This window comes from Cinclus cinclus, chromosome 1 (assembly GCF_963662255.1).
Source record: "Cinclus cinclus chromosome 1, bCinCin1.1, whole genome shotgun sequence".
In the NCBI taxonomy this organism is placed as follows: Eukaryota; Metazoa; Chordata; class Aves; order Passeriformes; family Cinclidae; genus Cinclus; species Cinclus cinclus.
In genome coordinates this window covers 114,511,457-114,572,492 of record NC_085046.1, presented here as the reverse complement: position 1 = coordinate 114,572,492, position 61,036 = coordinate 114,511,457, and the positions used below count along the sequence as shown (strand labels likewise).

Here is a 61,036-nt window from a genome sequence, read left to right as displayed (position 1 = left end):
AAGCAGTTTTACAGTGAAATTGCAACTCTACAATTAGTAGAGCTTGTAGAACAGCTAGTTGCTATTCCATATGTTAAGTTCAAGTTGTAAAGAGAGTTAGAATCATAAGAGTACTTGGGTTGGAAGGGATTTAAAGACCACCTAGTTCCCAACTCCCAGCCATGGGCAGGGACACCCCAGGTTGCCAAGATCCCATCCAGCCTGGCCTTAAACACTTTGAGGGATGAGGCTTCCACAGTTTCTCTCGGGCAGCCCATTTCAGTGCCTCACCGCTCTCACAGTGAAGAATTTTTTCCATTAAACACATCTTACTTAAAGTAACCCAGAGCTACCCTTCTAAAACATTTCAGTATTAAAATGAGTAGGCTTTTAAAAATATTTTACACTGCATTTCCTATCTTAGTTGTTGGATGAAACTGACCTTGATAAAACAAGCCTGCTTTAGCTCATATTAAGTATGTACACACACAGGATGTAAAGTTTTGGTCATTTATTTGGTTATGTCCGGATCCTTAAAAGAACATGGTTAAGGCGAGAGATAAGCGTATTAGTTACAATTCATATAACAAGTAATAAAAAGATTTGAGTATCTGTACACTAATTAACCTCACTTACTGACTGATGCCTTGAGCTGTATTCAGCTAGGTGGCATTTTTGTGTAAACAGTATTTACTAGAACAAAAAATTAACTAGTACTAGCCTTACTTCTAATACGCTATTTCAAATCTACTCTTGCAAACAAAAAGCAGTAAAAATACTTATTTGTCTTAGACATACAAAGCACAGCATTGTCCTGGGTAACAGCATGTAGCTTTGCAAGTGATACCTGGTTCCTTTAGTTGCGATGGCTCATAGTAGTAGTAAGCTAAATAAAAGAACTACGGAAAGAAGTTGTAACATAACTGGAATTTCACATTTGTCAAGCATGTAAGGCTGCCAGTTTTACAGTGTGTGAATACACAAGATATGTTGAATGGTGATATTCCCAGCCATTATAGATGCAAATGCTTGATGCAGCATATTTTCTCTCACTCTCCAGAAAGGCTCATGTGCAGAAGAAAGATCACTGAGTATATTAGCCCAAATTTAGTGGAATCATCATTTTATATATATGTACACACACATCCATGGTGCAAGTTTAGACTTCAGGAATAGAGTGATCCATCAGGCTCTTCATGATGCTAGTTGCCATCCTAAGGAAAGGAAAAGGCATTCAGGTTTGTAAGACAACTACAGAAGACCACTCAAGCCTCTGCTCACAGTAGCTTTGTTCAATACAAACCAGAAGCTGGACTTTCACTCCACTATTTTTGACAAGTTGCTACAGACTGCACACCCAGATGGAAGAGAAGCCCACAACACTCAACACTTCTATTAGCAGCTGAGCTGTGTTGTTGGTATCTTTCAGGGCATGGACATGTGTGCAAGCAGAACACAAGCACAAGGAAAGGAGAGCAGAGGGAAAGGTGGCTGTTAGACTGAAATCTGCTTCATAGAAAGAGGATAGCAAGCCAAGGGGGTTAAATGAAAAACAAACAAAAAAAAACAAAAAAAAAAACCCACAGGAATTAGTTGCAAGGTAGCAAGTACTTGTTAGCAAGTAGTTTAGTTACTTGGTAGCAAGTATCCAGTTCTCAGAAATACAGGCTCAGTCAAAAGTCTAGAAAAGGATTTTTTCCAGAAAGGAAAAGGCAAAGGATCATCACAAACATAGAATAGGTTAAAAACAGTACCAACACACCAGTTTCACCAAAATACCAGATTAAACAAATTTTCAGGCACCCTCACCCTTCCTCCAGTCTTAAGTAAAGTTTGTAATTAGGTCTTATCATAAGTACACTTTATAGTCACTGTCCACTTGATTATCATTAGCACCACAGCTGCTTTGTATGACCTACCTCTTTATTATATAGTCATAAATACTGGAAGGCATGACAGTGATGGTCACTACATTTCCAGCTGTTGCCAAGATGTCTGCAACCTGCGAGTCCTGTTAGTAAATAACAAGTCATATGAGCAACACAACTCAAGCTAAGGAAGCAGCAGTTCAAGAGCTTTCTCTAGACACACTTCATATGGCTTTGAGACTCCCCCTACCCCATCTCCTTGTTTGGAGCACTCAACCTGCAGGACAAATCACTGAAACTGCAACACCACTTTACAGATGTTTGGTTATGAGTATCTTGCGTGAGCTGACTAGAGAAGGGACTCAGCTGTCACACACAATTCCTACTAAAATTCGATGCAAGTTAGAAGGAGGAAGCTTACCCTTTGTTTTGCCAGCAAGTTTGGACTACAGATAAAAACAGAGGGCCAGCCTTGCCAAGTAGAGGCAGAGAGGATGAGAATAAGCTGCCCTGACAGCCAATACAAAACTGCATAGAAGCCCAAAACATCTATGTCTCTCCAGTCAAGTCACATCATGGCTTAATTTATTATTTTATGAACCCTATAAACAACATATTACAGCCTTCTCTCTCTCTCCAAAACACACTATACAAACATAAAAAGCTCACAGCTATCCACACCCCCCACACAGTAGTTATTTTACCTTCAACCCAATTACATTCTGGCCATTAATTTCACAGATGTTGTGTTCTGTCAGAAGTCCATTTCTTGCAGCAGAACTGTCTTTCACTATCGAGGTTATTTTTCCATTCTTGAATATGAAACCAACATGCCCTGTGCTGTCCTTATGCATGGTAATAATCCGTTCAAAAGGTCTAAAAAGACATTTAAAATACAAAGCAATGTCTTCAGTCTACTAAGCCACAGAAAAAACCACATGCTATTTTGGCATCTTTAACTTATAAAAAATAATTGTACTCTAAGGGACCCATATGTTTTCTATAATGAAGTTGTTGGGTTTAACTTCATTTTGGTAATATTATTGTATTAAAATATACTTGTTTATAAACCTTACACATTTTCCCTGTTCTACAGATATCTCACCATCTGGATTAGCAACAATACAAAAATCCCATACGATAACCACCCACCCACCACCCCAACCAAACATCCATTAAAAATTAAGTTCTCTACAAACATTAGGTTGATAAAATAGCACATGCAGGTTTAACAACTGTACGTAGACCACAGGATTTGGAGAGTACAAGGCTTCCCCACCAACATTTCTAGTGCTTTGGGGAAAATAAACCTTTAAATTGTGTCTGAAAAAGGCAATAGATATAGGAAGGGGGTGGCATGTTGGGCACAGGTAGACAGAACAGGGAATCTACTGCCACAGTATTTTAATTCAGTGTTTGAAGTAACTTCCCTGATCAAAGCAGCTGCCCTCCACTGAGTCAGGCTTGGTTCTTAAGCAAGAGGGAACATGGAAAAAGCTTTGAGGCATATACTTAGTCACATGAAGTATCATCTGTCTTCTTGCAGCCTACAAGCCTTATGTTGAATCTGACCTGCTGTTACTATATACAATTAGCTACAAGATCATTATTTTTAAAACATATTGAGTCATCAAGTATGCTTTTAGTAAAACTGGCATTAATTCTATATAAGCAACAGAGTTCACAAGAAAAGCTATCATGCTACATAAAATGCAAATTAATTAATACAGTAAACTTTTTGTTACTATCTTTTATTATTGACTTTCACTTATACTAAATGAAAAAAAAATTTAACTGGAAAAAAGCACAGAACTCTTCAATTCAGAGTTTAACTTTAACTTGTGCCATCTCTCACTCGCTAGTTTATCTTGGAAAAATGTTACGCTTCATCATGCCCAGGAAGTTTACAAGTTAGGAACCACAAAAGGAATATTTCTGAAGACCTTCACTACTGAAGTACATGGACAAACAGATTTTGTTAAACTTGCTCAAGCGAGGGAGACCCAAACCCCTGAGAATTACTCAGAGATGGATAATGGCAAATCCGTATCTGCAGTTGGCATTACCTGTCCCGAATGATCATTGAAATCCTTTCTGCAGAAGCCTGTTTCAGAACTTTATGTGCTTTATCAGAACTCCATCCTGCACAGTTCTCACCATTGATCTGCAGAACTTGGTCCCCAAACCGCAGGCCAGCAAGGGATGCTGGAGAGTTTGCCTGAACTAACTGGACAAATATACCCTAGAAAAGAGAGAAAAAAAATGGAGGGGAGTAGAAGAGGAAGATCTTGCTTAGAGAAGACGACCAGTCACAGAATACACAGCCCCTAAAGGTTCCCATTCTACACAATATCAACCAAACAGACAAGACAGAAGGACTTGCTAATTATCTCTTTTTAAGGGGCACTTTTGAAATTTCAGTTTGTTTCTAGATATATTTAAATAATAAAGATAATTAGTGCCAGAACAAAGTTCAAAAACAAGCAAATTTGTCTAGATCTCTAAATATTAAAAATAAAAAACCCATGAGCATAACATTAAAGTCTTAAGCAAAGGGGTAAATATTTGTCTGCTTTAACAGGTCTTACAAAACTATTTCTAGTCAAAGTACCCCTAAAAACAAAGTAAAGCTATCAAGCAAATTATAAATAATACTTTTCAGAGCAAGGGATGTTAAAATTAACCAACACCACTTCATGCTACTCTAAGAAAGCCTCATTATCTGCATAAGAAATACAGAAAAGTATTTTAACCCTATATGCTACCTTCAGTACAATTATTTAAAGCATTCAGATTAAATAGCTTAAATAGTTTAAGCAGGTCTAATAAAAAAGGAGATGCTTCTAAGCTGTAGGCAATTCTCTGCATACTGCTGAACATTAAGTACTGCCCAGTGTTTCCACAAAGGTCCTGAACTGATAAAAACAATCACAGCAACCATGTAAGGACAAGTTCACACTCTAAACTGAAACAAAAATATTGTATGTATTTTTCAGGTATTACAGAACACATGGCATTAAACTACAGCTGTAAATTCAGATCCTAGTCCAGAGAAGTGGAAATCTAGTTACAAGTCTAATGAAGGACTTTAGAATTCTGGTAACAGATAAAACACTATTATACAGAAAACTATTTTGTGACCACGCAGTAAATTCACTACTAATATAGTCCAGGAGTAAAAACTCTAGAGGAAAAGCAACTTCTACACTTACATTATCAACAGACTTAAGGCGAAGTCCAATTCTGCCATCTTGATCTTTACACAGAATTGCTTCACGGATGCCTTGCTTAATTTCTGCTCTGCGAATTCCAATATCATTTCCAGTCACTGGAGCTACCATGTAATTAGTGGAAGGCCGTGTTACCAGTTGCTGATTAAAACAAAACAGCCAGACAACTTAGTTTCAACTTTTAAGAATAGCTATATGCCAGTTTATATGAAGTGATATTTTAAAAAAACAACACATAAAATAAGCGACAACACCACATCTCCCCCATTCCCTCCCACCATTGGAAATGGACTGCTCTGTTTCAGAGCAGACTAAAATAGGCACTGTTACTAAAATAATTCACCTCTCAGTCAAGTATGATACTTAAGGCAAATAATAGTCTGCTCTCTAGAATGCTAGATACACATTTAGTCTTTACACCTTCATTTTCTAAAATATGCTTGACTGGTACCTACACCCTGGGGCTGAGCAGCTGCCACTGCTAAGTTTCTCTGCACCTCTTCCTCATTGAGGCTCAGACCCATGTACTGAGAAAGTTCTGGATACAATCTGGGATACAAGCCTACACGAGAAAAACAAAACAAAAATCAATACAACTGTTGGTTTAACAGAAGGACCAATTAACTGCTTTTACACACACAATTACTTCAACAAATCTTATGAAGTTACAATTATTTAATTGGAAAATTATGACAGAAGACCCAGCTGAATCAGAATTGTTATTCTGGCCTGGTTTAGAAGAATAACCAGACAATCAGCACTTCTGAGATAAAAGAACTTAAAGAACTTCCAGTTTCAGTTCCTCTATTCACCCTTTAGAACATAAGACACATGGGGACATGTTCCAAAACCAACACTGTGCCGCACCCATGAGGACATGCCCTTAAACTCTAGAATTTCTGGGCAATTAGGGGAGAACTACTCTCTTCCCCACCCCCAAACTAGGTGTGCTGAAGAACACACACACAGACCTTCTACCAAGCTCAAAACAGCACTCACAGGAGGTATTCATGCCAAGGATATTCCAGATCCAAGGCATGGGAAGGTTTCTTAAGAAGCCTCCTGGTTCTAAGGTTCACACTAGTCTGCTTTGAGTCTTCATGAGAAAGTAGCTGTCGTTTTCTCACAGCTTCAAACTGAAGGGGCTTTATACATGCCTCTCAACAAGACAAAACACACACAGCCTTTAAAATATCCCTCTATACCCAAGTGGAGGGGTGGGAGGAAAGGAAGCTGAAGTGATAAGACTTGTCAGACCTTGAGCTGAACAACTCTGGAAATAAACCTAATATTGCTCTTGACATTCCACAGATCATTAACTGGTGCCATTGAACAAGTGCCAGTTATGACAGCTCTTAAGAGTCCCTCTGACACTTCCACTAGATGAGTGGGGACAGAAAAGGCTACTTGGAGAGAGAGGCAGTGGAAAGGAGGGCTTCAGAAGCAACCAGACTCCCCAGTACACAAAGCTTAGGTTTCCAGTGCTCATTTATGGCTATGAATGTACAAAAACAGCTATTATAAGAATCCATGTCTGACCAGCAATGGAAAGTAACTTTTCTGGGAAGGACCAAAGGTCATTGCAAGGTGAATGTCAGTATAAACAAGAGATATTCTTGCTCTTTAATACACTGCTTCACATGAGAGCTGTCTGATCATATTTCTGGACTAATCTACCAGTTTACAGCTTCATCAATATTGATTAAAAAGCTTTTGATTAATAAGTTTTCTATTTTTGCTTGCTTTTTCAAGCCTCTAGGATTATACATATCACAGCACAAGATTTCTGCAACTACCCAATTCTTCTGCTTTGTTCTTTAATAAAGATCACAACATAGGATGCATCTTTGCTGGCTGAATTACATTCTCATTTAAAATAGAGAGTGCTCCAAATAATGGAACACACAGCAGAATGCAAAAACTCCTGATGTTGTACAGCCCCCTGTTTCTGTCAGGACAGAAGCATTTCCAGTGGGTCTGGCACATCCTATAGATGATGTAAGGCCTTCTTTCATTTGGGATATATTGAACAATTAATCACTCTTCAGCCACAGAATTTCAGAGCAATTCACACACAAACTGATGTCAAAATTATGTTTTGGTTGGCCAAATACTTGCAGGTAACTCAAACTATGGACAGCAACGAAAATGTTGCTGAGACTGCTGAAGCAAACTCAAATCTGGTCTGGTGAGGTTAGGCCATATAAGTACCTAATCCAGAAAGGATCTACCAGAAGCAACTCTGGTGAGCTATGCAAACTCCTGCCTTAAAGTCACTGTAGACACAGAAGCACCCAGAGGAGAGCTGGAGACAAAGTTCCATCCACCAGCCTTTAATAACTGATCAGCCAGCATTCCTGACCACCATTCCAGCACTGCTGCTAGTCTTGCTGGTTAGAGACTTTAGGCCTTTTAGACCAAGAGTAATTTACTAAAGCAGAGCTCTAACCCCAAACATACCTGCACACTTTTGTGGATGTACATGTGCATGGGAGAAAAGGAGAAAGCACAACTACAAATCATTCAACTTTAGATCTGATGGAATTCCCACCACGTATTTGATTCCAAAATCTGCTGGAAGCTTAATGTTGATTGCACAATAAGATTAAGTGCCAGCTTCCTGGGCACTTCTCTTGTTGACAGAGATTTGTCTTTGTCCCAAAGCAAACTCCCATGTAGAGGAAAGACTCTGACTCATGCTATCCTCTAAAGCTTACAAATACATACGTGATAAATAAGGACAACTAAGTGTCTGAGCTAAGTGCTAACACAGCTCATAGGTACCAACATCAAATCTTGTTATGCTAGACTCACTTGGAAAAGGCTGCAAAAAAGAAGGGCAACTGCTTGCCACAACTTCCTTTTATAAGCAAACACTGTTTTTTTTACTCCTATAGCACCTTAACAAGGTGGGTGTTGACATTTCCAAGATGGAAATGTAAACAGGTTAACATTTATTTCCCTTTGTAAATAAGGTAACATATTTATAGCTATTTTTGACTGTACTGTTAACATTAGAACTTCATAACTGCTTTCCACAATATTAGGATACTATGCAGTACATGAGCTTACCTCCATCACTAGGAATTGGAGCAGAAGCTTCAGACAAGATTGCTGGATTAGCTGGATTTGAAGAAAAGGCAGTCTGAGCCTAAAAGCAAAGAAACTCACATTTGTTATCTTGTATAAGAAAAAAATAAATCTTAATTATGCAGGCAGGAGACTCAGGTACATGCTAATTACTATTCATCTTGAAGTAATGAAGTCAAGCTTTTCATGTGAAATAAACAGCTTCAATACGACATGCTGTAATAGTATCAAAACTACTTTGGCAGATCAACTCACATCTTCCTCAGAGACCAAGCTACAGTGATAATGCAGAAAGGCTTTCCTGACCTGTTCTGTTTACATCATTGAGCAAGTTAAAAAGCCAAAGGAAACATTACCTTTGTCCAACAAAGCTTATAACTAAGTTTTATGATACGATCTTTGGCAGAGGGGTTTGCAATTACTTTTTTCAGGTGGATAGCAGCAGTTTTACTTCTTCACATCATTTACAGTCATTATTAGTGAGATCCATAGTCCTTCTCAGTTGTCAAGCAATCCAGTGCAACTAGCATAATAACTTCTGAAAGAAACAGACCTTCCAAGGTGATTTTTCTACAGCACTTGCCACTACAGTGAACACATTAAGCTTTATTTCTGTATTGTTGACTGACTTAATTTACTAAGTTCTCTCATACTGGTGAGTCAGTTTCCTTCCTCCTCAATACCTCAGCTCTATTTTTTGGCCTTGTGCTTTCATGACCAGTGAAAAATACAGCCTTAGAGAGGCCTCTTAAGCATGATGGAAATAGCTATCCCAGTAACCTTCCTGAGGTTGAATGTCAAAAGTGGGAGTGGGGGGGGGGGGGGGGGGAAGGAGCAGGGGGAAGAAGTACTCAATGCATAGTGAAACATTATGCTGAACAGAACACATAAATTTTCTAACACAACATGACAGTCAAATTACTTCATTATGTTAAGGAAATGCTTAAAAACAGAAGATTTCTCAGTCCTGTGCACTCCAGGAAGTTGTCTTTAAAAAAAAGGTTTCACAGCAAGAATGAGTCATTATTTAGCAATATCACGTGTATTTAGAAGCACAGGCTCCAACTCAAATGATGAACAAAAAAAGAGTAGGTTAGAATAATATTTAATGTAACAAATCTGTTTGGTTTAGCCAGCAGTCATTTGAATCTTACTCACTCATTGCAGATACAGACATCTTTCAGCACTCTTCCCCCTTTTTTCCTAAGAATGCTCTCAGACTTACTTAAAGAGACAGCATTTTTATAATGCATTTTTTTGGGAGAAGGAAATAATTTAGCCTTTGATACCAGCAGGTCAAGAGAGGTGATTCTGCTCTCTATTCAACCCTTGTGAGACCCCACCTGGAATGCTGTGCCCAGTTCTGGGATCCCCAGCACAGGAAAGACAGAACCTGTTGAAACAGGTCCTGAGGAAATGATCACAGAAGCAATCAGAAGATGGAATACCTCTGCTATGAGACAAGGCTGAGAGAGCTGGGGCTATTTAGCCTGGAGGAGAGAAAGCTCTGGGGAGACTTACAGCAGCTTTCCAATACTAAAGTGGGGGGCTTGTAAGAAAGATGGTGACAAACCTTTTAGCAGGTCCTGTTGTGATAGGACAAGGGGTAAAGATTTTAAGCTAAAAGAGAGCTAGATTTAAATTTATACCAGATATGAGAAAGAAGGTTTTTAAAATGGAGGATGGTCAAGCACTGGAACAGGTTGTCCAGAGAGGAGCTAGATGCCCCATCCTTGAAGACATTCAAGGTCAGGTTGGACAAGGCTCCAAACAAAGTGGTGGAGTTGAGTATGTCCCTGCTTGCTGCAGAGGACTTTTACCCAAACTATTCAGTGATTCTATGAAAAGTATCAGTGAAAATGGAATGGCTCACTGATTACATTTATGACAATTTTTAACTGTAATATATAAACTCCAGCAGTTGGTCAATGAAGGGCCACAGCACATTCTTGGCTTCAGGCTACTCAATTTTTAGTTCAACATACCAAACTGTAGATAAAGGACTGTGGTTACATAAGAAGAATTGAGTGGGTGGACATGACAAGAAGAAATCCCAACACAGCACCCACAACTTCAAAAGCCCCACCCCACACATACAAACACAGATGAGACAAGGCACTGCACTTTGGGACAGCACAGGAGAGTTAAGAAGCTGTTCTTGCAGTTTGCTTGACTGCTTCCCAATGAAAACAGCAAGAACAGAAGTAGCCACATTAAAACTCCTTGCTGTTGTTTCAACCAGGAAGGAATGAAGGTTAAGTTCAAGAAAAGGTCAAATGCTGAAGAAAGTAAGGAAACTCTTTGTGAAATACATCTGCATCAAACTTCTCATAGAGTTTTTAATCCATTAAAGTGTTTATCATTATTTTGTTTCACAGATATTTTTTAGTCCTTGTCATGTGTAATAATAAAACTACCAATATTCTTACACATAAAGGGTTTGGCACAAAGGTGATAATCTTGGCTGTACTGTGAGAACTGGCCACTACCATGAAACAGCCAGAGGACAAGTCTGATTCCAGATGGCATTAAGACCGCCAGTGCCTTTATTTTTCCTTTTGTGCTCAAATGACCACAATAACTTTCTGCCACAGATTTGGACACTGGGAATGAGATGTAGCAGATTTATTAGTTTAGTCATCAAGTCAGAGCTGAAGTATGTGAAGAGACTGACTATATTCATCTACTAAAGACCATGTATCTATACTTCAAAAAACCCAAACATATTAAAGACAAATGAACACAGATGAATATATAAAGCAAAATAAATATATCCAGGTGGGAAAATAAGCATTGATCATACTAGATCAAGCTACAAAGTAAACAGGTTGTCTTCTCCCTTTCAGAGTGAGATGGTATAACAAGTTCTCAACTACAGTAAGTCTCTCCTTTCCTGGATTAAATATCAGATATATTATTGTTATCAAAACTCATCTTTTTTAAAGTCCACCATACCTGAATAACTTTGTCCACCTTCAGATCTTCTAGGGAAGGATAGAGAGACATTTTGATGAAGTCTTACTGGGTAGAAGGCAGACTGGAAAAAAAACAAATGGGAAAGCAAACAACAGGATGAGCTTTCAGATATTTACTGAGCTTAACTCCTATTTTTTTTAATAAATTAACCAGACTAAGTGCTAAAAAAGTGTTCTGTGACCTGCCAGTCAGCAGTAAAGATATCTGGCACTACAGATTAATTCCATTAAGACTACCCATTTAATCTCTTATCAGCAGTAGCCTTTGGCTAATAGGCTTTATTTAACATCCTTAGTACTGTCAAAGTTGAGGTCTCTATGATGAGAAAACCTGCAGAGAAAAACATTTCACAGGAGGCAGAGAGACTATGAGGCTGAGAGACTTTAGGAGGCCAAGATGCAATTATGATGAGGGTTAAGAGAAAAAAAAAAAAAAACTAATCACCCTCCTCCCAACAGGGACAGTATTTTATATACAACTGCAGAAGTTTCCACTCTGTTGTCTAAAATATTTAAACACTTTCAACGCTTCTAATATTCCTTTGGCTGGGACAGAGCTAATGTTCTTCCTAGTGATGTGTTTTGGGTTTAGGATGAGAATATTAATAACACACTAATTGTTTTAGTTGCTGCTAAAAGGTGTTTATATTAAGTCAAGGACTTTTCAGTTTCTCACAGCCTGCCAGTGAGAAGGCTGGAGAGGCACAAAGAGCTGGGAGGGAACACAGCCAGGACAGCTCACCTGAACTGGTCAAAGGGATACCACGCGGCATCATGCTCAATATATAAACTGGGGGGAAACCTGGTCAAAGGCATGGGCATTGGTCAGCAAGTGGTGAGCAGGGGCAATGTGCATCACTCATTATATATATTCCAACTCTTTTAATATTTTTTTTGTTTCTTTTCTGTCACATTAAACAGCCTAATTACATCCAACATGGGTTATTACATCAACCCATGACTTCTCACTTTACTGTTCTGATTCTCTCCCCCCACCCTGCTGGGGCACGAGGAACCAGCAAGCAATTTTGTGGCACTCAGCTGTTGGCTGAGGTTAAATCATGAGATCCAGCAAGAAGCCACTGGAGAGAACTGGCTTCCCATGTCCATTTGCTACACATTAACTGAAGCAAGAGACCTGTACAAACTAGGAAGATTCAGTCAGTGGTGAGTTTCAAAATACAGAGATTCCAGGCTGGCTCTCATATGATGTTCAGAGAGCCCTGTGACAACTTACCCGGAAGTAATGCAAAAAAACAAGGAAAAAAAAACAAATCCTAAGCAAAACCAAAAATAAATAAACCACTTCATGTGATAGACTAAGGCACCATGCTAACATCCAGCTCTGCTAGAACCAGTCACCTGAAGCTTCAGGAAATCCCATTTTTCCAGAGCTCCTTAAATCACACTCTCACTGAGATCAGCTGAACTTTTCAAATCCACAATAAAACATTCCACATCAGTACCTGAGAACATTTTAGTGAGAGGGATGAAGGACATAACCAGAAGACAACAAAATGTAGTAGTTTTGCATGCGACAGAAGGTATTGAGAACACAGTTAATACTGAAGTTTTATTAAGTTTTTGGGTTGGGGATTCATTTTCTCATCCAAAGAAAAGAGGTTCTTATTAATGTAGCAATTTAGCAAAAAATTCAGGCTAAAAGTGACCATTGCATAAATCCTTGAGTTATTGCTTCTTTAAGTGCAGATATGAAGTCCATTTCTAAATGAACATCACACACACAGATGCCTAATGTGACACTGCCAGTAACACAATAGACATCTCTTCGTATTACACCAAATTCATCAACAGCTTTTATGCTTGTTCAGCAGTGCCCAACAGCACCAGTATCATGTCAAACTGCAATTAAAACTTTAAAAAAGCATGCCCTAAATGTGACAGAGATCTAAACTGTAAACACATGGTCTGTTATATTACACTAATTAATTGCCACTGACTTTTCAGATTAATTGTTGCAACTCTACCAAACATAGTTAAAGCCTGGAAACTATAAATTAAACACACATTTAAGGCCAGTTTGAAGCACTGACCTGAAACAATGAAATGCTTTTACTCATCCAAAATGGGCAATAGCAAACAGAAGACAAAGTCCTTGGTCAGGTAAGTGGTTCCTGGATGCTCCGTTCTGCTACTCACACCAGACAAGGCACACAACACACTGGACTCGGCATTTCCTTTTGTGCTAGAGCTGCCCTGGAAGATTCAGGTGCTGGTCCCAGCACTGGCACATGTTCAAAGTCAGCACAACCCTGGCAGCAAGCAGGAAAAGAGGGCAGGCCAAGGACAGTGTGTTCCCAAAGGAGTCACCCCACGGCAGGGAGAGGAGGGGAACAACAGCTCTTTGCAGGTGGTGATCTCTGGCATCCACAGAGCTGCAGAACGCAGCACAGGGAATGCCTGGTTCCCTGCCCCAGTGACCAACTCCCATGGAACACCCAGCTTTATTTCTCTTCCACAGGCCAGTCTCTGCACACAGTTACTTGGTTACATTTGTCACAGACAAGCAACCTTCTGCTAGTTTATAAAGAGGTGCACAGTGCTTTCTGTAGAAAAGCATCAGCAAAGCTAAACACTAGTGTTCAGATTACACAAGAAAACACTCCAGAAGTTTATCCTGTCCTTGACCACTCCCTCAGCCTCCCTTCCCCAGCTAAGGGTTAACAAACCCAAGTGTTTGTCACCAAGGATCTGCTGGGCTGGCTCCCTCATCACCAGTTCCTGGTTTTGGTTTTCCAACTAAACAGCCAGAGTAACAGTCACCACTGTAACTGCATTCAGTGAGCTCATGACTTTGCATATGGTAACACAAATACCCCCTCTTAGATAACGTGAGAGCCACAAGAAATACAGTATTTAGTTTAAAAAAGGATTTTTAAGTAACAATTGCCACCATCAGGGACCACCAGTAATTGCAGGAAGAACTTCTCCACGACTTCTGTGCAATGTTATTCACAGTAGAAACATGAATTTCAGCTAGTGCTCTAACGGCTTTAGGGAGTGGATACCACAAAATGTGAGTCACTACAACCTCCTCTCTTACAAAAAGTCTATACCAACATCAAAATCATCTTCCCCAATCATTTCCATATTTCCACGTACCGTGTGGAGAACAAGTGTTTAGGGACGTAGAAGTGAAAACAAAAGGAAGGGCACGGGCCAGGAGTTGTAACTCAGCTGGCGACCCGCAAAACCTGGCAGGAAAGACCTCGCCCCCCTCTTCAGTACACTTGGCTGGAAAGTCTGACCGCCCCTGCCAGCACGTCCCACCAAGGAGATCCTGTTTGCCAAAGGGAAGTACCGGGCCACCGATCGGAGAAGTATGAAAGGCGTCACTCGTGACAGCCTGAGCCTGCCAGCAGGAAGTCTCCAAGGTGGGAGTGATCCCGAACTGCCTTCGGTGGCGTGGCTGGGAGGAGACGCGCTTCCCGAGGAATTCTTCAGGTTGGAAAGAATGAACACAACACAGAATGGCCCTGCAAAACCCCAGTCTGGCCAGCCTGTAGTGACTGCTCTTTGAAAGCACCAGCAGCCAAAACTGTGGGAAGGGTTAAAAACAAAACAACAAAACAAAACAAAAAACGCCACCCATATGTCTTCCTCCTGTAGCCCGTGGAAAAAGTACAGCAGGCCACAATGTTGGCACCTATACTGGAACAGTGGTTCCCACTTCCAGAAATTAGAAGCTTACGAGCCCCAAAATTCATCTTTAAAGCAGATCGAGGACAACACCTCCCGAAGGTCAGGCTGAGACATCACGAACCGATGAACGGTTTCGTAAGACACGTTCTCCACTAATAACTCAGTATTTCCCTTCTGATACATATCTAACTAGCCTGGGAGCAACTGCCCTCATTATGCGCTCAGCTCAGAAACCTGCTGCCTCCATTTCGGACCTGAAACAGGGCTCGCCTGCCTAGAAAGGCCCGTCCTATCACTCCTCCGCTGCACCACCTTTCAGCCCGTCTCAAGAGAACACAAACAGTGTTCCGCAGTGGCCGCGGAGCCCTCGCTCCCGGACCCGCGGGCCGGGCAGAGAGAGGCACACGGGCCGTATCCAGGCGCTGCTTTCCCCGCCCGCGGGCGGAGGAGCCCCTCGGGCCGGCAGCGCCCCGAGCCCGGCTGAAGCCTCCCCCCCGCGCTGCCGGCTGCGGGGAGCGGCGGCCCCGCAGGAGCACGACACGGCTCCGCGGCCGGAGCGGGCACCAACACCGCCCCCGCAAGTGGCACAGCGGGGCCGCCTCGGGCCGGCCGCCCCCTCCCCGCTCCGCCGTGCCCGGCCCGCAGCCCCCTCCCCCCGCCCGTTCGCCCCCGAGGAGTGCACAAAGGGCCGCGGGGAGGGGTCCCCGCCCGCCGGCCCCTCGCTTACCGCCGGCCCAGGGGGTGTTGGTTGCCGTCCGTCGGGGCCCGCAGTACGGAGAGGGGCGGCGGCAGCGGCTCTCCTGGATCCCGGCAGCGCCGCTAGGAGCGGAGCGGGGGCGGCGGCGGAACTGGCCCGGCCCTGCGCATGCTCCGGCGGCGGCGGGGAAGGGGCAGGGGCAGGGGTCGGGGCCCGGGCCCTCACTCTGCTCTAGCCGCGTGTTTCACGTAGAATCCTGCACTCATCAAGGTTGGAAGAGATCTTCAGCATCATCCCGTGCATCGTCTGCCTGGCACTACCGCTGTGACCACTGAACCGCATCACCCAGCGCCAGATCCAGACACCTCTTAACACCTCCAGGGATGGGTTGTCCCTGGACAACCTATTCCTGACCACTCGTACAGTGAAAAAATTTTATAATATCTGATCTGAGTCTTCCGTGTTTCAGTTAAAGGCTGTTTGCTCTGGTCCCCTCACTGCCGGCACGGCAGAAGAGACCGGCCCCCACCTCAGCATCACCTCCAGTCAGTTACTGTGGAGAGTGATGAGATCCCCTCTGATTTCTTTGCTTTTGTAGGGCTTGCGCTCATTAGTGTGACTTTATTGGTTGATAGCTGTTGTCTTCATGAAGAAAACGTACGATTTTCTGCTAATGTTCCAACTTTTATTTTTCCTGCTGTAATAAAGCACTCTCCACTAACTGCCTCATGCCTGCCTTGTTTTCCATTTCTGCTGTGTATGGGCGAGCTGTGACACATCAGAGCCGGTGACCACATCACCTGTCCCATGGTCCAGCACCTGCACCTGTCTGAGCCTTCTTCCACGGGCAGGTGTCAGAAGCAGAGCTTTAATCCTGGAGAGGCTCTCCTAAAGAAACCACGATGTAAAGTGTACCAGCGACAGAGAAACCCCAGAACAAGCTCAGAAAGAAGCTTTCATGAGTCAATTACCATAACTACTCCCCTTTGTCTTATTTAGAGTATGAGCTTCTCTAGCATCCATTTTCGGTCTTTCCTTCTTCATTACAATTCTTTGCCTGTTGTCAAATCTTGTTCCTCATACAGATAATTAAATGTGCTGAGTGTTCTAGAGCTTCTCTTCATCTAAGAAGCCAGAGCATTCAGTAGTGGAGTTGAGCAGTCCTCCAGCACCTAGGAAGGAGGTCAGCTCCCACCTACAGTCTGTTTCTCCTGCCCTCAGCCGGTCCCAGCAGTTGCCAAGCTCTTCTGAGAGAAAGTTTAACTTATTGCCCCAGGAGAAATCCAATCTACCAAAAAACATGGATGCTTTTCTGCTGGTCAATGACCCATACTAACAATAAAAGGCTCTCTCAAGCACAAGCATGAGCCAGAGCAAGGAAGTGCGTGGCTAGAAATGGGAGAAAGAAGGAAGAAGAAGGAGAAATGGAGATGAGAGGGAAGATTGTTTCACTTCATTCTGGCACTAACAGACTGTTTCATCATTTGAGCTGCCTGCACAATCACAACCCTACTTAAGCTAAGCAGAAATGTTGTTGCCAATACATATTTTTCTGTTGATATTGCAGTACGTTTTCCAGTTTGTGATTTTCTCCCGTTGCCATCATCTTTGGCGAGCACCACAGGGACTGGGGTAGCAGCCACAGCAGTGCTGAATACAGAACAGCAACTCTGGCTGCTCAACAGGCTCCAGTTACTATATCCAACAATCAGCCAGACCTGGAACCTTCCTGCATGCCACTACCTGACCCATTGGCTGCTGAGTCATGCAACTACGGGTCATTGAATACATATGAAATTAAATCTTGGGGTTGGGATATAAGTTCACAGAAATCCTGTGTTACGTGATTTCTGGCCCAGGAGGAAGGGAAGGAATCTGACTCTGGTTTAATAATGACAGATGATTACTGCTTTAGAAGTGCTAAATTTTCTATGTAGCCAAAGGAAATTTCAATGTTAAGTGCAGTGAAAGTTTTAAAACTGTACTCAGACAAAGTGTGCCACTCTTCATCCTGAAATTAGCTTGGTGTGGTGAAGCCATGGACCCACCCTGTAGAATGAAGATCATTGTAGTGTTCATGTACCATGGAGATTGCAGGTGTGTGATTGAGAGTTTTCCAATACAATTCTGCTGGGTGCCAGTGTTGGCAACTGGAGGGTGGTGTTTTCTTTTGGTTTGACTTTAAATGCTCCTCTCATTGTGAAGGCATTTCTTCTCTCCAGAAAGCTGTTATTTGCTATTTTCTGCATTACTTCATATCTTTCTGGTCTTTCAAGACAGGCTGCTGTAATCCAGGGAACAGCTTTTTCAGTGAGTACCAGACTTGCACTGTCAATGCAAACTCCCTGATTTTACCCACAAGACTGTAACAGATGTTCATTTTCTTTATGATGATGTCCTAGCCCAAACACTTGGTTCCATATGGTTTATTACTTGTTGAGCATATAGTGTGTGCTCTATTACAGATACATAATCTAAGAGCAAGCAAAGTCCAGGTTACAGGCAATAGCTCTGGCACCACATCCACCTGCAGGACATCCACCTTGGTATCAAAAGTGAATCTTATCATCCTCGTCCCCCAATGTATTGTGAAACATGATTTCAATAAAGATTTTGAACACCTGTATAAGGCTGTTTCTTCTTAATTAAGAACAGCTATTGGAGAGAGAAAGATTGTACTTTTCTACTGAAAAACTTTCTCAAAATTGTTCCTTTGAATATAGGAGTGAAATTGAATGATAATTGTTGAATGATAATTGTTGAAAAATGGGTATGTCTGTGTAACCAGTGCAGTTTGGCATGTCATCCTTCAAACACACAGACCAAAGACAATTCCAGCTACTGGTCTAATCTTGTTTCCTTCCCAGGGAAACCAAATCTTGGAAGGCATGTGCCTCAGTCACTTTGTGACATGAACTGAGCAGCTGGGACAAGGGAGATACTTCTGTGCCCTGGAATTTGGAGGGGAGCAGAAGAAGGGCAAGGCCAGTATCTTTCTAAGAACTCCACTGAGACTGGGGAGCTCTAAGGAGGTGAATTGCCCAAATAAATGGCTCCTGGGGTATGTGAATCTATTGTTTGAAAGAAGTGAAACAAATAGCCAAGTAATTATTCTTTAAATTAGAATACCCATGAGCAAATGTGATAATTTTCCATTGTCAGTGTACTGTTTGTGGGATTTTTGCTGGTCTAGTGCCAACTTTCAAAGAATAATGGAAACCACCAACTGATTCGTATCAGTCTCAGCTGTTGCAAAAATCTTAATAAAACAATACATAATTATTACTGAAAAATTCAAATTTCTCCTTTGAAGCTGAAAGTAAGTTGTACTTTCGTTTGTAAGGAAGCTCTCCACCCATTCCAAAATGAGAATTATTAGTGGTCGCTCAAAACATGCACAAATTGTGCAAGCTAGCAGCCTGTCAGCACTGGAAATGGAAAAATCATATTAAGGTGGTTCCATGCCTGGGGTAGTTATCAGAGAGTTAATGGGTCCTGCTCTAAGCCAGGTGAAAGGATTGTCCAGACATGTTGTTTGTATTTCTAGAACTAACTTAGCCCAAACCAGCCTAATTAACTGTGGGGCTGCTTTGCACTGAGCTGTGCCTCTAGACTTCATGTACAAGAATTTTTGTACTTTCTATATGGAAAGAAGAATTTCAGTATAAACCCCTGTTATGCAGAAGAGATTACATTACAGGAGGTTTGCCCCAGTAAGGTACTTAACATTAGAAAATGCTAGGTCATTTTTCCCTCATTCCCTGTTTTTTTTTTTTTTTTAATCTTTCCTTTAAGGGCCTTATAATATATTACTTTCACCCACAAGGTGGATAGCACTCAGTGAGTGATTTTCCACTGTTCACTTGGCAGTTTCATGCCCAATTTCCTGTCCACTATTCAAACTTCACTCTAAAGATGGAAATACTAATGTTGTCACCATCCTTTCTAAGTAACGCTCTAACATCTGAGTGCTGTGCAAACAGTTGCTCATTTAGTTTCTATCATAATTCCTGGGGTACAGGAATTCAGGCACTCAAGTTGAATAAGCTCATGATACATTATTCTGAGCTCTCAGTTCTACAAACTTAATGCCTCATGTGTGTGGTTATACAGGAGATATTTTGTTAAATCCCACCTTCCTGATTTCACTCATGATTGTGTGTGCCCAACATGTCTGCAGATTAGACCTAGAGCCTCTCTGGAGCAAATAGAAAATGAGCAAAACACAGGAACTTCTTTGTGGAGAGTCTGGAGAGAGGAGTTATTTGTCACTGCAGGAGAGCTCTGGGGCAGCATCCAACTCCTGACAGTCCAGGGTGTTAGCAACAAGATTTTCCTCTGTCCTCCTCCTTCATTAGATATCCTCTAACCTTTGCAACGGATGAAGATGTCCTGCAGACAAGAAGCTCCTTCATGGATGACCCTGAGCCAGTCCTAGGAGACAGGAAAGAGAGCCAAGGAAGGGGTGGATTGGATTTCTACGCAGGCAAGTGGGAGGAGTGACTGTGATTTTCCTGTGCCTAATCCACAAGTGGGATTTTGCTGGAAAGGACTTAAATAACCTGGACAGTTCTTTCCTACCTCTGACATACATGTTTCAGGGTTTAAAAGTCTATATTCTTTGTTTTCATATTGTAAAGACTAGGTAGGCATAGCAGAAATAAGTTGTATATTTTGCAGTAGCCATAACTTTTTCTGTTTAACTGTTTTCCCAGTGATTCAATGTCTTTTCCTTTCTGCTGGTATAGGCAATGTTCCATGGTCTAGATGAAGCATGAAGCAAGACAAAAGGATAGATCCCTCCGTCCTTAGAATCTTAGAATCACAGAAGGCTTGTGTAGGAAAACACCTTAAATATCATGCAATTCCAAACTCCTGCAATAGGCAGGAACACCTTCCACTAGACCAGGTTTCTCAAAGCCTCATCTGACCTGCCCTGGACACAAGCACTTGTGGCAAATACAGCATGAGAAATCATGAACTCTGATGCCTCAGTGGGAGCCTGGCTCTTTGTCTTAAAATGCCACCAAGGATAAATTTGAGCAGACATCTGTCTCTGGGATGGGGTGGTGGGACAGAGGTAGGCAGTCCTTTTGTTCTGCTCTGGCTACTGGGGCCGTAACCTCTGGAAGAAAAGGCAAAGGAGAACAGAGGCCAAGAGCAGCCGCTCCAGCAAGGCTCACTAGTGGCACCTGTTGGAGAATTTTTGTGGTACCTTCGAGGAGAATTAAACACACCCTTGTGCTTAAATATAAAAGAAGTTAATGAACAATGCATTGGGCAGAGTCCCATCACAATATGCAGTTCTACATGGAATCTGCAAAGATGTATCACAAACAGATTCCCAACGTACACAGCACCAAATCCAAGATTATTTGCGTGGGGCACCTCCCGTGGATCCCGCCTTCGCCATACTCAGAGTTTGCCCCGAGCTTGGGTCCCTGAGAACTCTCATTCCAGGATGGCTGCAAGACAAACCTGAGACTGTTTCTTATCTCATCATCAAGGGAAACTTCACTCTCTTGGAAAAAGTCTCTGTTCTATCTCTGGCGTTCCTGCTTCCAGCCAGTTTAACCCCTCCTTGCCCTCCATGGCGGATCATTCCTCAGACACAAATTACCACTGTTGAACAGTTATAATTAGAATTTCCCTTTTATGTCTGTCAGTACTGGAAGTCTCCAGACTGAACCAAAAATTTCGGGGGAGACTGTCATGGAATCTTGAATTGCTGTGAGCAATCAGGAGATAGCTCATCCAAAGGCGTACGTTGGTGTTGGCACAGTGCCCTCACTTTTCTCGGGATCTGTCTTCATGCTGACTCAGCAAGTCAAATGCTTCCTTTAGTTCAGGAGTGTTTTTTGGCAGTCTGCCACTGCATTTCTGACCACACCAAACCTGTTTAATTTATGAGACCAGTCTTGAGCTATGTAACTACTGGAGTTATATAGCTCCAGTATATTTGTCTATTTGTTTAAAAAAGTAATAAATTGTCCCCATTTGTAAACTAACCAGCTGTTTAAATGCTTGTCTTTTGCCTTGTGTTTTTTCTTTATCTTCCTGTTCTCTGCAATATCTACCTATCACCCCTCTTCCATCAGCTTTTTCTTCCTGCTACCCTGTTCTTTTTGTATGTTTCTGTTTTAATTTTTGTCTTTCTACCTGTAGTTTGTCTTTTCAATGGCAAAGCAATGCTGTAAGAGGTAGATCTCAGATCATTGCCTATTTAGGTCAAAATAATATAGAAAACATATAGAAAAAAAGAGGTAAAATGCAATATTGGTAGAGGAAATACCAGTATCTGGTAGTGGAAAATTGTTATTACTTGTTAAACAGCAATACATTTTTTTCCAAATTAGCCATCTGTATTCAGTTGCGATTTGGTTTTCTTAGGCCAGAAGGGTGATTCACATGTAAAACCAGTGGGCTGTGGTTTGGACAGTTTATTTAGTCCCATATTCATATTTTTTTAATCTAATCTGGACAGTTGAACAGCCTTACACTTTGAAATTTGTATCATATTTTGTCTGTTACAACACCATGCCTTATTTTTCCCTTCTTTTGCACAATGAAGACATTGTTCACTGCCAGCTTTCCTTCTCAAAAAAAAAAAAAAAAAACCAAAAACAAACCAAAACAAACAAACAAACAAAAAACCACAAAGAAAATGAGGAAACCTTTGGCTCATAGAAGTATGTTTGTGAAGAGAAATGTATCACAGAAAAGAATTGAAGTGATGACTGGCAGATTTCTTCTGCAGTACGGAAAGGTACTCACTCTTCGATCTTGGCATGTATCACCCAATATTGTATTATAAAACATAGAATGTAGCTATAGGAAAAAAAAACTTTAAGGAAATCTAGTAGTAGAAGAATGTGTATTTTCACTTGGAAGAGTACAATGTGGCTCAATTGCATAACTGTGTGCCCCACACTTGTACTTCTTTGCATTTTGCACAGTCCAGTGAGGCTCACATATCCATATCTATATACAACCATTCTTGGCAAAATTATCCATACCTAGGCATAAATCCACCAGGAATGCTCTTAGAGGATGATTCCTGTGTTCATGTGTAGGTCCAAAAGAAAAGTAATAAGATTCTGAAATCAGAGATAAACTGTTCAGAGAAAGCTGTGCTGATGACCTCCATCATTTTCAGGCTTTGGATCCTTTCCAGATGCACTGTTAATCCAGCTTCTCCATTTCCCCCAATCTTCTGTGGGAAATCTCTTCTACAATCCCAAAATATCCTAATAGCTGCTGAAATCATCATCAAGGGGAAGTTGCTGGTGGTTTCCAACAACTATCATCCTCTGTCTCCCCTTAGACCTGTACTGGCCATAGCCTAGATAAAAACTCCCCTCTGTGACTACAGGTGCCAAGCTGGCTCCATCCAGAATGCCATCTTGCCAGTAAGATGGTGGACCTTCTGATTTCCTTTCACACTGGAGCAATGGATGTTGACCCTGCACAGGTGATATCACTTCAAGAACACAAGGAACACAAAGCTAACCCCACAGCAACCTGATGTGAGGTTTGCCAAAGTGGCCCAAATCCAGACTGCAGGACCAGAGAGATACCAGCACTTGCATAGAGAAGATGGAAATAGCTGTAAACAACAGAGGGGTTCCTAAGATGCCACCCTTCTTACAAAATAGGTACAGGTGCCACTGAATCTCCATGGCTTCTAAATGCAGATGTAGGGTGAATTGTGAGGGGACATGAAGTAAGTGCTACACTTAATGGATGCCTAATTCAGGCAGTGAATCACATAGCCATAGAATAGTTTGGCTTGGAAATTTACATCTAGTACATTAAAGCACATCTAGTTCCAACCCTGAGGCCACGGGCAGGAACACCTTCCACTGGGCTGCTCAGAGTCCCATCCACCCTGGTCTTGAATGCTGCCAGGGATGAAGAGTCCACAGCCTCTTTGGGCACTTTGTTCTTCCTTGTATCTAATCTAAATCTACCTTCTTTCATTTTAAAACTGGTACCGCTGATCTGAGCCCTACATGTTTGTGCAAAAAGTCCCTTTCCATACTTCTTGTAAGTACTGTATATACTGGAGGGCTGATAGCAAAAGAGCTACTAGTAAGCTATAGGGCAGTGCACCTCTTTAAAGGGGGGGGAGGTGGGAAAGAAGGAAGGAAGGGAGGGAGGGAGGGAGGAAGGAAGGAAGGAAGGAAGGAAGGAAGGAAGGAAGGAAGGAAGGAAGGAAGGAAGGAAGGAAGGAAGGAAGGAAGGAAGGAAGGAAGGAAGGGAGAAAGAGAGGAAGGGAGGAAGGGAGGGAGGAAGGAAGGAAGGGAGGGAGGGAGGGAGAAAGAGAGGGAGGGAGGGAGGAAGGGAGGGAGCATCAGCAGAAGAAAAGCAAATAGAAGCAAAGTGAGACAGAAGTTGCTGTTACATTCCCTGCTCCATCTGCTGGACCAGCCCAGAACAGCTTGTAGTGCTCACCCAGACAATCAGAATGCAGCAATCTTCTCCTGGCTTGTTACCTAACTACCTTTCTTCAGATAATTATTTGCTAGCAGTGAGCTGCATAATTTTTGTAATCACATCTGAGATTTGATTTATCTGTTAAGTGTTTTTATGTTTAGGTGTAACAGAATTATATAGAAGCTTCTGTTTTGTTATGAAATGATACAATGCAGCTCAACTCCAGAGTTTAAAAAAAGAAAAAATTGCTTTAAGAAGATGCAATTCACTGCACTGGATGAGTGGTAATAACTCCTCTTGATTTATTTTACAGCCATTTCCTTTTCCTGCTTGGGTTCCCACATCAGTTCTCTTTTGTCTCCACTTTTGTAATTGCTCTCTTTACAGTTTGTCTTCTGCAATACTTAGAAAAAGGTAACTTTCATAAATCATAATTTTCCCATTTTTTACTCTAGTCATAAGTTTAATAGTTCAGTTTTAAGGAAACTGGTCATGACAGAATGAAACATATAATTAAAATATTTTCATTCAAGTAAAGGATGGTATTTCTGACTGAGATTTATTTTCTGATGCTTGATATTAAAGGGAAGAGTGTGGCATTGTAAATCCCAGGTCTGATAGGAAGGTTACCAAATTTTTCAACTGACATTCCTAGAGAAGAAAATCCCAGAGAGAAAATGAACCGATATGGTGCAAGTAAATCAAGTCCATTATCTGATATATAAGCACATTCAGAGGATACTCTGAGATAAATATGGAAATATTAACTAGATCATTAGAGGAAATATCTGTCCCTACTGTTATTTAAATGCTATGAGGCAATTGTCCTGAAACAGGATGCGAATAAACCCAGTTCCCAAGCCTGTCTAATTTTATAGCCCATCAGTATTGGTTATCCTAATGTAAATACAAGGCATTGTCTGTGTAGAGTGCTTCATCATGAAAAAATGACAGGGTCAAATATATCACAATGATATCAGATTACAAAAGGGTTGTACCTCTACAATCCGCATACGATCTACAGAAAAAAAAATGGTGGTTTATTTTTAAATATTTTTAATTTTCTTTTTTTTAAGAAAATATGATCATGGTGTTTTCCTGAAGTCAGATGACTCACAAATTCTGCAGAAGGCAGAGTATAATATAGGTAAAGTCTGCCCTCTTAGCAACCATTACAGCTGTTAAAATAGACCTGTGGAGTGATACTGTAGTAGCATGAATTTATTTTAGATCATGTAGATCATTAAATAATTGAACTATGACATTATTCTTTACAGCATTTTTAATATAATTTCGCTCATATTCTTTTAGATAGCCTATTACAATTGAGGTACACAAGATTTCCATTGACCCAGGAAAACTAGAGAAAAGGTAGGGATCTGTTGGAATTATATCTGGATTTGCAGTCTCTCTGGGGAAGATACTACATTTCTGGCATGATCACTTGGTAACAGCAGCTGGTTTGTGAAGGCAGGCTGGGCAATGTTGTGCCATGGTGTGTCAGGTCTGTTGTTGAGAGGGGACACGGCAGCCAGTGTTCTCTTCCCTGTGCCTGGAGCATTGCTGATGCCTTTCCCTTTGCAGACATATGATGGCTGTGCCAAGTCAACACTGTTGCTGCACAAGGACCTTCAATTTCTGGACTGTCCTCAAAATACAGGATCCTGTGTGCTGACAGATATCATTCCTCTCCAAAAATAGATGATTCTTGTGGCTGGTGAGGAGTAAAACCTTATTTATTGTTCTGTTTAATGTTTTCAGTGATCCCAAAAGAGCCAGGTTTTCAGCTTGGACCCCAGAAACCTCAGTGATCTTACCCAGCATATCTCCATATCTTCATTCAAGTGATATTTGATGTAAATACAAAGGAAAATACATAGGCACATGGAAGAAATACCATTTTTCTTGTATAGAAGCAAGAAAAAAATATTGACTCGAGGAGTTCAGTGGTTGCTGTAGAACACCACACATAAGTGCCATGCAAGAAGGTTTACCAGTAGGTGGTGACATATAATTATTTATTAGCTATCTTCTGGCTGCAAAGGTTCTGAGCTACAAGCAGCTTCACTGTGCAACTTCTTGTTTAAGCTTTCCTTTTGTATTGCTCCAGCTTTCTCAGATGTCTTTTACAAGTTCACACCTTCAGAAATGTTTCATAGCTGCAATTGCATCTTCTGGCTGTAGCATGTCTTCCTGTTCCTGTTCTGTCAACTGCAGGGCTGCCTTTCCACTTCTTGGTTTGTGTGGTCTCAGGGGTTTTGTCTATTGATGAAAGAAAATAACCCAGATCTCACAACACATGCATAAGAAAAAAAAGTCAATCCTTTCTTTATAGTGTGAACCTCTTATTTACTTCCTATGAATAAACAAGTTTTAGGGTTAGCTGTGTGGAAATCTGCTATTTACTGCCAAATGCAATCAGCAGCCTCCCCTAAGTCCATCACATCCTTCTGTGCATCAGTGCTCCCAAGTTATGAAGTCATCAGTAACCATGGAAAAAATTACTCCCCTCAGCTTGGTCTATCTATTATTTTCTATTAATTGAAATACCATGTGTGGGCTGTGACTAATGAAAGCCATATAGCTAAAGTGTATGAGATGAAGCTCAGGTTTAGATAGTGAGCAGTTTTGGAGCAGCAGGAAGAAACAAGCCTTAAGGCTTCTCTTAGGCTTCAGGAATCACCACAGAAGTGAGCTGGGCCTATTTGTTTTATGGGAAGGGTATTGGTTCCATGGAGGCCACAGCCCAACTTACTTCATGGGCTGGAGCAGAGGTGATAGATTAGAGTGTCCTTGGCAGCCTCTGCCCACAGCCAGTGGGTGTATCTGGGGGAAAAGTGTCTTGGTGGCCTTTGGGGGAAAGTGGTGCAATGTAACCATGCATCAGTCTGGACTCAATTCCTGGTCCTGAAGTCACGAGCAGACTTTGTGAGGACATGGCTGCCAGGCTGGGCTGGAAGCAGCGCTAAATGTACTGTACTGGGTAAAATGTCAGCACACGCTCTTGCCTGCATCCATGTGCTCTTGAGCTGCTCTTTCTGAACTGATTCTAGCTCAGTGTTCATTAACCAAAAGGTCCTATTAGAGTTCTTAAAAGGTTTTGCATTTTCTAACTACTACTATTTGATGCGTTGCCAAGTTCTTGATGAACACCCATGTTCAAACCTGCAGTGGCAAAGGCTTATACATTCAAACATATGCAGTGCTTTATTCCTGATGCTGTCACTGGCCTGAGTTGAGTCTTGAGCCCAAGTTGTGTCAGTTTTTCACATTAATATTCTTCTTACCATTTACACAAGGGGCTTTCTTCATGGAGCCAGGTCAGTATGTTTTTTCTGACTGCACCCATATTTCTTGTGGGTCACCCTCTTGGGCTGGGGCAAGACAGCCAAGCTCATACACAGCAAACAAATGCAGAGAACATGCTATCTCTCAATCAGTGGACCACATGGGGCTTTTAATCCCTGCTGTACAGACTGCTGGCAACTGCCTGAGCTCTGTCTGTGGGAAATAGTTTGAAGAACACAAAAATACCACACCCAGAACATCAGGGGACTCTACTGGTGCTGCTGAAAAAATCAGGAAAGCCTGATGCCCACTAATATAAATGGAAGGAGATTCACATTTATCGTCTGCTAAATTTGGTGGAGTATTTGTGGCAGATGACTCCTGCTTGCCTTTATCACAAGGACATAAGTCACAGGCTACAGCCTGTTGTAATACAGGCTGCCTTTGGGACTGTAGATTCACCTATTTAAGACTTTCCTGAGAGAAAAAGCAATTTTTTCTGGTAAGTTGCCAAGCAGCTCCTACACCTGGTTATACTTTTAGAACTATTATATACGTACAAAGAAGAAAGTGAAAGGAGGTGGGCAGCTTTAGAGAAGTTACTGCTGCTGTTTGCTGGCAGCAGGATGCCATTTATAAATGATGTTACCATCACATTGCAGCACAACAACCCAAAGCACGGAGGGAAAAGGCAAGTGTGACTGGCAGCTGTACCTAGTGCAACACATGATATGGTGAGGGGACACAGGAAACTGTTGCTGGTTAAATGCTATTCCTGTTGTTGGACACAAAACTGATGGTAACTTCTGACTTTCTTTTTCTGTGTTGTTTGGACAACACATGCAAAAAGAATTAGACACCAATATAATAAAATTATTATTCTTGTTTAGGATGAAGAAATCACAGGATGAAATCAAAGATGACGCCCAGAACTGAATTTTTCAATAATGCAAACAAGCAGGAAATGGGAGAGCAAGGTTTTTATAAAGCAATTATATAATAGCAAGCTAGATTCATCTGATGAAAAATAAGTTTTTATAGGAAAATAAATGAAACACTTGTGCTTAAATGAAAATGGGATGGAGGACTGGAGCTGACACGAAAAGTGATTTTAAGATTAAGTGAGGGTAAACCCTGATGTGTAAATAAGGTATAATTCTTCAATATAGTAACTCAAAAATTGACTCAAATGTAATGAATGGCACGTGCACAGCTACCCCATGCCTCGCTGCCTGCCCTGGTTTGAAGCCAGGACAATATTTCCACCTGCCAGAATTTCGTGTCAATGCCTTCAGTGTAGTGTTCAACTGCAACAATGAGATGTCCAAATCTTTATTGTTTTATCACACAGCTATAGGGACTCCAACTAAAACTGGCACAAAAGTGAGTCTGAAAAACCCTTCAGTTTCTCTCTTAGAAACATATTAGGCCTTGGATGACTATTGAAACATCATTATAACTGAGCTGCCTCCTTGATGGCTTGATGCCAGGTCTAGGTACAATCCAGAGTTTGAGTTCTCATAAGTCCACAATAGAAAGAAGAAAAAGTTTAGTGGGAAAATAAAGGGTGGTCCAAGGACAATGAAAAAAACCCCAAACCAGTGTGTTTGTCTAGATCTTGTTTCTTTTTCTTCTCCAATTCACTGTATGATTCTGTGAAATCATACGGCGATTCTTCCAGACAAATGTTGTTAGAGGAAGTAAGTCCACCTCCGCAGCCATCCCTTTGCCCAACTGCTGAACCCCGCCGTTCCCTCTTGCAGTGGCACCAGAGCCAGGGCAGGCCACAAGGAGAAGGGAGGGGAACAGGCTGGCAGCTGAAGGGCAGCACGGGCTGCAGTCACCAGTAAGCGCAGCCTGAATCTCCTGGACACTGGTCAGTAACCATTTCATATATTGCTAAACTTGAACTATAAACTGCAATTGGTAAATATGCAGGATTAATCAAAATACACCTGGCTAACCTTCAAATTATCAACTATTACAGCTGTTTGGTTACTTTGGAACTGCAACTGCTGTGTGGCATTAGCTCAAGGCCAGATCTGCAACTGTCTGCATCAATCCAGTGAAGATCTCTGCAGAAAGGTGACAGAACAGAGAGGGAACAAGCTCTCTCCAGAAATGGTTAATCAATACCTTGCTAGGTTGACTTAGTGCCATTAGATCCAGTGGTGTATCCACTGTATATAAATTGTGACCTGTCTTCTGTTTCATTCTCAGTCACCTCTCCTGCCTTCCTGGTAGTTACCCATTTTCCACTCGGAAGTTTTTTTGGGCATTACCAGACATGTTCCTAGCATCCTGGATCTGGGGAATGGCAGTGATACTTTGTTGTTTGTCTTGGTTTCTTCTAGGGAGGAGGAGAAGGTAAGGACTTTTTGTAAAAGCATCTCAGTGTACCTGACCTTTATTTCTGTCAAGTATCCAAATACCACTAAAAGAACAGTAGTCAGAGCATATGCAGGATGGCATAGACAATGCTGTAGTTTGGTCTTTTGAGAGATTTATGTTCCAATCAAATTTCTGTGTATAAGCTTTGCAATAATAGTGTAGTAGTGATGCCTAGAGGTAGCTGTAGATACCAATCTATGCAAAAGCAAGATAATTAAAATATGAATTTGTATGTCCTGGTTTCCTAAAGTTCTGGGCTGTAATTTCACCTGTGTTGTAATCACAGCGAAAGCCTACTTATATGTAATTATAGTTTAATACCTGCTTACAAAAATTTCTATATTATATCTAGTAACACAATTCAATACAGGTAATATTTATATACCATGTCTATTCTTTAAAATCATTTATCCTACTGACACATTCATATAAGGAGCCAACAATTTGCTTAACTCTTCTTATTTTTTAATTTCAGCAGTAGTTTTTCATGTTTTATTTTAAAAAGTTTAATTAAAAAGTTGAAAATAATTGACTTAATTTACTGTAAATGCTGAAATATTATATGAAAGTTACTTCAGCAGTCAAAATGTCCTTACACATTGTTTCTTCTCAAAAAGAGAATCTTTTAAACATATGCTTCACTTTAAGTATCTGCTTAATTTAAGCATTTGCTTGATTACACTTTGTCTGAAAGACTAGCTCTCATGCTTACTGAGGATCATAGCAAAATTCTCATATTTTTAGAAAGATTTGGTCCGTTAATGGGATATGCCAATAATAACAACCTTTCTATATTAAAAAGTTTCTTTGCTTGGTATTCAAAAGAAATTGAATATAAAATGGCCCAAAAATGTGTCAGACAATATCAATGTGATGGATTTATTATTCATGTGAAAATTCATAACTACATGTTAGCTAATGGCAATAATTTTCTATTTGAACAGGTGAAAAATATACATCTGATCCAGGGAAAAGAAAGATTACATGATTAATCTGTGTTTTATTATGTCTATTAATGGTTGTTCTTTCTTTCAGAGCTTAGCCCTTAAAGGGGAGAAAATTATTTGTAATAAACTTATTCGGGATTTTTTTTTTTCATTTTCTTTTTCACATTACACAAAGCCTAACATTAGTATTTTTCAGACCTGATAGTCCTGGAGTAGAGTTCTTTATGCATAATTTTAAACTGAACTTTTGTTTGTGTTTTGTAGGAGGCAAGGTGAGCCACCACTTGAAAATGGGTTCCTTCCATACCTGGGCTGTGCCTTGCAGTTTGGTGCCAATCCCCTTGAATTCCTCAAAGAAAAGAAGAAGAAGCATGGCCACATCTTCACTTGCCATGTAGCGGGGAAATACATTCATTTCCTCACTGACCCTTTTTCATACCATGCATTGATGCGCCAGGGAAAATACTTGGACTGGAAAAAGTTCCATTTTGCTACTTCTGCCAAGGTACTCCTGGTTTTAATATCTAACATGAAAGTATCTGCTGACATACCCAGTTAATCCATGTAAACATAACTATGCCTTTGAAATAGGACTGGTTTCACATTTTTGCACTTCTACTGGTTTAAAATATTGCGGTATTTTGTTTCCTCTTCCTAAATGGAAAGGAAAATTGCACTGATTTGGATTGTTCTAAGACTATGCATTATTCTAAGACTGTACATTATTTTATTACATTATTATCCTTCCCTCTAGTAAGCTATGAAGTTATACTTTGGCTTTTGTTTCTGTTAGTATTTATCATCAAGGTAATGACTGGCCTTACTTATGCATACAATTTATTTTGTGACAGGCTTTTGGGCATGGTAGCATTGACCCAGCAGAGGGAAACACCACTGAAAATTTTCATCAGACCTTCATTAGGACCCTTCAAGGCAATGCCCTAGATGCCCTCATCGAAGCAATGATGGAAAACCTACAGTATGTCATGCTGCAGTCAAGAGCACCTAAGCTTCAGTCTGATACCTGGGTGACAGAAGGACTTTATACCTTCTGTTGCCAAGTGATGTTCGAGTCTGGCTTTTTAACACTTTTTGGTAAAGCATTTAATTCAAACAATGACAAAAACCTATCATTAAAGCAGGAAACTGAGAGAGCACATATCCTTAATGCCCTTGAAAACTTCAAGGAATTTGATAAGATTTTCCCAGCCCTCGTGGCAGGGCTGCCTATCCACCTCTTCAAGAGTGCCCACAGCGCACGTGAGAAGCTGGGAGAGGCACTCCTGCACAAGAACCTCTTGAAAAGGGACAACCTCTCTGAGCTTGTGACCCTCCGCATGTTCCTGAATGACACCCTGTCAACCTTCGATGACATGGAAAAAGCAAAGACCCATGTGGCAGTGCTCTGGGCCTCTCAAGCAAACACCATTCCTGCCACTTTTTGGACCCTGTTCTATCTTCTTAAGTAAGTCCCAATCCTTCTTGCTCCCAAACAAGAAAAATATTTATCTTTCAGAAAACAATTCATTAAATTCATTCATCAAACCAGTCCAATTCCATTGCTTGATACCTCATCAGTGATAAAAAACTTACTGTTTGCAACAGAAGTGCTGTGTTGTTCCGGACTTCCACAGAAAAGCCCTTTACCCATCTGAGAACAAGTAGTGGTAGCACACAGCAATTCTTTAGAAGCTTTTATTATTATTATTATTATTAAGAAACAGCACTCCAGGGCAATGCTACACTTTGTCAAGAAAGCTTTGGAGTAAATCTATATGATATGACATTAAAAGTTCTAGCTGCAGTCAAAACATTAATTGTATTAAAGGCTACAAATATAACTAGACATTTTTAGACCATCGCACTAGAGCAGACAAAATGAGGTTTAACTTCATTATTGTTTTCACAGATATTTAATAGAAAATAATTTATATGTTGATAGATCCCATTATCAAGCTCTACTGTAGATTGCACCTGCTGAGCTTGTTACTCGTGACACAAGTGCACAGCTCAGATAATACTATCAAATATCCATTTTAGAGTGGGCCTTTGCACATTATCTGCTTCAGCATAACTAACTCTGAAGTATGTGTCTAAATTCCTAATGCTTTTACTTATCATATCTGATTGCTAATTTTAAGGTTACTTAGTACATTTTGCTCCAAGAATGCATATGCCTTAGATTTTCTGGACTTGGAGTCTTTTAACACCCTGATTGTGCTTTCATCAGTACACTCTTGAAGCCTCTTTTATTTCACCATAGTTCATATATTCCATGTCTGAAAGAAAGGCTAGATGGTGAAGGGTACTATGTGGGCTCTTATATTAGGAAGATTCTTTTCAGCTAGACAGAATATTGTCACATCAGCCAGAATAAATGATGTTATAAAACTGATCTATAATACTTCTCCTAAACTTTCTAGATGCAGTGGGGCTATTTCCTAATCTACAAATGGCTGTTTTTTTTCTTATTCTTGGCACTGCTTTTTAGTGACAATACTGTTTATTACCTGAATTACGCACATCAGTTCTATCCCACTTGTCATTGTAGACAAAATCAAATACCTGGTGTTCCTTTTTTTTTTTCTTTCCTTTCAGGTTATCATACCTTTGCCAAGACATGCAAAAGTGGAACTGCAGCATTTTGCTGCAACATTTTCATTTTAAAAGGTTGTACTTGTCAACCAACAAAATAAATTTTAGTCAGGTGGAAAGTTAACAGCAAAACACCCTCCTAAATAATTTTTAAATTTAAAATTATGTTATACTTTTGTTCTTTTGATCTTAGGAGTCCAGAAGCAATGATAACTGCTACCAAAGAAGTACAAAATGTTTTGGAAAGCGCGGAAGAGCGTATCAGCTTAGATGGCAAACACATTTCTTTGAACCGAAAACAGCTGGATAATATGCCAATATTAGGTATGGTTATTTAATGCAGAAATCACGCTACAATTTCCATGGTCTTCTATTTGTTACCATATAAATGCTTGCTATGGAATTCCTATGGAATTAGCAAAGAAACAGTAGAACAGGAAACTATATGTTCCACAGCAACAGCCAACACAACCAAGTTTCCCAATGTCCCAGGTGGTACTGAGATTACCAAAATTCACATGAAAAGCACTTTTTTCATGGGTAATTCCATGTCTCAAAAACTCCAGGTCTCAAAAATCCTAAACTGCTACATAACATAGACTCATGGATATTTCTGAACAATATTTTTTTGGTTATGTCTTTAAATCAAATAAAAAGGTGCTGCCAAAACTTAAATCCCTATTCTTATCATGTGAAGCAATGTTTTCTAAAACCATTGCTTCTATTTTCTCTTAATATTTTTCAAATTATAAGCAATTTTTTCAGAAGTTACAGAGAGTTTTTATAATGTTGCCTTTTAACTACTGTTACTTTTTTAAAAAGTCAGCTAATATTGAAACAAAAAATCCCCATATTACTTTTTTTTCTGAGTATGGGTTTCTATACAGGACCTCTTAAAGCGTCAGAAAATTTTGCTCACTGCACTGTTTCTTTTTCTTGTTATGTTTTCAGTTTTCACTAGTTTGGTCTTTATCTCAGAGTGAAAATACATCTCACTTTCGAACATTCTGTTTCATCAACTATAAGTGTTTTTGGGGGAAATAAGATTATCTTCTCAGTGGTATCTGCAGAGCGGATAAAAGCACTAAAAAGAAATGAGAAAGACACTTTCTTAGGCATTTAGAAGATATTAAAATATTTCTTCTAATAAATTTAGGGTTTGATAATGGCTCTGAAATAGTTCAATATCCATGACCTCAGTATGTGAGCACGCTGTTTCCATGGCAATCATTCATTTTCCTCTCCAACAGACAGCATCATCAAGGAGGCCATGAGGCTCTCGAGTGCATCCATGACTTTCCGAGTGGCCAAGGAGGATTTCACTTTGCACTTAGAGAACGACTTTTACAACATTCGCAAAGATGATATTGTAGCTCTTTATCCTCAGCTGCTGCATTTTGATCCAGAAATCTATGCTGATCCCTTGGTAAGTACTTTTTTCAAATTGCATTAAACTTGGTGTTCTGGCAGAAGTTAACAGGCCTCTAGATAAAGCATTTATTGGGATACCCCATGGCTGGTTTTCTGTTGTACAGGAAGTCCATTTTGACACCTGATGATGTGATAATAGGAAAGAAAAAGAATAGAGGCAGTGCAAGCACTATCTACAAAACATATTTTAGTATAACCAAAAGCTGTGCTACCAGCCCCAGACAGCCTCCTACTTACTGCCTTCCTCAGTGAGGGAAGATGACCATTATGAGGTCTTTGAAGAGGGTTAAGGATAGTAGTTTCCCGAAGGTACAGAAAATTCTTCCAGTTCCTCTTTTGCTGTATGACAGGAATGCAGGTTACAATCCTTATTTTTATAGGTCAGGAAGGAAAAGGAGAATTATCAGCAAAGAACCTGGGATCCACCAAGGGGGCTAGTAGAACTGTACAAAGTTATTGCTGGAGGCATTTCTTTCCCAGCCTGGTTTTGTGTCTTAGCAGCTTTGTCTGATTTTTGGAGGTATTCCACTATCAAGGAACTCTTTTGTGTGTTTAATTGCAGACATTTAAATACGATCGCTTTCTGAACGAGAAGGGAGAGGAGAAGACCGACTTCTACCGCAACGGTCGGAAGCTGAAACATTACTACATGCCTTTTGGGACAGGCATGGCAAAGTGCCCAGGCAGGTTATTTGCTGTCCATGAGATCAAACAATTTTTGGCTCTGATTTTGTCATATTTTGAGATAGAGCTTGTGGACAGTAATGTGAAATGTCCCTCTCTAGATCAATCCCGTGCAGGACTGGGTATTTTGCAGCCATCCAATGATGTTGATTTCAGGTACAGGCTGAAATGCTTATGAATATGTGTTTTGCACTATGTACTAGTAGTACATAAATACACTTTATAGACTAACAGTACTAAATACACTGTATAACATATACTTTATATACATTTTATGTATATATGCAAATGAAATACTTCAAGTCTTGGGGGAAAATCTGTATGAAGATGTTCACCATTTTAATGAAAAATTTGCACCAGTGTGGTACCAGCATGCAGTGAGTTTAATGCTCTCTTTTGATGCGAATGTCTCCCTTTTAACCAACCATTTTGAAAGGCATGTTAAGATTTGCTATTGTGTATGTACAGAAGCTGCTTTTTTTTTGGTCAGCAAATACTTTCCCACAGGTAGAATTTAATGAGCTAAATCATAATAATTTCAAAATTGTACTACAGTTAAAATATATAATTGAAATGTTTCTATAATTGAAATGTTGGGTGGGGGGTGGGTCTCCTCACAGGTGAAATAAAGTTTTTATTGTATAAAGGCAGATTCACAGTGGGGAGGGGAGAGTTTCCTGGGGAATTGCATTTATGGTTTTATGAAAAACTAGAAGAAGACATGAAAAAAACCCTACAGAAATGTTCACGTTCAAGTGAAACTGCAAAACTTGTAATATATTCTTTATAAGATACTTATTTTTAGAAAGTGCTAACTCTGTTAAAATAAATTATATTGGCTGAACCAAGTGCATCTCTAGACTGTTTGTTGTTTTAACCTCTTAACATTATCAAAGGTTTATGTACTCATCCAAAGCCACCCAAACCAGTTTAAAACTAGCCAACTCAAGCACCAATAAATAAATAAATATCTACCACATATTCACCAGTGGTTCTGGCTGCATTTGGCCTCATTGCCTAAACTGCATATTTCCATAAGCCTCCTTAGGTCTTCCTAGTCTAATTCCACTAAAATTACCATGGGTAGTAGCATGCCCACACATTTTATTTTCAGTTGTGGCATGTCCATAAGACCAGTTGTTTCAGGGTTAATATAATTTGGTTCTCTCTAACATCCCTGTTCTTCTCTGCTGCAAATGACAGATGTATGTATGTCACAAAAAGTCCATTTTTAAACGAAATTTCTTTGGGCTGAAAGAGAGAACTTTCTTATCATTTATTGATGAAAAGAACAAATGGACTTAAAATATTGTTTTTATCCTGTTTTTTTTTTCCAAGGACTTATGGTCTGACCTTTTGTCCTTAACTCACAAGTAAGCCTTGTGAGAGAAGATGAGATACAGGACTATTTGATATCTTCAAATTTCACATTCTGGCAAGCTATCCAGCCTAGCTGATAGATATTATCTTTTTTCTCACTATCCACTGTGCTAAATATTCAAAGGATAATAAAAATATTATACAGTGCGTGCATAACACTCTATTTTGCGTGTAACACACATTTATTACCTGTGTGTTGTCTTTGTAATTTTATTTAATCTTTTTTCATTTTCAAAGGAGAACAGAGAACACCATTTTGTTGCACCCTGTATAATATTAAACAATTATGTATAATGCAAGGGGGTGTTGCATTATAACTTTGGTTCTCTTGCTAAGGGTAGTATCCAGTACAGCTTGTTTTCAAACTTCTGCCAATTATATTTTGCTATATTTATATAAATTATAGCATATTCAATGTAAGCTAATTTGGAGATTGAATGCAAGCCTGACACGCACCCTGGCACATGTTACTATCATTAGAGTATCAGCTCCTTCTTTCTTAAATAAATCCTTCTTGAAGCAGAAGCTTTTGAGGGCGGCAAGGCTATACAATGTTTTAAGCAAAATACACTTCCTTGATGAAAAGGAATTCAACATGGAATTACAACAGCAGGAAAAAAAGTAAGACAACTGGTAAAGTAATTCTAGGTTCCTTCAAAAATTAAGCCTCTTTTACATCTCATTGTCTCCTTCAAACTGACTGCTCCAGACTTTTCTGGCTGTGGTTTAATGGTTTTTTATCAGCTCCTTTGGTCGATGAGAAATTGAAGTATTCAGTAGCTCCTCGAGCTGATCTGACTTTCAGCTTCCCAAGTGTGGGAGAATAATGGAAGATTGGTGAGGTAGATTGTGAACGTGGTCAAATGGCTTGCAAGCTGGGGTGTCAAAAATCACATACATCATAGCAGTCATTGTTTAGACTCATGTTTAGCCTCACTGTTTAGCCTGGGCAGCACCTGTGTTCAGATAACATGGTCCAGTGGTAGATTTAGAGACATCCTGTTGAGCATGGCTGAGATTCCTGCCCTGCTATCGGAGCAATTAAACAGTAATAAACTACACCTAGCATGAATCCCTGATGTGCAGGGGAAAAGAGAAGGTTTGGTGATCCCCTAGCACTCACATTGCTCGATGGTACCTGCCTCCCTGCTTGTGTGCCTCTGTGTGGGTGCTGCTTTGGGTTCCCCCCAGTGGCATCACGATTGAAACCCAGCCAACAACCAAGAACCAAACAGCCAGTCACTCACTCCCCCAACAGTAGGATCAGAGAGAGAATCAGAAGGGCAAAACCTAGAAAACTCGTGGTTTGGTTTCAACAAAATCAAATTTTCTTTCCATTTCATTCCTGGTGTTGTGGTTGTTCCTGTGTCCTGCCTGAACTGGCTCACACACCAAGGAACACCAGCAATAAAGAACACAGGGGAAGGTAAAAACATCAGAGGATTCCTCCCACAGATCAAAGTCCAGTTCTGAACACTGGAGAAGACACTGACTTAAGTGCAGAATCACCATAAAGTGGTGGAAACCAGACAGGGCCCTGCAAAGTGCTCAAGTGCTCCTGCCCAAAATCCTGCAGCACCATGGTCCTCACCGCTCAGCCTGTTGCCAGTCCTCTCTTGCTGGGGTAGCAGCCCTCCATGGATGGCTGGACCACATAACCTGTAGATTGATATGCAGTGTATAGAACAAAGGCAACCAGCCCTTTCTGTTCAGTTCTGGACTTGTGTAGCCTGAGAGTGATACAACATGTCTGCAGGGGACTCTTCTTTCTCATACTGACCTCGTGTTATGCAGATGAAAAGACCCAGTATAAGCTCTTAAGTAGGCTTTGTCACTTTGTGACAAAAGACACATAGATGAACAGTTTGAATAGTTTGGATATGGATCTCCTTTTTCATATACATATATACTGGGCTATATACAGGTATTTTGGTTTACTGCTTTGGCTACTAATTTTCTAACCTCAGTTAAACCCCAGTTACTGGGGTTACACAGATGCAAGTGAAGGGAGAAAAGAAAGTACAAAGTCCTTCTTAGTACAAGGTGGCACAATGCCTCAGCTAATGTAATCAAATACTTATGAATCAATACTCATCTGACTTGCCAGGGTCACAAACACCACAAGGTTATACCAGGACAATTCTTTCTGCTGCCTCTCCTAAAAGCAGGACTTTTATGAAGACAAGAAAACAAAGAAAATTAATACTAAAACTATAAGAGCAATTAGAAATATATTGGGCTGGTAGGAAGCAGACACCATCTGCTGTGGGGTCTGTGAGTATTTCACATCATATACTTACTATTTAAAATGCATGAAGAGGTATGGGCAGAAAAGGAGCAACCTCAGCACCCAGGCGGACACCCTAACCATTAGGATAGCTCAGGCATTTTTCTCAGGTTACAGTTGTTACAGGCTACAATTTTAGAATGTTTTCTCTAAAAAAAATAATGTAACAGACTCGACAGAATAATTTGCACAATTCCCTGACAGTGCCGTTACGGCCAAAGTGCTCTCCTAGTTGTCAGCAGATTCAATTTCAACTTCGGATTGGAGTCCTTGAGGAAGAGGAAATTAGTGAGATCAGTCTCTCCCACACCCAGAGATGAGAGGACAACTCTAAGAGAGGACAACTCTAAGCATGTGGTTGTCCTGTAAAGGCTGAGTAAGAGTGAGGGATAACTCTTGAGGAGCACATAGTGTAGCACAGATTAGACACACCAGGGAACTTAATGTTCAGATTTTTCTGGACCCAGATGAGCTGGGCATTGGGCTAGTCAGATACCTCTGAACAGTGATTTGGGATTAGGAGTAATGCACAGCTGTCTGAGTGAGACCATAATCCAGGAGAAGGAGGCATTTTGAGTGAACAGATTGAACCTAGGCAGTGAAAAAGTTCTACAGTTTTTTAAGGCTACAAGAAATCTTTACTGAACATGGAGATCTTGGAAGTGACATGGTGACTTTACTAATGAAACAAGATACCATGTCAGAAAATAAGACTCTTTTACAATTCTGAAACCATGCTGGCCACAGCTGTTGTAACAGAGCTGAGTTCAGGCAGCCACACTTCAACATGTCGACAGTGGTTTTGAGCATAGATTTTTAAACTCTTCTTCAATTTTTTTTAATTTTACTGTAGGAATATCAGGATAAACTGGTAATTATGTTATGAGACCTCCTATGCAAGTTTCTGTTGAAATTACAAAGGAAACAAAAAGAGTAAAAGTCATTGGATAATTTTTCTGAAAGAATGAAATACATTTTAGAGATAACTATTGCTTAGCTGATGATAGTGTCCTTCAAATTGTTCAGCATCTTGACCTAAACAGATGGCTGTGGCAGCATAAATAGGTATTTGCCAGTTATGAACTGCACAGAGTGCTACATCTGGATGTCAACAGGCTGAAGATAGGACCAGGATCTTCTGGTGCTCCTGCTCCTTCCAGGGGATTGGACTAGATGACCCATAATGATGTCTTCCAACCCAAATTATTCTATGATTCTAAGGTCCTATTATCTCCTCTCATTTATGCCACCAGGTCCACACAGTTAAAGAACATACAGAGGAGGCTTTATCATAATTATGTCTAGCTGCATACAAGGGATTTGGTGGTAAAAGCAGATTGCCTCCTAATAACCTTAGAATTAAATAATAAAAGGTTACATACTATTAAGTGGAGTGCTATCAGTGTAAATACCCAGATTGCTAACTCTTGTTGACTTTAATTTGTTTTCTGCCAAGACAGACAACTCTGTGGGACACATTTCAAATCAAATGATCTTCAGTGACCCATGAGTCATGAAGGGAGAGAGTGGTTACTTCAGAACAACTCACTAAAGAGCCATAGATTTTTCAAATGAAAAGTTCATTTTATTTAATTCACCTATAAGTAAGATCCTGTGGGCTCTAATTATCTTTTTAAAGGTAACAGTAATTTCTAAAATTTGTCTCATCAGATAGGAGGATCCCACAGAAATTTTGGAAGATTGAAACACCTTGGCTAGCTGAATTTCTCTTGTTTTGAGAACTCTTCAGTGTGACTGGACATGTAATTATTTCTCGGTAACAGTTGTATAGCAGTCAATTGGAAAAGGATTGAAAAAGTTTCCCAGTAATTGCAGACTTGAGACATAAAAACACCGACAGGATAAACATTAAATACCATAGGCTGGAAGAAGTCAAGCTAGAAGTCACTACTATAAGCTCCTCTTTACCCAGGGCAAGAACAAGCCAAGCTTCCTTGGGATGCTTGGGATCTGTGCAAGGCTACTAAGGAACAGACCTGCTCTCACAGGTGCTCATCAGGTTTCAAAAAACCTGCTGGTTTTCTGTTGGGTTCTGGAGTGCTTTGAGAGGCCTTGCTCTTTGTGTTAACTGCAGGTAAGAACCCTGTGCAGAGTGCTACGTGGTGGGAGCACAGTGTCAGTCCCTGCTGTCACCCCTGGGATGTGCATGTGCCTCTGCCAGCTGCTCCAGGGCCAGACTCGCCTCTCTCTGGGTTTGGAGAGAGAACAGTGCCAGACCCCATCTTATCTCAGCTCGTGCTCCATATGGACACCTGGACTCTAAAGGTAATCCAGATCCTGCAAGGGAATTGGAGACAGATATGAACATTTTGTGCCTGTGAAAAGCTCTGTTCTCTGTTCCCCCCTTGCTACGAGCTTGCATGTCTGGTTTAAAGCACAGGGTGAGGAACATTGGCCAAAGGGTTGCATCAGCAGGCGAGAGGGGAACTGGGTCTTGATGACCTGCAGTGACCTCAGCTCTGCTCTTCTTTAATGATAATTGCTCCTTAGGCTCAGTGAAAGACTTCTCTGTTTATGCAACATTTCACCTCAACTGCTCTGCCCAAATAAGAAAAACTTTGCAAAGGCAAATAGTTAAGGGGGAACTTTCTAAAAATACATCCTCAAATTGAACTGAAAATTTCATGGCTATTTTATTTCTTCGATGTAAGGACTTGGAAGAAGGAATAATATCTTTGTGAGGATTAAAAGCTGATGCTAAAAACAACAGGGGAGCCATTAGTGATGCAATTATACGAGTTGTGCTCACTGTGCCTCAAACTCTTGGTACATTAACTACTTACATGTATTATTTAGACAGAGCAAACTTGGCTAAACAGACCAAAACAACTGTTGCCCATTGAAGTTCTGTGTCTAGACTTAGAAGAGATTCTGTTGTGTCTGTAAAGAGATTAAAGTCAGAGGACTGTCCCTGAAATCTGTTGAAATCCTGTGAATTTGAAGAAACCATAGCCAGAGAATAGGGGTGCTGGATGCAGATATAAGACATACACCACGCTGCAGAGGTATCTGCAGATGAGGTTCCTAGCGAAGGCACTGCAATGCCAGAAGAGGATTGCCTGGCTGTAATTCAGAAGACCCAAACTCCCTGCTGAAGTTCCTGGTCCAGACAGAGCAGAGGAGAAAGATGAAGGGCCAGTACCATCTTGCCCCATGAATGATTTCTAAAGCTAAATGGTGGCAAAAATTACTTGCTTATTTGTCAGCTTTTGCTGACAAACATTTTACAACCATGATTTACACTAATGATTTTACAATAATTATATATTACTGATATTATTTCCACACTGATAAGGATTTGGTATAAGAGTAGTGCAAACACAGAACAAATCCACCACGCTTCTCCCAGGGATGTCACAATCTAAGGAAAAGACAAGGTAAAACCATCCATCTAGAAGAGGGCAAGGAATTAATGAGGCAGAATTGCCAGAATGACAGCTAGTGGTCTGAGCAGACCAAGAGGTTTGTTAAGGTCAAGTATATCACTGATACTAAAACGTCTTGGTCTGGTCAGATCTAAAACACAAGAACTAGACAGTTAATACCAGATGACAGAGATATGAGGACTAAGGTACAAAGCTCCTTGGAAGCAACAAAATAAAAGTTTATACTTGTTACTACAAAGAATGCAGGATGGATGACAGCACATGATGCCTTTGTGACAAAAATATGAATGATGTACCAGGAGAGGACAGCACTGGAAGATTACTGCAGTGCAAGAAGGAAACACTTGGGTGAATGTCTTGTTTGATGAATACCTTTGGAAGGCTGTATCTTATCAGCAGTTATGCAGAAGATAAGACATTTGAAGGAGTACACAGAAAGTGACAGAGATTGCTGATGGGTGTCCAAGGGTGAGGATGGGGTACTGATTTTGAGTCTTGAGCCCGATAAAAGACATTGTGAAGCAGCATCACTTGAGTGAAGGAGGTATAAATTCAGTTGATTGGGAACCAGAGCAGCACTTAAAAGCAGTCCTCCACAATGTGATTTTTTAATGTGCATTCAGCAAGCTGTGAAGCAATAAAGGAACAGAACACGAACAGCACAGAAATAAGCTTGCATTAGGTAATAATATTTAGGGAGGAACAAAAGGTTAAGGGAGGGCATGACAGGGTGGCTCTGAGGAGATACAATAGGATGGAGTCAGAAGATGAGGAGAAGAGGTCTGCAAGAGCACAGTTCTGCGGGAACCATGAATCTCAATTTCCAGAGAAGACCTCAGACAGACCTTATTCCAAAAAGTTACTCTGTAAATAAAATAGAGCAGACTGAATCCACATGCATGTACTATGCAAATATTTGCCACCACTCTGATCAAAGTTATTAGGTGATAATGTCCAACCTTGAAACTGCCCTTGAACAGCATTTATTAAGGTGTTCCACTACTACAGCTATTGCTAAAGATCAGCATGTACCATCAACCAGCCTTGAACCTTGTGCAGAGGACTGCCAGTGAAGCCATACAAAATATAATGTATCTGGAGCATGACAAAAAAATCCCACACATGCACCCATTACCAGCACCATAGAACCACTATTACAATTTATGTGCTGTCAAAAATGTACTGGATAACAAGAGGTAGCTAAAGAAATACAGAATTTTACTGTTTCCTATGCTTATCTGGGAAATAATTCTAACATTTTTGAGATAAGTTTTTTTCATAACTTAACAGCCTTTACTTCTAGTTCCTAATTTCAGTGTAATAGAGACTTTTTAAAATGAGTATGGGGTAAAAATATGAGAAAGAAAAGAAAATAATGGGTGCCCCATATGTAAATTAAAATATGTTGTAGTCTGAAAAATATTAAGTTGTGCCGCCAAATACTACAGAAAAATAAGATTTAAAAAATGCTTAAAGTCCTGTTTTGAAATTGACAGACAGCCAAAATGAGAGTCAGTTCACAGGTTAAGAAATATGAATTAAGTTTCAAAGCTCATATAGCCAATGGAGATCTGACCAGCACATGCACGCAGCTCAACACCAGCAGCTGCCAAAGTATGTGGTGTTACTTTAGGGTAAACCAAATAAATCCCTAAATTGACACGATGGCACTCACAAGGGGTTTGACTCATTTGTCTCCACAAAGGAAGTAGAGACATTTGAAATACCCTGTAGTAACCCATGTAGCTCTAGACTCTCTTCATACAGATTTACAGTCCCAAAAGTCAGGTGTCGAGCCTGTTGACTTCACGGTGTCTCCAGAGACTGAAAAGCTCCAGGCATCTGACTGTGCCATAGCTGCCTGATCAAAGCCTAAGCCTCCACTGAACAGAATGGGAGCTGGGCATTTTGCTCATACATAAATGTGCACAGCTAGATACCTACATTTAAGCCCCCTAGTCTTTGTACTGAATCCTATTCTCAGAGTTTTGAGGATCATCAGAGAAATGTAAGCTCTGAATTCAGTTTTGGTCATCAGCTTTCAAAAGCAAATTTTTATTTCAACAGGAGCAATAGCTATTGAGTATACAAATATTAAAAGTGCCCTGGAGATTTCTGCTCTTGATTACACTCTGAAAGGAGGTCCTGGAGAGGCAGTGTTTTTGGTTTAGGAATTGCACCATGCAATTTTTTATATAAACCAAGGGACTCAAGATTGCACCGATTGGGAAAATACTTTGGTCAACAACTTCGAGGGAAAAGTGCAAATTGTAGTCACTCAAATCAGTTATACATGGTTCATATTTCCTGACAAAGTTCAATTGGAAATAAGAGAATTAATTCTTTCCTTCCACTGTATTCAAAATGACACATTCCTGGTATTTTCCCCCTTTAAAAAGCTTTAATTTCAAAATCCTTTCAAGTTAAAAGATTAAAAGATGGAAAGCATATGATTTTATTTAATTTGATCTATGCTGGCTGTCACAAAGTTTTGGTTTGTTGAAAATTCTTACATATTTGACTTAAGTCAAATCTACAAAATAGTTATCATCCCATTCTTTCTGGAATTAATTATTTTCATAACTTCCCTAGTAACAAAAACATATTTTCAATCTCACCCATAGAACTGCTAACTTTCTCCTACCAGGCACTCATGTATCGAAATCTATGAAGAACTCATACAGAATTTACATTTGAAAACATTTACCAACCAATACTTTGGAGTTCTTACACAATAAAAGTTCCCCAAGACACTTAGCACTGGTTTGTTTCCTGTCTTGTCAATATCAGGAGGAGCTTAATCTAAAAGTTTCACCACAGGAAAACAAGTCATAGTGTACTGCTCTTGAAATTCTCCTCTATAACATTTACAATAAGGACAGAACGTAACTGTATATTTCTATTAACTTGATAGAACAGAAGAGATGTATACAAGTACGAGCAGATTCCAAAAATTATTTTCTATCTATTGCTGTATGCACAAATACAGATCAAACTAGAAAGATATTTCTGTCTGCTGACATTAAATTTTGGTACGTGGTGTCTCATGACTATCACAGCCATAAGGCACAAAGCAGTTGAAATGCATATTGTCCAAACAATTTACAGTAAGTATTCAGGTGCAGTGCTGCATCTTGGTGTTCTACTTTAAAATATAACAGAAAAGACCAATTCCCAAATTCCTAATCACAAATCAAAGTCATTGACTGCTATATTATGGTACTATATTTTTGGTTTTCTATTTCTTCCTGTAAGCTTCTATACATTTACATTTGTTGCTGCATAAGAACTTCATTAACTTACTTGCCTATACAGAGAGCAAAAGAAAACAGTCTCTACTAACAGAAGGTAAAAAATCCTGTCTTGCTCAGCTCATAGATGCATGTCAAATTGACTTCCATTATTACTTCCCCCCCCCCAAACTCAGAAGGAAATTATATTCAATAATATAATTCAAATAAACAACTCTAAAGAAACCAGAAGAAAACTGGAAAGTTCTTCCCAGTAAGAATTCTACCCTAAATGACAATCTCACTAGTATACAATACAAAACTAAGTCATATTAAAAAATTCATAAAGTCATGATTCTAAGAGCAAAGATTATGTTTTAGTCTTTAGGGTCATTCCCTTTCTTAATGCGGATTCCCAACAGTTATGAAGTAAAGGGAAAGAAATCCTTCTTCAAAGAGTTGTCGCTGGTGACAGAGTTTCCAACAGATCCACAAACCTTTATCTTTCCATTTGACATGTACATCACATCTGTCTTTCTCACCTGCCAGGCAAAACATAGACTTGGAGAGCAGTTTGGTCTGGAAAGGACCTTGGAAGGTCACCTAGTCCAGACACCCCTCTGCAATGAGCAGGGACATTTTCAACTACATCAGAGCCCAGTCCAACCTGATCTTGAATGTTTCCAGGGATGGGGCATCTACCATTTCTCTGGGCATCCAGTTCTGGTGTCACACCAGCCATACCATAAAAATGTCTTCATCTCTAGTCTCCTTGCTTAGTTTAAAATCTTTGCCCCTTGTTCTATTGCTAAATTGTTCTATTTGCTAAAATGTCTGTCTCCATCTTTCTTACAGGTCCCCTTTAGGTACTGAAAGACTTCAGTAAGATCTCCCTGGAACTTTGTCTTCTCCAGAGTGAACGACCCCACCTCTCTCAGACTGCCTTCGTAGGAGAGGTGCTCCAGCTCTCTCTTTTCTTTTGTGGCCCTTCTTTGGACTCACTCCTTATTCCTGTGCTGAGGACCCCAGAGTCGGACACAGCACTTTAGGTGAGCTCACATGAGAGCAGAGCAGAGGGGAGAATCACCTCATTTTGATGTGGCCCAGGACATGTTTGGCTTTCTGGGCAGTGAATGCACACTGCTGGATCATGCCCAGCTTTTCATCCACCAGCACCTCCAAGTTCTTCCCCACAGAGCTGCCCCTAATGCCTTCATTCCCCAGCCTGTGTTGATAGCAAGGGTTGCCCTGACACGGTTGCGGGACCCTGCACTTGGCCTTGTTTAACCTCTGATGTAGTGTTCAGAGGAACATCATAAGAGTCGCTTGCTGCTCAAGATATTTTCGTTTTGTTTGCTTTTTAGCTTCCTTTTCTATAAAACTCATTGGATCACAGGATGAGGACAAATTCCTGCTGATGTCTACAGCAATTCCATCTGTTCTGCTTTAGAGGAAACAAGAAAAAATAGAAAAAATAAAAGAAAAACAATAGAAAGGGGAAGCTCTCACACAAAGTAGGCTGCATTATCTGCAGTTTTTAGCAGGTCATGGGGTTGACAGATCAGCTGCAATGATGGTTAAAATCATATTACTGGAATAAAACTGGGATGGTAAAACTGCCAAAGTGCCCTGAACTTAACTTAAACATGATACTTGTCCACTTAGGCAAAAAAGTCAAAAAATATGATCATTGATATGAAAATTTTAGCTTTGTTGTGGGGAAAAAAAGTGCAGAGTGTAAAAAGGAGAATCTATTAGTGATATTTACATGAAAAATGACAATCTTTGATTACCAAGCTGAGGAACAGTGGTTTTCTTCTTTTTAATATATTTCTTACAAACAATTTCTTAAATATGGACAAAAATACAGCTCTCAGAAAGAAGGTGAATCCTTGGAATACAAACTGATATGATCAGCCACCTAAGCAACTCATTACTCAAGCAAAAGCATTAGCTGCAGAAGACCAAATGAAATGGATGAGGTGCAACATAATAGATGAGATCCTGATAGAACAGAATGAAACTTTGTTGTCAGAAGACTCCCTCAGTTTCAGTGACAGGAGTTTAAGAAGGCAAGAATAGAAAAAAAAAGGAATGACATTTATCAGAGATGGGCAGCCACCTTCATGGAAGTATTGACTGAAAGTTCTGCGGGTGTTATGATAGCTGGAATAAGAAATCAGCGTCTTTCATTGTCACATCTGTTGAAGATTTTCTAGGAGAAATACCTGATATGAATTATAATCTATTCCTCCCTCAGAATGTCAAGATAAAGAGAAACTTCCTTCTAATCATTTGCCAGGACCAGAGCACTACAGTTATGGAGGTTTTTAACTCTGTTTTGCAGGAATTAAATATCCTTATAACTGTGAACAAGCTTTCTGTAACAATGCTACAGAATCTCAAGTCCACTTAATGTATTACAAAAATCCATATTACTGACTATCACATTGTTACTCTATAGGAAAGAGACTAATTCGTTCATCTAAGAGTATTATAGAATCCTAGAAAGGTTTAGGGTGGAAGAGAGCTTAAAAATCATCCAGATTCCAAACCACGTGCCATGGGCAGGGGCACCTTCCGTTAGACCAGGTTGCTGAAGTCCCCATCCAACCTGGCCTTAAACACATTCAGGAATGGGGCATCCACAACTTCTCTGGGCAGCTTGTGCCAGGGCCTCACCTCTCCCACAAAGAATTCTTTAATTTCTAATATCTAATCTAAACCTACTTTCCATTTGAAGCCATTGCCCCTCATCCTGTCACTACATGGTCTTATAATTAGTCCCTCTCCACTGATCCTGAAGGCTCCCTTTGGGTAGTGGAAGGATGCAATTTGGTCACCCTAATTGTGATTAGGTAATTAGGCCACCCTAAAAGCCTTCTCTTTTCCAGGCTTAACAATCCCAATTCTCTCCATCTTTCCTTGTAGGAGAGGCACTCTATCCCTCTAATTACCTCCTTATCAAGTCTATTAGCAAAATGTAGCTTTCTTAGTAATAGAGGCATCTCACTATTTTAACAGCACTTTAATAAGTTACTGTGCTTGTACAAAGCCAGCAGCACTCTCTGAGCTTGGATAGGCTACTCTACTATGAAAACTCATAAAATTAAGTGCACGTTTGTTGGTGGCCTTGGCTATGAGCAAAGGCCATTTGGAAATCACTGACACTGGGTCACCTCTACCTTCTCTGTTTGCGCACTTGGTTGGGTAATAACACCCACAGAGACAACGAAGGCAAACAGACCTTGCCAGGTTGACATGCTCTGATGCTGGATGTCAGGCAAAGCAACAGGAGCTAGAATTGATGGGAATAATAACACAGTCATGAATCTGATTTTTTATTGCTTCAAAGTTTTATTGCAGTAAAAATATTGAAAAAGGTTGCAACTACAAGCCACTATTTTTCAGAACTGCAGACATGCTGGGAGACAAGAAACCAGCAACAAAAAACCTAGGATGAAAGCATTGAACATGAAGTTTATTATTCTCATGGGTGCCTGCAGGCAGGCCAATAGGAATTACTTAGGAAGATAAAATTTAAAGAGACTTTCTGTACATGTATAAAATAATGTTTAGATGAGTAAGTAAGTGAAAACCTCTGTGCAGAAGAGGTCAGCGCAGGTTAGAGAAGAAACAGGAGTAATCAAAGTTCTACCAAAATCCTTTCAAGGTTCTAGTTTTCTCACATTTATTATTTGCTGACACTATGACTTACTCCACATCCTTATCATAGATGTGAGCTAAGCTTCTTTCTTAATTTGGGCCATGAGATTCTATTACAAACACACAAAACCCAGGCAGAACTGGATTCTAAAGGCCAGGCTCTGCAACAACAGGAATACAGAAAATACTAGTTAAGTCAACCTTATATGTTTTTGGGTCCTTTGGTGGCAGGGTGTGTGTGGTTTATCCAAACTTTTCCAGTCTTGGGATTTAAGACAGAGGGGAAAAAAGTGAACCTGAACTCTGAGTGAATCCTTTTAATTGTCTGATCCTTCCACTGAAACATTCAGTCCTTTCAGCAACCAAATCCCAGTTTACAATTTTTTGTCTGGAGACCAAGGTTACCAAGCAGTTCCAACTCACTGTTGTCTGTGTCTGCTCCCATGAAATACAGTTTTCAGGAATAGGCCTCAGAAAATGAAATAAATTATTAGCCTATAAGAGCAGGAGCAAATGATTTAGTAAAAAAACCATTTTGACGTAACCATTTGCCTATATCCACTTACACTCCCTTCTCTGCTTTCAATGATTCTTTCAGACTGTAGGATTTGAGGGCTGCTATGGGAAGAAGTCCTGCATTAATAACAATATGCAGGAAGACAGTTTTATAGTTACAAGAGGTGAAAGCATACATGTGAAAACAATATCAAAACAAGATAACCAATAATAAAAAATTATAAAGAAGTGGAAACTACTATTGACATGTATTGAGATGTTCATGGACAAAGTGATAGCACTTTTCTGCATTTGGAGGCAAAGCCTTATCTATTGAAAATTTCTCAATTTCTTATACCAGAAATAAGTTTGTTAAGTGAAGAATTCAAATGCAAATAGAAGTAAATATGTTATCTATGTTTTCCTCTATCAACTGCATGCTTCCAAAAAACTAGCACTTTCACATTCAGGCTGGGGCACTGGTTGGCAAAATCTAGTTTGAAACAGACTAAATTGTCATGAAATACTGTAAGGACATTTAAGTTGTGAACATTTGATTAATGCTGACAGTGTAATTTGATTAGGAACAGCCGTAAGATATAAAAAAATTAATTCTTTGCACTGAAATGGAAATTTGTCTGCAGTTTGCACAAGGCAAGCACTGAAGTGCTGAGGTTTTCACTGGTGCAAAACACTGTAGAAAGTTATTGCCATAAAAAAAAAAAATCATGAAAATGAAAATTTAATTTGGAAATCAGAAAATTCATTTTGTCCTCAAAGCACAATAATTCAGTAGTATTAAGGTTACAGCTAGTAAACAATATGAATGGTTTTGGTTTTTCTTTTTCTAGAACAGACAATCAAAATTCTTGTCTCAGCACCTAGTAAGTTACTAAGAATTCCATGAAATAAATACCAATTTCATGGCCCAGCTTAAAAAATCCCTTCTATTCAAACTTCAACTAGAAACATCATATTAAAAAAATGACTCATGGTTATTGCCACTTGTCAGTTCTTACTCATTAGTTTTTAAATGGTCTAAGAACTCACAAAATTAACCTGGACTGCGGAAGGCTTATAAACATAAAATGGTAGCTCTTCCAGAATAATTCCTGAAGATTTTTTTTTTCCAATTCCACAGTTAAGAATTTCTCTCTTGGTTTATCTTAAGGCAGTGTGGAATAACAAAACTATCTTCTCATACCCCTGAAAAAGAGCTAAACCACATAGCCTGTAGATCACATATTTACTTCCAGAGCCAACAGCTCCCAGTGAATGGAAAAGAACCCTCCCCATTTCTCAGTTTCAGGTTAAAAAGTTTTTAAACATAGTTTCTTTGCTTTAACCTTCGGATGTGCTTCCAGAGAGCTCTCTGATTATAGGCAGAACAAAACCATTACTAAAGGAGAGCTGCAACTAAGAACTGCAAGAAATTAGTCCATAATCTGAGCTCTTTGATGTTCAGCAGACTTTTTTTTTGAAGTTTTTTTTCTGTAATGGACATTTTGAAGATGTACAGTGATATACGTAATATCTCCAGCCCTTTGAATATGAAACATACATCAGTATTTATTAATTATGGATAAAGGCAAAGCAAGTTGCTTTTCAAAAACTAAGCCATCTTATTTTACTGTCTCAATACCAAATCCAAATAAATTTCATTTAATTAAAACAAACTGTACAGAAAGCCAGCACAACAATGAGATTTAAACAAACAAAACTGCAAACAAAAACAAAACAACACAAAAAACAACAACAAAAAAGGAAGTTGGTTTTCAAGGCAGTTTATTCCAGTAGTTCAGGTATTGAAAATTGTGCTTGAATTTCCCTTTGAGAATACCTCAACCAAATTTCCAACTTTGTACAAGCTTCTAATTTGTGTTATGTTTTTCTCTACCAAACAGTCCTCTAATACTTTCCCCCTGTGAAGTAACTGTCCTGCTTTCTGTTTTGTAAGTTACTTTTTTTGAGCTACTTTTAAGAAATTTAACTTAGGACCAAAGACTCAATGGAAATGCTCTCTTGAAAGAGAGGTCCTTAAGAAGTAGAACCAGTACCATAAACTCAAACTTGATCAAACTCACTAATAACAAACACAGGGGTTAAAATAATCTCCCAGTTACAAAGTCAATTCTGTAAACCTCAAATGGATGTAGATGGCTGTGCTGCACTGTTTTCATCTAACCCCATTCCAGGGGCAGTGCCTTCCAGGCTAAACAGAAGCAGCCCCACTTCTAATGTTTTCAGGAACCTGTTCCAGTTATACTCATCCTACAGGAACACCAGAAGCTGACTGTTTTTGGCATGCTATTGATTCAGTATTTACCACAGTCTCTTGCTGCTTAGTGTCTTGCCTGCCCAGAGAGCAGCACATGTCTATGCTGAGGCCTGCTGGCTTTAAGCACACGAGCAAGGGGGAGATACATCTGTCTCCTCTCCCTACACAGAGTAAGATAATTTAAAGACCATGGGAGCTGTAACTTAGTGCAAGCAACTAAGCAGAGAGCTAGCAAATAGCACCTCGGAGTATTTGTGTGCTCTTCCTTGCTTCATTTAATATTGGACAGATTTTCACCAAAGAACAGGAACAGCATGAGATAACTGTTAATACAGGCTAATTACACAAGTGTGTCCAGTATTTTAATTAATGCTGAATGTTTTCAAACATCAGTGTGCTGCTGAGAGAAAAAAAACCCCAGACAACCCAAAAACTAACAAGTCTGTGTTTATCCAGAATAAATGATTAGTTTTCTTAAAAGAAAGCATTCAGGTTTTGATTATTTGGCTCTTGTGTGATAAAGGATTTCTAGAAAAGTCAAGCAAGCCATAGGATTATTGCCTGTATTTAACAGAAACAAAATGGAACTCCCAAGCTTAGCAGCTTTACTGTGAGAGGAAGATCATCATCATCTACCAAGTTTTTCTCCCTTGTAGCCAGTCTTAACTGCATATCCATATAGGTCAGCATTCAAAGAACAGTTTTGTGCCAAAAAAAATGCCAAGGTGTTAGCTGTGAGTGACAATTCACAGTAATAAAAGCTATGACATAAAATTATGAGACAGAAGATTCCATAGGCTTTCAAGTACTGAGAAGCAGTGAAATATTTAAACATAAGCATTGATATATTTTCTTAGTGCTTGACAAAATAATGTCAGCTTCTGGGACCCCCAGTTACTCTCAGCTGCCATTAAACACTAAAACTTAACAGGTATTTGAAACAAGGTGACTGTGATGATATGTAGTTGTAGGTTTTGGCTTAAGAGGGAAAACACCTAACAATTTAGTTAACCCCTTTTCTTCATATGTCACTGCTTAATCAATTACTTCTTCAGAAGTAATAAGCACTGTAACTTTACCTACATTCTGAACTGAAATTTGCCCAAACCACAGACTGCCCAAAATCGATATCACAAACTTTGGCCTCGCATTCATATAGAGAATTGTTAGTAAATTGCATATAAAAATACATGCATAGGACATGATAACTCTTTTATGTTTAGGCTTAAATATTTGGCATAAAACAGTCACCACTTTATCACAATGTATATTTGGAATAACACAAGAAGTCTTGTCTGTGATCTTAAACATAAAACTTTAATTACTTAGCACATGAAACGAATTATGATTAAAATCATGCAGATATTCAGACTGCAAAACAAAATACTTGAAATACAATTGCATGTTTGAAATCTACTCAGTCAAATATCTACTTTGAGGTAAAAATGTAAGAATACTTAGCAATTATAACCTTAACATAAATAAAAAGTATTGATACTTTCAGAACAAAATAAACACGGAAAACAGCAATTTTTAACACATTGGTACAAGAGATACAGCCCACCTACTCTCCTTCAGAGTATGATCCACTCATCTGATATAAATCCAAAAATACTAAAAAACCCTGCATATTATTAAAGCACAGTAGTCAGTTTCCCCCACCATAAGACTCCTAACTGCTTACTGCATGGTTGGGGCAAAGTTCTTGAAAAAATACATAATTTCAAAAATGAAGGGGTTTAATTACACAGCTTCCAAACAAGCATAGTTTGAAAGCTGCACAACCAAATCCCCAGGGAAAACTACAAAATGCCCTAGGTCAAAATTCCAAATATAAACAACTGAAATTCAGGTCAAAAATACATGACCGATTAAAATTTTTAAGCTATCACTTGCATGCACAAAAGTAGACCAGTTCTGTGTTTTTGCTGGGGTTGTTTAAGTAACTGTTTGTGTAAAGAATCATGTTGCTGCCCAGGGTCCAACTGCATATTCAGATTCAAAATAACCACAGGCCTCCTCTAAATCACATGACTTCCCCAAGATGATAGTGTTCTCTCAGATTTCTCTAACTTTCAAGAAAAAAAAAAATCATATTTATTTTCATCACAAGTACTACAACTAGAATACAAGTAAGAACATTCTATTATAGTCTGCAACAGCTGAGGTTTGCATCTCCTGAACTGATACACTCGTAAGAGCAACAATACAAAGAAAATGACATGAAAACTGGAATATAAATATTATACTACACCACAAAACACTGAAAATAGAACTTACAAAAATTATATTAGGGCATTAATTATCTGTAAACCTATTAAAAAAGAACACCTTAATATTAATACAATTTGCAAGGTAAACATAACCTACAGTCTAAGTTTTCAAATGGCTGTTTGTCAATGCAGCATAGAACATTTCCATAGTGCAAATCTTACCAACTGTATGAAAGATAATGTCCCCTTCAGAAAAATGCTCTTTTCCCCACCCCCCTCAAAACAATGAGTCATAAAGTCCTATCTCATTTCACATTTAGTATAAGATGTGGTTTGAAACATTCTAACATACAGAACCTTAACACTGAAAAAAGGCTGAATAATGCTGAGAAATTGAAATAAAGAAGTTGGATATGTTATAGCTGGAAGACATGAAATCCAAAAATATGATCCCTGGAAAAGAAGAAATAAAAAGACACTGATATCACCTTTCTTTCATCTGTTGGAAACATACTGTATGACAGTACAGCAGGGTCCCTATACTGTACAACAACCACAAGATTACTTTAATTGCTGAAGAATCACAGTGTTAAGTATATCTGCTTCTTGTAGTGTCAGGCTTTCATCTGTAAGCTCTTTATTTGGAAAGGTAGTCACAAGTACAAAATCCGTTGTTGCAAAAGCCGGACGGGACTGGATAATGAAATCTCGAATATGCTTAATCCTGTGAAAGGGATATGGACATGAAAACTCTCTATGATTCCATCTGACATATATCTCTGAACATTAAGATGATCAGAGAACACAAAACCATCAAGCAGACTAAACCACTAAGTAAGTTCTAGATTTCACATTTCTCTTTGATCCAGGTGACTAATGATTGTAGCCTACAATTCTTTGGTTCTTGCATTAAAAAAAAACCCTGAAAAATTATAGTGAATGTTGCTTGTTTTCTTAAATAACAGAAACAAAGTTTGTAACATGGAAGTATATTGATACCTAACACAGGAAGTCAAGTAATTTCAACATCATTGTCAAAAGTTTCATTATTAATATTAGCATAATCCAAAAAGGTGAAATTATTAATGGAAGAAAGAATCTTAAAATATATGGTCACAGTGAAGAGAAAGCAGAGAGGAATTATTAATTTACTTCAATTGAAAGAGGTTTCCCCTACTTTCACCTGGCAGTGAACTTCTGAACAGGAGTTAATAAAACAGTCACATAAGCAGTATAACAAGAATAATTTAATTTTATGAGACATGGATTAAAAAATAGAATTTTAGAGATAAAATCCTGAAATTTGAGGTTTTTCTATCAAGACATTAAGCTGAGAATAAATCTGTGAAGATCTTTTGTAATTAATAAGTTGGCAAATTTACTGTAGCCAAATAAGCAGGGATTTCAGCTTTCTATCAGTCTTCAAGGCCTACGACATAAGTAACACACTTTAGCAGCTGATTTTGATCATATATAAAGATAATTATAAAGATTCACAGTGAAGAAAAAGTTAATAATAATTAAACAAGCTCCTATCTGTAACAACCTCGATTGTGTTGACATTACTGGCAAGTTGACCACTTCTACCCTTCCATGCAGACAGAAGAAGACACAACTCAGCTACAGAGGCTCCCAATAAGCCCCACAGTCTCAGTCACGTCTCTTGTCACGTCTCAGCAGAGGCTGTGAAGAAAGGATCCAGCCTGTACTCTAAGGGTACCAGGATCTCAGGATATTATCTGATCTGAACTATCAAAAAATACTGATGTCTCTTCCTCCTTACTGGCATCTCAGCTAAAATTTCCTCACTGTGCTCTGCCTATACTGTCAGGTAAAGAAAGCTACACTTTGTCCTTGTTCTGAGCCGGGAGGAAAAAATGGAAACAGATGAGTTCTCCACGTAACAATATTAAGATGGAATTGGGAACATGCTAACGCCATCTCCAAGTCAGGATTCAAGCTGCAGCCATGTTCTAACACAACTGTACATATTTCAAATTAAGGCTGGCTTTAACAGGGCTTAAGCACGGGTGGAACTGCTTCCCAAATCTCTGCCCAAATATCTCGCAGCAGGGGAGAGCAGAGCTTTGCAGAACCTTGCACTAACATAACCTCATGGGGTTGGCCAACACCGCTTGTGGCACTGCCCCAACATCAACAAAATTGGTGCCAAGCTCTAATCAGCAAAGCTACTAAAAAATCTAAAACCTCTATCAAGTTCACACACTGCCAATTCTTAGGAGATGACCATCCAAAACAGAAGTTGGTTCTCAGTATTATGTCCACCCATATGCTGGAATTGTCAATGAGCATGAAGTGTCTATACACCTTTCTGCATATGGGCTGCAGTCTACACTTACAGCCCACGTCATGTTTTGTCACCACCTCAAGTATAACAAGGTAGAAAGCTGAAATTCTTGAATATGGGCCACAGGATTTCTCTGCCCATAGTGTGGACAATATTCCAATTGAGACTATACTCCACACATAGCAATAAAGCACTTTCACAGTGTTTCTCAAGTTATCCACCTGGTCCTCCCAAGGAGGGCCCAGAGCTGGGATGACTGCATAGTGGGGCTATACAGATTTCAGCTGTCCTGGGAACAGTTATGGCTGCTAATATGACCTTTAAAAAAAAAAAAAAAACAAAAACAAAGGACATAATTGGTTATAAAAGTTTGTACAGAAATTGCAGTTATCAGATACATTGTGTTTCCAAGTACAGAATTTTTGACAGTCAGTTTATCATATATCCATGTCATGAAAGTGACACAGACCTGTACATTTCAGCAAGGCTGCTATTTCCCCCTTTTTGACGTCTTGCTGAGACTCATTTCATGACAAAACACAAACTTATTGAAATAGTTACTTTTACTTGCATTGATGCAGAATCAATTTACCTGTGTGTTTGATTGAATCTTTGTATTAACCGGCTTCCATCTGCTAATCTGATTTGAATTTTAGTTGCTGGCATGGAATCATCAATCAGAACAGGTGAATTAAGAATGGATTTCTCCTCCTCCTCCGGGGAAGAAGGTGTGCTGACTATTTCAGGTGTAAGGCTATAGGATTGGAGAAAAAACCAAATCAGATGTTACTAATGGAACCATGACAAAGTAATCTGAAATTTTCAGTCACAGGAATGACACAGCATATGAATACAGAGCACAGAACAGATCTAGCTTTTTTCACCTTCCAAGTTTTTGACCTTCGCCACTGAAAGCTTTGAATCTCAGTCTGGGCTTCACATATTCCTGTTCCTGGTGATCTTCCATATCCAAATTTACCTGGCCACCATGAACAAGTCGCTGCAGTTCCAAAGGAATTTCCCTTAATTACAAAAATAATACATTACAATAATTACACTTTCAATCATATTTTGAACTGCAAAAAGAAATAATTCTAAAAGTACATGCACAGTATAAGTCAATACTAACATTACGTATACTTTGAAAGTCACTTTCAATTGTTTTATGAATTGATTTCATCCTAAAGTAAGAAAAAAAATTCAGTGAACTAACAGTCAAAATGTAGACTATACTGAATCTAGCTGAATCAAAGAACGAGCTAGGAAAAAAAATGTCAATATAAAACCTGTGGCAACAAGTACCATTCAGAGTTAAACCATTAAAGGAACCAAAGTATTCCAAATTTTTAAATGTCTCATGCATCTGGTGACAAATACAGACTATATTTTAAAGTTTCAGGCAAAAAAAAAGTCCGGAAGTTTTAATAAGTGTGTGGAGAATAGATTTTTCTTTGTTTCAAAGACGTACCTCAAAAAAGTTGCCATTTTAACTTACCCTCTTTTAACAGACTCAAGAAATTGGGCATTTGTTGGATCTGAATAGGATCTCAACTCGCCATCATCTAAACTGAATCCATTCCTCCACAGTTTCAGCAAAATTTGAACCTGTGAAGCAAAACAAGTAAAAATAGACTGAAGAAAGACAAGGCAGTACAATTTCATACAGACTAGTTATAGAAATGTTGATCTATACTAAACAGATTTTGTACAAGACCACAAACAAGAAGGCAAATGACAAAATAAGAACAATACATTGCACTGTAACTGTCATTGCTATTTTTGAAAAAGCCCAGTAGTTATAGACTACTATCTTCCTCTAGACCACTTTCCTACCTCAAGAAAAAGAATCTCTTAAAACTGCTATCCATGACATAAAGTATGATACAGTGAAGGTGGGAGTGATCTTTAGTGTTCCAATTACTTTCAAAAGCAGTGAACATTTTTTTTGAGAAGTTAAGAAATTAACCCATAAAATTACAAATCACTTCTGATACATCAGTTGCAGCAAAACCTACACTTTCCTCAAACTATTACATGCTGAGTTCCAACAAAGCTGAAAGTTTCATAGCTCCATTCAGTTCAAATGCTAAGAATCCTGGAAACCAGACTCCTTTGCACCCTTCTTATTTTGCTACATACTACACAAAAGGTCCAGCCAGGGCCTTCCAGATTCAAGACCTGCACCTCTTCTCCTTCTAAGTGCTTTGCCGTCCAGCAAAACTAGGCTTCTCCAGCCAGTATAACTGCCTTAGAAAACTATTTTTGCTCCCAGTTATGGAAAGCCCACTCCAACAAGATTGTGGTTGGGTACAGCTGGCTGTTACTTGGAGTAGGATTACTGAAGACTAGAAGGCAGCAGCTCCTTGTGTGGCACGACAGCACCCTCTAGCCAGAACCACATCCTTCGGCCTTAGTATTTGCTTCTAGACAAGCTGAAAATCTGCTTTAGCCATTCACAAAAATAGCAAAGTACAGAGAACTTCGTTTCTCCCCACCCTCTCCTTCCCATCATGCTTTTCAAGTGATAGGAAAGAAAGGGCCTTTAACCTGCTGCTTCACCTTCCCTAGAATACATCCATGCCCTCCAGCTTGAGATGGCTGCTTTGCAAGTTACAAGAGCAAATCCCTAAAAAGATTAAAATATTAGCATAGCTAAGAGAATCCAGGACAACACCTGGTAGAAAGTAACTGAAAAGGAGGTGTGCTAAGAATTTTAAAGGAATTTACATCTGACAGTTCCACAATGGAGGCCTCAGGGGTATACAATAAACATCTCTTCTGAAACTTGAACAATTTCTACTGAACATGTAGCTAATATTCAGATACTATTTTTTCCTCATAAAAATAGTTACAACAATACTGGCATTTCAAGCTGTAAACACAATTAAGCAGGCCTCTGTTGGAGGTTTTGCTTTCTGCTATGAATTTTACTTACATCCTGATTTTCTCCATATATGTATTCAGAGTGTTTTTGTGATGAGTCACCCAATCTGTATCCACCACCAGAAAATGACTGAAAAAAACAAAGAAAGGTTTACAAAATAATTACCTGAAACAGTTAATTAAAATTCTTACCTAGTTAAAAAAAAAAAGGAAAAGGTAAAAAGCCATCCACAAGCTTGCTTCTGTGATAAAAAGCAAATACTGTTCTATCATGTATTTTCAAAGTGGAAAATTCCATCTAGCAGACATAGGCTAAGAAACTTTGTGACACATTTCAGCTACTGCTCTATACACTTCCAAACATATGACTCATAGAATACTTCAGGCTGGAAGAGATCTTTAAAGGTTACAAACTTGAATGTTTCCAGGAATGGTGCATGCATCACCTCCCTGAGCAACCTGTTCCAGTGTTTTACCACACTCATTGTAAAAAATGTCTCTCATATACCTAGTGTGAATCTACCCTCTTTTAGTCTAAAACCTTTACCCCTTGTCCTACCAAAACAGGGCCTGCTAAAAAGTCTATCCCCATCTTTCTCATAGATCTCCCTTTAATCCTGGAAGGCTGCAATAAGGTCTTCCCAGACCTTTGTCTCCTCCAGGCTGAACAACCCCAACTCTCGTAGCCTTTCCTCATAGGAGAGCTGCTCCATCCCTCTGATTATTTTTGTGGCTTTCCTCTGGACTCGCTCTAACACGTCCATATGGCCCTCTTGTGCTGTGGATACCAGAGCTGGATATATCACTCCACGCAGGCTTTCACCAGAGTGGAATAGAGGGGCAGCATTCCCCTTCTCACCCTGATGCCCATGCCTCTTGTGATGCAGCCCAAGGACATGTCTGGCTTTCCTGCATCTGGCTTTGTTGACCTCATGAGGTTCCCATGAGCCCACTTCTTAAGCTTATCCAGATCTCTCTGGATGGCATCCAAGACCTCAGGCACTTCAATTGCAACACTCAGCCTGGTGTCACCTGCAGACTTGCTAAGGGTGTGCTCGACCCCACTGTCTGTGTTACTGATGAAGACATTAAATAGCACTGGTCCCTCTGCAGATACCTTGTCACTAACCTCCATCTGGACACTGAACTGTTGACCACAACTCTCTAGGAGCAATTCTAAGATTTGGGATGCAAAGGTTTTGGGTAAACTTTGGGATGCAAATTTAGTCTGGTTTCTTATTAAATCAATTGTAATTTTAAAAAAAGCACATTATTCCAGTTCACTATGATTTCTAATTATTTCCTCTGAAATTGAGTCAGTTCTTTATATTCTAGAGCAATGTTGGGGGTTGGCTCTTTCCCTTTTCCCTCTGTGGAATTTTCCCCATTGTCATGCTAAGATACCTGTTGACTGGGCCCTGGTGACAAGGGGGAGGGGAGAGAGGAGGGAAACCCCACGAGATTCAAACAGCCAGAAGAGCAGACGGAAGGCTCTGGCTCGGTCCCATTTCCCCCGCGGAGTTCGGACGAGAAGGACAATCGCTGCCTGTGTCCCATCCCTGCCATCCCAGCGCCGGGAGCCATCCTCACTGCTGTCAGACCCTGCCCTGCTGTC

General features: G+C 39.7%; 3 protein-coding genes across 6 annotated transcripts in view; 1 reads left to right on the top strand and 2 right to left on the bottom strand.

The window, feature by feature from the left end:
• Window positions 1–475: 475 nt before the first annotated feature.
• Window positions 476–11,664, bottom strand: SDCBP (syndecan binding protein). Of its 3 annotated transcripts, none has more exons than XM_062501911.1 (8): window positions 11,123–11,664; window positions 8,150–8,228; window positions 5,533–5,639; window positions 5,060–5,218; window positions 3,914–4,089; window positions 2,552–2,723; window positions 1,899–1,990; window positions 476–1,193 (listed from the first exon to the last, which is right to left on the bottom strand). In XM_062501911.1, exons 1-8 carry the CDS (start codon window positions 11,171–11,173, stop codon window positions 1,139–1,141), a joined length of 891 nt encoding a protein of 296 aa, XP_062357895.1. In that variant the 5' UTR covers window positions 11,174–11,664; the 3' UTR covers window positions 476–1,138. The 3 variants fall into 3 exon arrangements, with proteins under 3 accessions (XP_062357895.1, XP_062357904.1, XP_062357912.1); XM_062501920.1 differs by having other exon boundaries at window positions 11,141–11,664; XM_062501928.1 differs by lacking the exon at window positions 5,060–5,218 and having other exon boundaries at window positions 3,914–4,074.
• Window positions 11,665–29,513: 17,849 nt separating this feature from the next.
• On the top strand, window positions 29,514–35,452 carry LOC134049445 (cytochrome P450 7A1). The gene is made up of 6 exons (XM_062501897.1): window positions 29,514–29,593; window positions 30,829–31,069; window positions 31,416–32,029; window positions 33,353–33,483; window positions 34,410–34,585; window positions 35,153–35,452. Exons 1-6 carry the CDS (start codon window positions 29,514–29,516, stop codon window positions 35,450–35,452), a joined length of 1,542 nt encoding a protein of 513 aa, XP_062357881.1.
• Window positions 35,453–54,515: 19,063 nt separating this feature from the next.
• The window catches only part of UBXN2B (UBX domain protein 2B), a 12,946-nt gene continuing 6,425 nt past the window's right edge, over window positions 54,516–61,036 (bottom strand). The window contains exons 5-10 of one of the 2 annotated variants that reach the window (XM_062501885.1): window positions 59,474–59,551; window positions 58,034–58,143; window positions 57,423–57,560; window positions 57,131–57,292; window positions 56,268–56,281; window positions 54,811–54,996 (exon numbers count right to left, since the gene is read on the bottom strand). In XM_062501885.1, coding sequence (XP_062357869.1) covers window positions 54,884–54,996; window positions 56,268–56,281; window positions 57,131–57,292; window positions 57,423–57,560; window positions 58,034–58,143; window positions 59,474–59,551 — 615 coding nt within the window. In that variant the 3' untranslated portion in view covers window positions 54,811–54,883. Of the gene's footprint in view, window positions 54,997–56,267; window positions 56,282–57,130; window positions 57,293–57,422; window positions 57,561–58,033; window positions 58,144–59,473; window positions 59,552–61,036 lie in introns of both variants that reach the window. The other variant, XM_062501875.1, reaches the window with a different exon arrangement.

Coding starts and splice junctions, on each gene's coding strand:
- LOC134049445 (XM_062501897.1), top strand. CDS start 29,514: ATGTTCCTAGCATCCTGGATCTGGGGAATGGCAGTGATACTTTGTTGT. Junction 31,070..31,415: donor ATTTTGCTACTTCTGCCAAG/GTACTCCTGGTT, acceptor ATTTTGTGACAG/GCTTTTGGGCATGGTAGCAT. Junction 33,484..34,409: donor GGATAATATGCCAATATTAG/GTATGGTTATTT, acceptor CCTCTCCAACAG/ACAGCATCATCAAGGAGGCC.
- SDCBP (XM_062501911.1), bottom strand. CDS start 11,173: ATGTCTCTCTATCCTTCCCTAGAAGATCTGAAGGTGGACAAAGTTATT. Junction 5,640..8,149: donor TCCAATTCCTAGTGATGGAG/GTAAGCTCATGT, acceptor TTTCTCGTGTAG/GCTTGTATCCCAGATTGTAT. Junction 1,194..1,898: donor TATGACTATATAATAAAGAG/GTAGGTCATACA, acceptor TCCTTTCCTTAG/GATGGCAACTAGCATCATGA.